The 72,089-nt window shown below is 46.3% G+C and overlaps 1 protein-coding gene and 2 pseudogenes across 1 annotated transcript; 2 read left to right on the plus strand and 1 right to left on the minus strand.

Annotated features, from left to right (window-relative positions):
• The first annotated feature begins 904 nt into the window (after positions 1-904).
• LOC116458376 (archaemetzincin-2-like) lies at positions 905-3,780 on the plus strand (annotated as a pseudogene).
• A 5,706-nt stretch (positions 3,781-9,486) lies between these two features.
• On the minus strand, positions 9,487-19,723 carry LOC116458377 (monocarboxylate transporter 7-like). The gene is given in 5 exon segments (XM_058431153.1): positions 9,487-9,588; positions 16,032-16,276; positions 18,048-18,707; positions 18,710-18,862; positions 19,715-19,723. Coding segments are annotated over 4 exon segments (1,155 nt in total). The 5' UTR covers positions 18,858-18,862; positions 19,715-19,723.
• A 26,576-nt stretch (positions 19,724-46,299) lies between these two features.
• Positions 46,300-48,190, plus strand: LOC116458378 (uncharacterized; annotated as a pseudogene).
• Positions 48,191-72,089: the final 23,899 nt, after the last annotated feature.

Below are 72,089 nucleotides of genomic sequence, written 5' to 3' on the forward strand. Positions count from 1 at the left end.
TGTAGCAAACCGTGTTCTCTTGTGCTTGCAGAGATGGTTGATATAACTCTAAATGTAACACAGGAAGTCAGTTACAAGGGTATTTATTCTGGTCACCAGACACTAGTGACATAATAGAGTAATGCTGTTCTTTAAAAAGGGGGTGGGGGTGGGGCAGGGGAAGAGGTTATTCTGTCTAGAGCCGTGGTTTAAAGCATGGGCTTCAAGACATCAGGGGCAGTTGTCCTCAGTCAGTGCTGCATGAGGGAAGGCCAGCAACCCCTCTAGACACATGTGTAACAGATCTGTTTAGCGTGTCCTTAAAGAGTGAAATCATGACTGCCTATTGTTGATGTGATTTTATTTAATTAATTAATTTATTTATTTATTTATTTATTTATTTTTTGAGACAGAGTCTCGCTCTGTCGCCAGGCTGGAGTGCAATGGTGTGATATCGGCTCACTGCAACTCCACCTCCTGGGTTCAGGCCATTTTCCCACCTCAGCCTTCTGAGTAGCTGGGATTATAGGCGCCTACCATCATGCCTGGCAAATTTTTGTATTTTTGTAGAGACAGAGTTTCACCATGTTAGCCAGGCTGGTCTTGAACTCCTGACCTCAGGTGATCTGCCCCGCCTTGGCCTCCCAAAGTGCTGGGATTACAGGCATGAGCCACCACGCCTGACCCATGTGACTAGTTTTTATGGTTCCTTTTTGAGTACTTGATTTGGAGTACTTGCTACTTTCAGAAAAAGACTTCTTTTGTGGGAAAAGACTCTGAAACCTCAGTTTCTCAAGTATTTGACCTCAAGCCCGTTAAGTTTTACAGAACAAGCCATGGTGGATAGCAGCAAAAGATTTTGATCGGGAAATCTGGGGCAAAATTCTTCCTTTTTGTTGGCAAACCACAAGTGTGTATCAGATGATGTGGACACAGTGACACAGAGGTGCACTCACTGGCCAGATGGGCCAGCAGGCTCTTCTTTCTTTGGTCTTTCCTCAGGCACCTTACTCATTCTGTCGCTGCTTGTCCTCATTTTGTAGGTGTGGGGATATTCAGCTTTGCCAGGTATGGCAGTGATTTTTATAGCATGTGCTGTGAAGGCAAAGTGAAGAAGCTCAAGAAAACATCTTCAAGTGACTGTTCAATTTTTGACAACTATTATATTCCAGAAATAACTAGTGTTTTATTACTTCGATCCTGTAAGGTAAGTTACTAAAAAAAATCTGACAGGACGATTTTTTAAAAGAGAATCTTAGTTCCATAAATTCTTTATTGTCAGTCCTTAAGGTAATATTATAAATGACTTTGTATCATTTGTATAATTTTGGTGCATAGTGCTTGACTGAAATGATCAGTAAAACAAGGTAAATGGATACCTTCATATTGAAATTTACAATATCAGTGCCAGCTTTTTGTACTACTAGTTACATGCAGCCTTGGCTGTACCCATGTGCTCTCTATTAGTGTAATTCCTGAATTCTGGTGTGAGTGGGTAACCTACTTGTTCAAGCTATTGTGGTCATTGGGCAAAGCTGCCTTCCCAAGGCCTTTGGAGGACCTCTGCTCTGGCCTCTCTGGGAGCATGGGCCTTCCTGCCCTGGGCTCCAGGCTACCCTCGATTGCAGTTATCCTGGCAGTTCCTAATCTCCCCAACTCGGTTTTGTGGAAAGCCTATCTCCCCTTTCTCTATAGCCAGAGAGATGGGCTTTTCCTTCAGCTAGAGAAATTCTGCTTTCACCTGTACTATTTGTTGGGGTTTGAGTGCTACGCCTCTTAGAACTACGTTCTCAAAGTGTGTTCCATGGGCCCCCTGTGTCATTGCCACCTGATGTTCTCATTAACATGCAGATGAAGCCCCCTTTCTCCCAGACCTACTGAAATCAGCATCTCTAGGGGAAGGGCCCCAAAATCCGAATTACAATGAGTACCCTAGTCTAGATCAAGGGTTCTCAGCCAGGGGTGATTTTGCCATCCAGGGAATATTAGCAATGTCTGGAGACATTTTTGATTTTCACGATCAGGGAGGGAGTTCTGTTGGGATCTAGTGGGTAGAGCCAGGGATGCTGCAAAGCATCGTGCAGTGCACAGGACAGCCTCCCACAACCTGGTATTATTGGTCCAACATGTCAGCGGTGTTGAAGTTGAGGAAGTCTATAGCAAGAAAGGCAGTAAGACATTTGGGGAAATGAAGGATTATTAAGTCATTGAAGGTCTGGACAGGGTGAAGTTTTGGGGATAGTGGTAAGGGAGTTGATTCCTGTTTCTTGGAAAAGTAAGAAAAAGAAGAGACATGTAGCTTAATGTGATGGTGGTCTTATAAAGCCTCAACGTGATTGTCTTGCAGACTTTAACCCATGAGATTGGACACATATTTGGACTGCGACACTGTTAGTGGCTTGCATGCCTAATGCAAGGCTCCAACCACTTGGAAGAAGCTGACCGGCATCCTCTAAACCTTTGCCCTATCTGTTTGCACAAGTTGCAGTGTGCTATTGGCTTCAGCATTGTAGAAAGATATAAAGTAAGTTGAGGGATGGACAGTGTAAAGAGGGGGAAGTGGTTATCTGAGTAGCAAACTGATGTTTCTATTACATCCTTCTCTAGAGTTATAATTTATCAGAGGAAATAGTGTAAAGGTAAGCAGGAAGCTGCGGTTTAAAAACATGCGAGGAAATGCCCTTCTTAAAAACTTCAGCTTGCCTTTGAGTGATTTATGCTTACAGTTCACTGAGAAATAGTGGAAGAAATTTTCTGCTTCTCTTCCATTTAGGGCAAGAGAGCTTGACTTTGCAAAACAGAATAAATATTGATACGTGTGGCAAAGTTCATTTTTTAAACCCTGTAAGTGTGAGGACAGGATTTATCTTTCCAAATATGGAACACAGGTATGATGTTCATTAGGAGAAAAAAATGATTTTCTTTAAAAAGGAAGAAGTACCTAATCTCAGTATGCGTGTGTGTGTGTGTGCCCACACTTGCCCACAAACATGAATATACATTCATGTGTCTACTCATGGGTATGACTGCATTCAGGTGACTGCACAGAAGTGTCTATACATGTGTTTTCACCTACATATGTCTACCCATGCCTGTGTGGACACTTATATATATATATACGTACATATCAAATTAATACAATGCCTTGTAGAATATTCAGCAAGTTGAGAAAAAATAATATCCTATCATGCTAGGAACAAAGTGTAAGAATGAGTGTATTTCTTTTTCATCTTTTTTCAATGCATATTTTTGACATAATTTGTAATTCTGTGTGTATTTGGTATGTGCCATTTCACTCAGTATATCATAAGCATTATTTCATATTCTCACCATCATTATCAAATGCAGCATCTTCATGGGGTAATATGTCACCCTATGGTCTAGAAGCCAATGCCTTTCTCTTGCCTGATAGTATTTTGTTGTGGTTTGTTGAAATGCGCATCTTTCATGTTTTTCCAGGCACTGGTGAGGTGGATTGACGGTGAATCTTCTGGCACACCTGGAGCAACTCCAGAACACAGTCGCGAAGATAATGGGAATTTACCGAAACCCGTGGAAGCCTTTAAGGAATGGAAAGAGTGGATAATAAAATGCCTGGCTGTTCTCCAAAAATAAGGACCTTCAAATAGGAGTGATTGAAATAAATGACTACTTACATGTTATGCTTTCATTTGGGTGGAATACTTCATCGGAATAAACTACTGATCTTGTGCTGTGTCAAAGTAACAGACTAGAACCTTCTTTCAAGTACCTGAATTGAAATGAAACTCATTTTAAATAATAAAAACTCTAGAAACTCTTTATCTTCTCATCTTACTGGCCTGGTCTGTAGCAGCAAGCACATTATTTCCATTCCCCAAATATGTTTAGGTCTCCCAAGAAAGCTGGGACTGGCGGTAACGAGCAAGTAAATAACTTGAAAAAGAACTGTTCGATGCCCCAAGGAACCAACCAACATAATTTCCAGGGGGTGATTTTGTTTTTAGAAGAGCCGCTCCCCCCTGTTAGGCCCAGCCAAGTCACATTTTTGGACATCCATGGGCTCTGATCTTCACCACAGCCCTCCTCTTCTGTGAGCCTTCCTTACTCTCTCGAGTGCATTACCTCATTTTTTTTCTCTTACTGGTTGTCACCTTATTCCTGTTTTAGTTTTTAGCAGCTTAAAATACGACCTCTCAGGAATATTTGCAAGTGAAAGTAACAATGGTCCTTACACTACCACAACATTTGGTGGTGGGAGTTCCGTTGCAGGTCTCAGCTATAACATTTATGAGGGATCTTACAAATAGTGTGTAATGGTATTTATATTTGTGAGTGTTACACTTTTTCTATAGACTTAGAGCAGCTTTCAGGTTTATTTCAGTAATAATGTATTTCTCACCTTCTTACACTGTGAAGTGTTTACCTGAATCAGGGAGAGAGTTTAATGGGGTTATCCGTCGGGGTGCCGTGAATGCTGATGATGGTCTGCAGGGTGTGAACATCAGCCCCATTGCTACGGAGGTGGACAGGCGGAAAAGCTCAGACTTGACAAACCACCTCTGCTAGATAGATGTATCTTGGAAATCTAGAAATTACAGTGAATATTTTATGGAATGCCAGTGAGCAGACAGCATTTCCCACTTTCCTATCTTACCTTGAGGGTAAGACTTAGAGGTATTTTTTTTTTCTTGTAATTTGAAGCCTAAATTCTTTCATTGTTTGATGTATGCAATATGATATAAGGCACATTTTATACCCCGAGTCAGTGGTTTCCCTTGGATTCATTCTCCTACTTGATTGAACCCATTTAAGTCATTTTAGGAAATGGTGGTTTGCTATTAAAATTAATTGGAGAGAAGACTTAGTCATTCTATTAGCAAAAAGAGACTGATGGAGCACGGTGTTTTATGGATTCTGTTACAGGGCTTATTTCCTCCTTGAATAATGTGCTTTAAAAATTATTGTCCATTCGATTACATTTTCTTTCATTTTCCTACAAGGTAAGCACGGTTTTAGTCCTGTAGGTCAGCCTTTCTCACAAACTCTTTTGAACTAAAATTTGCCTAGGTGAATAAATTGAGGATGACGGTTGTCTGGAGAAGATATAAGGTCCATTTGTGAATACTCTGCACTATGAGACCAGGAGAAAAATCACCTAAGAAATCGTTCACTCTTGCTAAAAATTGAACTAAACATAAATTTTATATGATGCATTTATTCAGCAATCATAAGTGCTGTGTATAACTATCGTACATATTTTTGGACAGTTTCTTAGGGTTCAGCTTAAAAATATTTGCCTACTGCAACTAAATTTTATGTACTGTGGTTAAATCTTTGTAGTTTTAAAAGATAATTTTCACTAAATAAATCCAAGCATATTTTGCTCTGCAGATGCTGAATGAACAAAGTATTGAACTAATAAAAAGGATTAATAATTTTCTACTGTCTAAATAATCTTAGAACTCAGTGAATTTGATTCATTTATGTCGTTGATCCTGATCCCGGTCACCTGTGGAGTTAATATCTCTCCAGTCAAGAGTTTCAGGCCTCAGACTTTTAATGGTGAGGGTTAAGTAGAAGAATTTGGCGAGGATTACCCGTCGGTTCTTGTGCAGCCTGCTTTTTGAAACACACATTCCCCTGATATGAATAATTTACATTTCAAGCCCTACGAGGGACAGAGGGCCGCGTTGCTCCCTCTTGGGAGCAAGAGTGCTAAAATCGAAGCAGGCAGCTGCGGGACCGCTATAGCCGGCCCTGCGCTCGGGCCCTTCCCGGGCAGGAAGCGCGTCGCTGTCTCCTGCTGCGCCCAGGCCGGCGGGCCCAGCAGCTGCGAACCGCCGGCACACCACCTGTTTCCGCGCCCGGGGACTTCCCCGGAGGGTCTCAGAAGTGTGGGGTCGGTCGCTTGGCTTCCCCTGGCGTCAGCGACCCAGGGTAACCTCCTCCACTGCTGCCTGCCGTGCAGGCCTGCCTGTGGGAGAGCCACGTGTGCCGCGCTCTGGGCACAGCCTTGGAAAGTCAAGACCGCGACGGCAGCAGAGCAGTGAGTGGAATCAACTCCCGAATAGAGCATTTAAAAAGTGGTTCATTGAAGAGTTTGAATCTCAGTCACTTTGTAGATTCTGATATCTAGAGTAGCACCGTCCAACAGAAATATAATACAAGCCACATACGTAAGCTTAATTTTTCTAGTAGTCGTATTAGCAAATGCATAAAGAAGCAGGTGGAGTTAATTTTAATAGTATATTCTATTTAATCCAGTGCATCCAAAATATTATTTCAATCAATATCAATGCTGAATATTTTATATCCTTTTTTTTTTTTTTTTTTTTACTGTCTTCAATTCCTGTGTGTATGTTACACTTGTAGTACATCTTACTTCCAACTGGCCACATTTTCAAGTGTTCAACAGCCCCATGTGGCTTGTGGCTGCTGTATTGGACAGTGCAGCTCTAGAGCAGTACCCAACTCTAGTGTACTTGGAAAAATGTACCCGTGATATTGAGTTACTAGGAGAGGAAGGCTTATTTCAGGAAAAGGTCATGTAAATCTTCTCTCAGTACAGCCAGTGCTGACATTCAAGCTGAAAGGGCGTAGACACTGTAAGGGCCTCTGACTTCGGTGTTAATTTGTTTCTTTAAAAGCTTGTTTTTTACCCTTCCCTCTTCATTTTCAAGGGCCTGGTATTGTCTTCAAATGCATTTCCATTTTTGGAAAGCGGAGTCGTAAAGCATTAATAATGTGGAGATTGTTTAGTCCATTTCATGCATGAGGACACAAGCCTGCAGCAGCCGAGTAAACTTGCGTGTCATTTAACCAATGGCAAAAATGGGATCAGATCCCAAGTCTCCCTAATGCTGAGTTATTCGTTGTTTTCACTATGCTACATGACCTCATTGAAGTAAAATATCACCAGCGAGAGCCTAACCATTTTTCCCCCAGATTGTTTACAAGGGGTTATACTCGATTAAACTTACAATTTCTTTTCTGTTCAAGTAGAGCCATCTGGGGTTGCTCAAAGTTGGAGAAATCAGTCTATGTACAGTTCTGCCTTAGTACCAAAAAAAGAGAGGTGCAATATTTATTTATTTTTGAAATAGGGTCTCACTCTGTTGCCCAGGCTGGAGTGCAGTGGCATTATCACTGCTCACTGGAGCCTCAACCTCCCGTGGTCAAGTGATCCTCCCACCTCAGCCTCCCAAGTAGCTGGGATTACAGGTGTGCACCACCATGCCCGGTGTATTTTTTTTATTTTTATTTTTTTAGAGATGGGATTTTTTCCACATTGTCCAGGCTGGTCTGGAACTCCTGAGCTCAAGCAATCTGCCTGCCTTGGTCTCCCAAAGTGCTGGGATTACTGACGTGAGCCACCATGCCCGGCCAAGAGTTGCAATATTTAGTAACGCTCTTGTGACTAGTTGAGGCATTAAAAGAAAGAATTATGAAAAAAAAAAGTCTACTGGAAAATAGTTTAGTTAAAACAAAATCTATTGGGGCAATATGTTCAAACTCACAGACCGCCATACTTAACCCAGTATTGATTTCATCCCACTGTTTTCTTTAGTGTCTGCTCATGGATCAGTTTTTTCTTCTTTACATCTGACCCACCCATATAGTACACTACTGCTGGGCAGTCTGAGATCCATTCATCCTCAGATGCTGAACCGGTGGGTTCTCAGCACAGTGCTTTCAGTGTCCTATGGTTATCCAGCTGTTTCATAGCAGCACAGACTCTCTTGAGCTGTAACTGTCAATAGATATCTTTTTTTTCTCTTGTGTAACTAAAGGGGAAAAAAGTCTATAACTCATTCATTCATGTATTTTTTCATTCAACAATATTCATGGAGCACCACCTACTGGGTGCCAGGCCCTGCTCAAAGCCTTGGGAATACAGCAGTGAAGAAAGAACTCCTACCCTAATGCACTAGTGGATGAGACAGAGAGTCAAGGAGTAAACAGATGCTTTATTTTATTTTTATTTTTAATTTTTTTTGAGACAGAGTTTTGCTCTGTCATCCAGGCTAGAGTGCAGTGGTGTGATCTTGGCTCACTGTATCCTCTGCCTCCTGGGCTCAAGTGGTCCTCCTGCCTCAGCTTCCCAAGTAGCTGGGAATAACAGGCACGTGCCACCACACCTGGCTAATTTTTGTACTTTTTGTAGAGAGGAGTTTTACCATGTTGACCAGGCTGGTCTCAAATTCTTGGTCTCAAGCAGTCTGCCCACCTTAGCCTCCCAAAGTGGATGCTGTTATAACCTAATATCAAAGTAAATGGATAGAAACAAGTACCATTTTAAACAGGATAGACAGGAATGCCTCCTTAGGGAGGTGGCATTTGGAAGTGATCAAATTGAAGGGTCACATTGCATACACATCTCAGAGAAGGGAGTACCAAGCAAAGGAAACCACAAATGCTAAGGCCTGAAGCTTGTAACAATAAGAACAATTCCAGAAACAGTAAGAGAGGCTGGGCGTCGTGGCTCACACCTGTAATCTCAGCACTTTGGGAGACCGAGGCAGGTGGATCACAAGGTCAGGAGATTGAGACCATCATGGCTAGCATGGCAAAACCCCATCTCTACTAAAAATACAAAAAAAAAAATTAGCCAGGCATGGTGGCGGGCACCTGTAATCTCAGCTATACTCGGGAGGCTGAGGCAGAAGAATCACTTGATCCCGGAGGTGGAGGTTGCAGTGAGCCAAGATTGTGCCTTTGCAATCCAGCCTGGGCAACAAGAGTGAAACTCCATCTCAAAAAAAAAAAAAAAAAAAAAGTGTGGGGGCTGGGCGTGGTGGCTCACGCCTGTAATCCCAGCACTTTGGGAGGCCAAGGCGGGCAGATCATGAGGTCAGGAGATCGAAACCATCCTGGCTAACATAGTGAAACCCCATCTCTACTAAAAGTACAAAAAATTAGCTGGGCGTGGTGGCATGTGCCTGTAGTCCCAGCTACTCGGGAGGCTGAGGAAGGAGAATTGCTTGAACTTGGGAGGCAGAGGTTGCAGTGAGCTGAGATCATGCCACTGCACTCCAGCCTGGGCAACAGAGTGAGACTCTATCTCAAAAAAAAAAAAAAAAAAAAAAAAAAAAAAAAAAAAGAGCCAGTGGGGCTAGTATAACAGGAGCAGAGGGAAAAGGAATACCATTGGGCAGTTCACACAGGGCTCATTGCTAAGGATTTATGTCAGACTTGTGCTGTAAGAGGATTACTCTGGCTACTGTGGAAAATTAAGATGGGGTGGCATGTTGCAAGAGTGGAAACAGGTAGGCCAGCTAGAAGACTACTGTAATAATCCAGCTAAGATGATATTGGCTTGGATCAAGGGTCCTGGTGCAGTTGGCAGAAGCAGTCAGCACCTGGATATATTTAGAAAGGAGAGCCGATTGGATGTGTGGAGGAGTGGGTTTGAGGAGGAAGATCCAGAGTTCTGCTGAGGACATTTTAAGTTGAAGATGCCTAGTTTATATCCATGCCCTGCCATGCAGGCAGATGTAAATCGGGAGCTCAGGGACAAAGTTGGGACTAAGAATGGGAAGTGTCGATGCAGAGAAGGTACTTAAAGTTTTGGTTGAATTCCAGGGTGTATAAGTTGTTAGGGAAGTTAGTGTGCTTGTTCTTGAGTTGCTGGAAAGGCATATAAATGACACAAATACATGGCCACAAATATGTGTTTTCTCAATATTTGGGGAAATGTTCTGGGCATCAGGTTTCCCGTCTAATTTTCCCTGTAGGAAACGGATAGTCATTGAAGTAGTTTTGATTTGGGTGTGAGTTGTTACATGGATAGTGAAGTTTTAAGTTCTCTTGCCACTTTTCTTGTTTTGCACCTTTCAAGAGTCATTATGAGAACTGAACACTAGGGGGACCCAGTTTCCTTACTTATGCAACGGCGGCTCGCGCACCTCTACCTATGATTGCCCTCACTTAGGACGCATGCAATATAAACGCAAATCTGAAAACAAGGGCAGCTTCTCTTTTCTCAATGCAATGTATATTTATAGCAGTGATCATTTTTGCGTGTAACATGTCTGAATTCCTTAAATAGGTCATTTTAAGTAATGTGCATAACCATTACAATTTTTCTTTTTTGAGACAGGGTCTCACTCTTTGCCAAGGCTGTGTGCCATGGTGCCATCTGGACTCATTGCAACCTCTGCCCCCTGGGGTCAAGTGATCTTCCCACCTCAGCTCTCGAGTAGCTGGGACCACAGGCATGAGCCACCACACCTGGCTAATTTTGGTTTCGCCATGTGGCCCAGGCTGGTCTTGAACTCCTGAGCTCAAGCAATTCACTCACCTTGGCTTCCTAAAGTGCTGGGATTATAGGGATGAGCCACCACACCTGGCCACCATTTAAAGATTTAAAAGCAATGGTTTCTAAACTCTAGTTCCTTATTCGTGAGCCCCATATTTGCAAACTTGTGAAAATAAGGATCATGATTTCTTATTTATTATTATTATTATTATTTTTGAGATAGAGTCTCGCTCTGTTGCCCAGGCTTGGGTGCAGTGGCGCAATCTTTTTTGTTTGTTTGTTTGTTTGTTTTGAGACGGAGTCTTGTTATGTCGCCCAGGCTGGAGTGCAGTGGCACAATCTCGGCTCACTGCAAGCTCCGCCTCCCGGGTTCATGCCATTCTCCTGCCTCAGCCTCTCCAAGTAGCTGGGACTACAGGCACCCGCCACCACGCCCGGCTAATTTTTTGTATTTTTAGTAGAGACAGGGTTTCACCGTGGTCTCGATCTCCTGGCCTTGTGATCCGCTCGCCTCGGCCTCCCAAAGTGCTGGGACTATAAGCGTGAGCCACCGCGCCCGGCCAGTGGCACGATCTTGACTCACTGCAACCTCCACCTCCCAGGTTCAAGTGATTCTTCTGCCTCACCCTCCCGAGTAGCTGGGATTACAGGCGTGCACCAACATGCCCGGCTAATTTTTGTATTTTTAGTAGAGACAGGAGTTCACCATGTTGGCTGGGCTGGTCTCGAACTCCTGACCTCAAGTGATCCACCCACCTCGGCCTCTCAAAGTGCTGGGTGGGATTACAGGTGTGAGCCGCCACGCCTAGCTGAAGGCTCATGATGATTTCTAATTTACAATAGTTGAATTGGAGTGTGGAAATCTAAATGTAATAAATACCACCTGGTGATTTGAATCTGTGCCACAAGAATGCTGACATAGAATCTATTTTATCAACAGGTATTAAGCAAAGGGAAAGGCAAATAAATGCTCAAAAGCTACATTACATGTTATTGGAGTATAAAATGTATAACTTTGTTAAAAGATTTGGACACATTTTGTATTAGTTACGGATACATAGGTCTTAAAAGAGTACATCATCGTAACTCTTTTTCTTTGAGACGGAGTTTTGCTCTTGTTGCCCAGGCTGGAGTGCAATGGCGCAATCAGCTCACCGCAACCTCTGTCTCCCAGGTTCAAGCAATTCTCCTGCCTCAGCCTCCCGAGTAGCTGGGATTATAGGCATGTGCCACCACGCCTGCCTAATTTTGTATTTTTAGTAGAGATGGGGTTTTTCCATGTTGGTCAGGCTGGTCTTGAGCTCCCGACCTCGGGTGATCCACCTGCCTCGGCCTCCCAAAGAGCTGGAATTATAGGCGTGAGCCACTGCGCCCAGCCCAACTCATTTTTATAACTAGAATAATTTTAGTTTTGGGGAGAGAAAGTCTACATAAGGTTTATACGGAAACCTCTTGAAGTCAACAAGCTTAAAGCAGAATCTTTTTAATCAGGAGAAATGAAAACATGATTAACAGCCTGGTGTGGTGGCTCACGCCTGTAATCCCAGCACTTTGGGAGGCCGAGGCAGGTGGATCACCTGAGGTCAGGAGTTCGAGACCAGCCTGGCCAATATGGCGAAACCCCGTCTCTACTAACAATACAAAAATTAGCTGGGTGTGGTGGTACATGCCTGTGATCCCAGCTACTCGGGAGGCTGAGGCAGGAGAATCACTTGAACCCGGGAGGTGGAGGTTGCAGTGAGCCAAGATCACACCATTGCACTCCAGCCTGGATAACAAGAGTGAAACTCCATCTCAGAAAAAAAAAAAAAAGAAAACATAATTAACAAATACGTTAGCTATAATGCCAAGCACAGTGGCTCACACCTGTAATCCCAGCACTTTGGAAGGCCATGGTGGGCAGATCACTTGAGGTCAGGAGTTCGAGACCAGCCTGGCCAACATGGCAAAATCCTGTCTCCACTAAAAATACAAAAATTAGCTGGGTGTGGTGGTGCATGCCTATAATCCCAGCTACTTGGGAGGCTGAGGCAGGAGAATTGCTTGAACTCGAGAGGTGGAGGTTGCAGTGAGCCAAGATCGTGCCACTGCACTCCAGCCGGGGTGACGGAGCAAGACTCTGTCTCAAAAAAAAAAAAAAAGTGTTAGCTGCTTGATCTTTCCTATTTTGCGGCAGTTATGATCTAAGAATTACTTTGACCACAATGAATCCTTTCCCATGAGTCAGGACTGTTAGTTTACAGAGCTTCGCTTCTGGTGGTACTGACCTGTGCCAGTGTTACAGATGTGTGGTGAAGGAGCTAGAATTTTTTTTTTTTTCAGCTTGAGAGCTAATAGTGTGTGTGTGTGTGTAACATTTTTATGTGATTGAAAAAATATATTTCCTGTATGAAAATCTTGTGAAATTCACATTTCAGTATCCATAAATAAAATTCCATTGAAACTTTGCCACATTCGTTCATTTATATATTGTCTGTGGCTGCTTTTGACCCTCAATGGCAGAGTTGACTAGACAGAGGCCTCATGGCCTGCAAAGCTTTAAATATTTACTATCTGGACCTTTACAGAAAAAGTTTGCCAACCCCTGGCATGTAGAGTCTGTGCTGTTTACTTACAGGTTACAACAGTTCTTGGAACGATTCTGTAACTGGTTGTAGTCTTTATTTGCCATTATGACTTTTGATAGGCTTACTCTGGCTACCATGATATCATTTCATTCATGTATTTTTCATTAATAATTAAATACCATCGCTGCTTTCATTCTTAATTCTTAGATGAAAACATGCTTCTTCGTTTGATTATATTGTTTAATTTTTATTTCCCTCTCCTGTTATTCATTACTTAATATTTCCCTTGAATTATTTAGTCTTTTTCTAAGGTGCTTTAATTTGTATGAAAAACTCAACATAAAATAAAATAGTCCTGCTTTCAATGACCAAAAAAATGATTTAAAAGTTCAGGCTGGCCGGGCGCGGTGGCTCACGCTTGTAATCCCAGCACTTTGGGAGGCCGAGGCAGGCGGATCACGAGGTCAGGAGATCGAGACCATGGTGAAACCCTGACTCTACTAAAAATACAAAAAAATTAGCCGGGCGTGGTGGCGGGCGCCTGTAGTCCCAGCTACTCGGAGACGCTAAGGCAGGAGAATGGCGTGAACCCGGGAGGCGGAGCTTGCAGTGAGCCGAGATTGCGCCACTGCACTCCAGCCTGGGCGATAGAGCGAGATTCCGTCTCAAAAAAAAAAAAAAAGTTCAGGCCACACACGATGGCTCACACCTGTAATCCAAGCACTTTGAGAGGCTGAGGCAGGTGGATCACCTGAGGTCAGGAGTTTGAGACCAGCCTGGCCAACATGGTGAAACCCCATCTCTACTAAAAATACACAAAATTAGCCGGGCGTGGTGGCAGGCACCTGTAATCCCAGCTACTCGGGAGGCTCAGGCAGGAGAATCACTTGAACCTGGGAGGCTGCAGTGAGCTGAGATTGTGCCATTGCACTCCAGCCTGGGCAACAAGAGTGAAACTCCATCTCAAAAAAAACAAAAAATACTAGTAAATATAAATAAATAAAAAGTTCAGTAGACACTTCTTGGGAAACTTTATGTATCTCTAGTAGAGTTAAAAGGTTTTGCAGAAGATAAACGTTAAAAAATTATTTATTTGGAGTGAATCTTTGATGAGTTTTTATAACTTTAATTGCATCAAATACTGAATGCTGTGAGAGTCCATAAAAAAAATCTTAGAAGAAAATCAGTCTCTTTAAATAAAAAAGCCATAAATGTATTGCAAATCTAGAAGTACCAGAATGTCACTAATACAGAACAAATCAGCAATCTTGTTTTTATTTTCTTCCAAACATTTAAAACCTTGATTATTGACATACTGAAATTGGCATGCATTCTGTTTTCATGCGGATAACAGAATAGACATGGAGCAGATCCCTCTGAAATCAGTTATAAATATTAAATTGTATTGAACATTCATAGTAAAAAATATGTTGTAAAGTGCTGAAGTCATGTAAGTCTGCAAAACTGCCACAAGCTCAAAGTTCTTCTCAAGCAGTGGCAGAGATTTGCTGTAACCACCTTGGTTTAGGTTATGCCTGTTTTTGACAGACACTTTGTCATTTCCTCCCCCACCCTTCCCAAAGTTTTATAGATTGTCCTATTTCTATGGCTGATAAGATGCTCTGCAAAATGTGGCAGGTGGTGATGAACTATGCCACTTTTCATGTCAGTGCAGAGAAATATTCAAGCTTGTGTGTAACTGTAACCAAACTAGGCTTGTTAAGTTTTTCCTCCGAGTTGTCATAAATTAACATTAACGATGAGTAAAGATGGAGCAGCAAGCATTGACCATCACCTGCAGGGTGAGATTGCAGTAAAATATGTGAGTAAAAAGTCCACCTATTATCCTGACACTTGTCCTCTTTACAGAAAACTGCTAACGTGAGCAATACTATACATGTAGTGTAACTCCAAAAAAAACGAAGAATAAAACAAACAAAACAAAACAATGACCAGTTACCCAATACCTCCGGCAACTTAGAACAATCAAGTCATGAGTTATAGAAGATGTAAATTGCAACTTGTAACTCACTATAACATAAATGTCTCTGTTACCCCCATGTGAAATACAGAAATGCTTCAACAATTAGATGGTTTTTTCTTTAAATCAGAAATGCTTTAACAGTTCAATGAAATATAATTCTGATCAAAGAAGTTCCTCAAGTATTCTTAGATGATAAAACAAATTATTTTTGAAAGCTAAGGTGATTTGCTATCCATTATTTTTTCCCCTTTAAATAGCACATGTTGCCCTTAATCAAATGGAAGAATCATGACAACTTGGCCTTTTATTAAAGTGTTTTTACAAGATAAGACATATTCTGTGAGGCATTTAAAGGACTGCAGAAAGGAGGTAAAAATGCTGCTTATGTCTCAGATTTTATTTCTTTTGATTAATCATCCTAGAATAACTTAATAATAAATAGTGGTTTAAATTAAAGACACTACAGTCACATATTTCTGCATAACTAAAAGCAACAGGAAATGCCATTTTGTATATTCTGTACTGAAATACTTCTGGTAAGGACTGGCCATAAAAGAAGTGGTAATCTTCACATTTATGAAGTTCAAGTTCTATACATACTTAAAATTTACTTATTAGTAAAATGTTTGGTCTTAAACTATACTTCATTTCCAGCAAGCAGAGGCCATAATTTGTTAATGGGAACCTCAGTATTTTACAAAGGGCTTAACAAAAACTATTTATTCATATTTCTGAAAATTAGGGATTTTTTAAATGATTGAAGTCTTTTTTTTTTTTTTTTTTTGACTGGCCAATTTCATTTCAATGACCTGGGTTGGATGTTGTTTTATTCAAGATGGTAGTTTATTCTGACACGACCATAGGAAGAAAGAAAAGAAAGAAAGAAAGAAAATCATTTATCCCATGTGAAAGCTTTTAAAACCACTTTGCCAGTTCATGTCCCTATTTTAATATTGGAATGTGAACCAAGGAGTCTTTCTAATATCTTTTGTATTGCTACTGAATACAGCCAGATTTATATATGGAAGAGAGCTTGGTTGTTTTTTGTTTTGGCTTTAAAAACAAGCAAAAAGGAAAGCTTAAAACAAAACAAAACAAAAGCGATGTTGGTAGTGCTCTTCACATACACATTTCCTTTAAAGTGTAGTTTTGAAAGTGGAGTAGAGGGGTTAGCTCCTGTACCTCCTTGTGTCCCTGTTGGGCCCACCCCATCCCTCTCCAGCCAACACAGTGGCTGTTGTTGTAAGAAAGTGTGCCATACTGGCTGCATTTGCAAGTGAACTCTGTGCTCACTTTTTTCAAGATCCATTTCCAGAAAGTCTTCAGGTATGTCCTGTAAAGTCTTCGCACGGTGGCTCACTACCTTTGTTTCACCTGAATGATGATGCTGGCACAGTCCCATCTTACACGGTCTCACCAGGGCAAGGCACACAGCAGCCAGGGCCGTGCCAGTTGCGCAGGAGTAGAAGGTCCTGCTGTAGATCTTACTTTGGTCCACCAACAAATCTAGAAGAGAGCATGGCATCCATTAACAGCATCCTTCCTAGACATAAGCCCCTCACCCAGGAGACCATCGCATTCAGAAGCCTCTCAGTTTCATTGCCTTCCTTGTTTTCTTTTGTGTTTCTAAAGAAAAATGGGTGTTAAAGGTAGAAATCTTTACCAGACTGGAGAGGAGAAAGAGACAAACACAATATATTTCTTATTCTTGGGCTAAGTCTGTCCTAGCAGAGAATCTAAAACCTGGGACATTTAGATGCATACTTCTTTGAAAATGTAATATTCTTTGGTAGGAAGGAACTGTATTATTTTCACTTGAATTCACTTTAGGTTTTTATTGCACGATCTCGGGTCACTGCAACCTCCGCCTCAGCCTCCCGAATAGCTGGGATTACAGGTGCCTGCCACCATGCCTGGCTACTTTTCATATTTTTAGTAGAGATGGGGTTTTGCCATGTTGGCCAGGCTGGTCTGGAGCTCCTGACCTCAAATGATCTGCCTGCTTCATCCTCCCAAAGTTTTGGGATTAGAGGCATGAGCCACTGCGCCTGGCCCACTGTAGGTATCTTTTGACGGGGTACAATTTCTAATCACAACACTTTAAAGACCCATTTGGGATCTAAGCTATGAAACATACGTATGTCCCTCTTACAAGGAAATATTCTATACAAGTCAATTAGGTATTTACAGAGTGCTGCTTTCTATTCCCAAATACCTTTCCTAAGAAGGGAAGATGACTTACAGAAGTCCGATATTTCTGTCATTCCAAAAGTCAGGTGGGCTCTGAAGGTGATAAATCCATGCATTCCTGTCTAGCATGAGAGAAGGCAAGGTGATAGAAAAAGCCTGGGTCGACCGGGCGCGGTGGCTCACACCTATAATCCCAGTACTTTGGGAGGCCGTGGCGGACGGATCATGAGGTCAAGAAATCAAGACCATCCTGGCCACCGTGGTGAAACCCTGTCTCTACTAAAAATACAAAACTTAGCCGGGCATGATGGTGGGCGCCTATAGTCCCAGCTACTCGGAAGGCTGAGGCAGGAGAATGGCGTGAACCCGGGTGAGGGGCTTATGTCTAGGTCTTAGGTTGCAATGAGCCAAGATCGGGCCATTGTACTCCAGTCTGGTGACAGAGCGAATCTCTGTCTCAAAAAAAAAAAAAAGAAAGAAAAGAAAAGCCTAGGTCAATCTGGACTACAGACACAGCTTCCAGTCCTGATTCAACCACTAATTTAACCATCTGACCTTTGGTTTCAATTCTTTGGCCTTCAGTTTCCTCATATATGTGTGTATATATATATATATATATTTATTTATTATTATTTTTTTTTCACTTTGTCACCCAGGCTGGAGTGCAGTGGCGTGATCTCGGCTCACTGCAAGCTTCGCCTCCCGGGTTCACACCATTCTCCCGCCTCAGCCTCCCCAGTAGGTGGAACTACAGGTGCCCGCCACCACACATGCCAGCTAATTTTTTGTATTTTTAGTAGAGACGGGGATTCACTGTGTTAGCCAGGATGGTCTTGATCTCCTGACCTTGTGATCTGCCTGCCTCGGCCTCCCAAAGTGCTGGGATTACAGGCGTGAGCCACCGTGCCCGGCCAGTTTCCTCATATTTAAATCAAGAGGGCTGGCTCAAGTAATCTCTAATCCCTGGCAGCTCTAAAATTCAATGGAAATATAAAACGGCAGTAAGTTTTTTATGGCTTGAACAGGAAGCTAGCACAACTCATAAGGGAAAGTAGACAAGCGTTTGTATTTTGTGTATTTAAATTACCTGCAAGGGGCGGTCCAGCCAGTCCTGCTATGCTCTGAATGAAGATGTAGACCCCAGCTGCAGAAGACATGTTCTCAATGTCCACAACATCATCCTCAGCAAGCAGTGGAATGTGGGTCCCTCCTATTGTTCCAACCATAAACCCAAAAAATATGCTACATGACATTAGACCCCAGAATTCCCTAGCAAAAGTAAAGGCAAACAGAGACACAGTCAATAAGATGATGCAGATGAGCTCAATGTAAATCTTACGAATGGGCTCTCTGTTGAAGACAAAACCAGCTCCGATCCTCCTGAAAACTTCTGCAATGGCCATCGTAGATAATAAAAAAGCAGCGCGGTCCTGGTCAGTGCCCAGACTAATGCCCAGAGGAATGATGTACAGGGAAGGTGCAAAGAATCCCAGTGTTGCAAAGAGACCAAATAATGCATAACAAATAAACCTTTTCTCTTTCAAAATGGAGAAGTCTAATAGCAGGGCTTTCTTTTCGCTTGGCCTGGGGCTGGTCTTCACCAGGGCCTGCTGCATGTCGGCCTTCGGCTCCAGTTCTGGGTTAGTGTGAGTAGGCACATTTTTAGGTGAGGTAGTTAGTTCTACTCCTGAGTCAATGGAGTCTTTTGAGGTTCGTGTTTTCTCATTTTCAAGCATGTACTGCGCTTTTTCCGATTTTCTTGGATGACTATTTTCGGTGACCCTGGTCCTCTGATGATGATGGGTCTGAGCAGTGCTCCGAAGACGACAATGTTTAACTGTAGTAGGCCCACGAAGAGGAGGCTGTATCTCCAGCCAATGCGCTCCTTCAGCGCCATGATTGCTTGAATAGGCAGGAGTGCAGAAGAAATAAAATATAAGGTCAATAATGGACTCAAGACGCGGGAGAAGCCATCAAGAAGAAATATGGATCCAGATTTCATTATAAGTTTCGTGGAAATTTATTATACTCAGCATTATGAATGTACTCAATCTTTTTTTTTTTTTTTTTTTGAGACGGAGTCTTGCTCTGTTGCCCAGGCTGGAGTGCAGTAGTGTAATCTTGGCTCACTGCAACCTCCGCCTCCTGGTTTCAAGCAATTCTCCTGCCTCAGCCTACCAAGTAGCTGGGATTACAACATGTGCCACCATGCACAGCTGTTTTTTGTGTTTCAAGTAGAGACAGGGTTTCACCATGTTGGCCAGGCTGTTCTCCAACTCCTGACCTCAGGTGATCCGCCCACCTCGGCCTCCCAAAGGGCTGGCATTACAGGCATGAGCCACTGTGCCTGGCCAAAAATTTTGTTTTGGGATGATCTGCACACAGGTAAGAATGCTGTCTTTATTAGCATAATCTAAATCCACATTGAATGTAGCTCTTTTGAAAAAGGAGAGGACATAACAGGTGAACAATTGCAAATTACTAGATTATTCTGGAATGCATGTGTCAAGAAAGCCCTACCACTGCATATGTGCCCAGCTAGGAATTCAAACCTATTATTAAGGTGGTCTGAATTCCTAAAGTGAGGGTTAGGGAGGACAGATCCTAAAAATGAGCTGAAGAAGAGACGTAAATAACCTCTCATTACGCATACACTTAAAGTCATCCACACTGTTGGCAAAAGTTAGCGTAGCAAGAATACCTGAGTGACGTCCCTCATCCACATTAATACTTAGACTGTTGTAGTCCACCTACCTGGTGCGAAAGCAATGTATGTATCTGTGTGTAAATATTCTCCTCTTAGAAGCACACCAGTCACATTGGATTAGGATGCACCCTACTGACCTTATTTAACCTTAATTGTGTACTTCTCTAAAGATGTTGTCTCCAAATATGGATACTCTAAGATACTGAGGGTTAGGACTTCAACATATGAATTTGGCGGGGGTGGGTGGGCACAATTTAGCTCATAAAACTCACTAAGGTTTAATTAGGGCATGGACTATTGAGCATTCTACTGTTACTTTTGTTTTTATGTTTGGAAAACATTTTGAAACAATGATTTTTATTTATAATTCCATTATTTATATTTTCATTATGTTTAGGGTTGCTTGGAGGTAAATGAAGAAAGAAGAGTTCCACATTAGTGAGGCAGGGATGTCAGTATATAAGGAATTGGAAAGACATCAATGATAATGGCAAAAGCTGCTTATAAATTACATTAAGAGCTTAACTAAACTGAGGAAAAAAGCAGATTGCCAAATTACATGCAGTTGTTTTGTAACAGCATTTGTCCACTGGCTATGCCCTGAGATTTCCAAGGCACATTCCTCCACTAAGCATATTATAGGATAATTAAATATGCATAGTACAAGTATGTTATGGAAGGCTATGTTAACTGATGTAGTGGGACCACAATAGTATGTGTAAGTGAGATTTGGAAAATTTGATATGCCAGCAAGGGCAAAGAAATGTGGAATTTGCAAGTTAGTGCACATATTCTGAAAATCCAGGTGGCTATTTCTCCTTTTGAATTGTTCCCTTGGCTAGGGGATAAGGGTGAGACACAATACACATTTGAATGTCACTTTGTAAATTACCACTGCAATATTATCAGTGTATGTTGAACAACTGGTACTTATATGTACTAATATTATCTACCATGAAAAAACAATTAAAATTTTAAAATATTATGTAAATTAAATAAAGTTCAAATACCACTAGCCAGAAAATAATATTTGGATATCATAGTCTGGGGTTAGAAGAGGAAAAACTTTATGTAAAGTATCAAAATTAATTTTTATTTCAATTTAAATGCATCATCATATAACATGTTTTCATAACTGAAATTACATTTGTCAGAATTTGACATTTTTATTAAAGAATTGAGGGAAAACTGATGGTTATAATATTGATATGCAATGTAAATAAACCTTTTTTCATTGTTATAGGAATGAATTGCTCAGAAAGAATTGGCCAATGTCAACCACATATCTGTTTCCATGGAAACTGCAGCAATATTACTTCGAATAGTTTCATTTGTGAATGTGATGAACAATTTTCAGGTAAAAAATACATATTTATACATATATATATACCATTTGTCCTGGATTTTTTTAACCAAGTACTATTATTTATAGTTGCGTTAAAATAAATAGGGATGGGTTTGATAAATCACCACTTGGTGCTTTAAATTCTGCCATCATCTTTTCTAGGAGTGTGAACTATAGAGATATACATAAGCAGAAAATTATTTTTTAACATGAGGATAATATGGTAATGTAACCAGTGATAACCTACCTCTCTTTCTCAATGCTTTCCAGATGCAAATTGTATCGTATCAATTATTCAAGGACAGCTTGTAGGACTTTGAAGACCCAAACAGCCAAAAACTAGCAAATTCCTCCTTGTTTCAGTTGGTATGAAGAGAAGGTTACTAATAATGCTGCTCTTCCAGCACAAGGCTTCTTGGCTGCCAGTAAGCTTGGTCAGTAGGAACCACAGGAAATTATGAGTTATGTTTATGTTATTTATGAGAGGAGAATTGAGGCTATCAGTCTTGTCACAGGGTTTATAGATAATTGCCTTGCATGCCACCATGCCTGGATAATTTTTGTATTTTTAATAGAGAGAGGGTTCCACCATGTTGGCCAGGCTGGTCTCAAACTCCTGACCTCAGGTGATCTGCCCGCCTCAGCCTCCAAAAGTGCTGGGATTACAGGCGTGAGCCACCGTGCCCAGCTCCCCATTAAATCTTATCACACAGCTTCTTCAAGTTTGGCTCCAATGGAGAGAACTGATACTTCGGCAATATTCTGTCTTCTACTCCATGAGCATAAACTAGTGCTATCCTGAGAAAACTAGAATGACTACCCTCTGAAGGTTCAGTAACTATAATAGGGATATTTTTTGCATTATTTTGAGACCTGCAGCCTGTGCCAAAAGTGTACAGGAAGCATCACATTTAAAAGATGTATAAAATATTTCTATATCTATCCATCTGATATGGCTTGACTGTGTCCCCACCCAGGTCTCACCTGGAATTCCCACATATTGTGGGAGGGACCTGGTAGGAGGTAACTGAATCATGGGGGCAAGTCTTTCCTGTGCTATTCTCATGCTAGTGAATAAGTCTACGAGATCTGATGGTTTTAAAAAAAGGAGTTCCCCTGCACAAGCTCTCTGTCTTTGCCTGCTGCCATCCATGTAAGACGTGACTTGCTCCTCCTTGCCTTCTAATACATCATCTATCTGGTTATTTCATACATATTTTCTAATATTTTATTATTGGTTTCTTCAAAAAACTCTTCAGAAATTAATATATGTATATTTTCCACAATGATCAACTGTGCATATTAATATATATTATTTTATATATGAATCTGGATTCATAATTGAGATTATGTTCCAATGAGTCATAGTAAAAGTACAGAAAATTAATATTTCGGCCGGGCGCGGTGGCTCACGCCTGTAATGCCAGCACTTTGGGAGACCGAGGCAGGCAGATCACGAGGTCAGGAGATTGAGACCATCCTGGCTAACACGGTGAAACCCTATCTCTACTAAAAATACAAAAGATTAGCCGGCTGTGGTGGTGGGCGCCGTAGTCCCAGCTACTCGGGAGGCTGAGTCAGGAGAATGGTGTGAATCTGGGAGGCAGAGCTCGCGGTGAGCCGAGATCGCCCCACTGCACTCCAGCCTGGGTGACAGAGCAAGACTCCGTCTCAAAAAAAAAAAAAGAAAAAAAAAGAAAATTAATATTTCTAATGCCTTATCAACCAATGATTATTATAAAACTAGCCTTTATGTCAAGTTCTCATTGCTTTTTAATTTCATTCCAAACAGAATTTTGGAATTCATATCATTTGGAATACTATATTCGTCATACCTAAAGCAGTTTAATAACCCACTTCTAATACAAATTTACATTAAGACTGCAAATAATTATGGCGTAGAGTATGACAATCCTATTTCAAAACTAAAGAGCCCTTAGAAAAACAAATTCTTGATTTTTCAGATATCTCTGAAAAATCAGAAATAGAGTATATCTAAGAATAATTAGTCATGAGGTCAAACTTCAATTTCAAACAATATAAAAGTAAAATTAAGAATTAAAATCTAATCTAAAACCACATGAAAATTTATTCTTCATTGTAATCCCAAATTTGAAAACATTATATGAGATTTATGCATCCATTAGAAAGTGATTTATTGTAAGTGTATAAGATTTATTGCTAAATTTTTAAAGGTATATTTTTGATCAATGCAAGGAAATGTTAAAATTACTGTGCTATACATTATTAGTTCATGACACATTTTCAGATATGAATGTGATGTAGAAACAGGTGATTGTCAGAAAATAAAACTCTTTGTTTTTAGTTTAAGACTAAATTAAAGCTACCAAAAACAAATTTAGTTTCAAGATAGGAAAGTTTATTTGTAAGGATGCTGAGATGTTTGAACCCAAGATGAGTGATGTTAAAAAGGTTTTGCAATGGCATTCAATTAATAAAAAATGTTTACAGTTCAGTAACTTCAGTTACCATTTTGCACAGATAACAAGAGATCCAATCTGACTAGTAGAGAATAGTGTAAGACATTTAGAATTAGTTAGCAGTTTAAATCAGAGGGTAGACAGATTATTTTCCAATGTAAAGTACATATTTCTCCATTTGCATAATCCTCACCAGTGGGTAGAATTTATTAAGAATAGAATTTGGTTCATGGAAAGAAAAGCAGGCAGGAGCTAAATCAGATATAACTTTCTTCATGTTTAATAATTGAACCTTAATCCTATTTTGAGACTCAATTCTGATAGAAGTTGGAAAATTAATCTGTCAGTTTAACCCTATCTCTAACCCCCTGCCATGTAGAGAATTGAACTAGCCCTCGCTCTTATAAGTGGAATTTTAAAAAATAATGTGAGTTACATGAGCTGATAAGCACACATGTGTAGTCAATGTTAAGGCTTAGTATTTATAAAATTTGGAATGATAATTTATGGCAAATGTTTAACATATTTAATAATGTAAGTAGTTTTTAAGGCATTGAATAGGTAGGAGTTCATATAAGTTTACTCTGGGTTGTTATTACTTTTACATTGTCAAACTTTATTTTGTGGTATTTTTCTTCTTGATTCTCTAGTCACTATGATAATTATTAGCATGGATGGTGACTTTTATTTCCAAGCACAGCATAATCCACAATAACATAACATTTAAAAGCAAAGGCTCTGGGTCGGGTGCGGTGGCTCATGCCTGTAATCCCAACACTTTGGGAGGCCGAGACAGGTGGATCACGAGGTCAGGAGATCGAGACCATCCTGGCTAACATGGTGAAACCCCGTCTCTACTAAAAATGCAAAAAAATTAGCCAGGCGTGGTGGTGGGCACCTGTAGTCCCAGCTACTCGGGAGGCTGAGGCAGGAGAATGGCATGAACCTGGGAGGCAGAGCTTGCAATGAGCCAAGATCATGCCACTGCACTCCAGCTTGGGTGACAGAGCGAGACTCCGTCTCAAAAAAAAAAAAAAAGCAAAGGGTCTGTATCAGTTACTAATATGAACAATTTCCTTTGCTACCATACTCCATCCAGATAAAGAACTGAATGTTCCTCTGAACCTTCCAATTAATTTCTTCCATTGTGATGAATCCTCCATAGATTTATTGGCAAAACATTATTTCCAAGTGTTCTCCACCCTACTATAAATTGTCTCAAAATAGTTTCTGCGTCTATCAACAACGTAGTGTATACTGTGAACTTAATCAATAGTAATTATTGATAATTATGAGATCTCAGGATGCTAATGAAACTTTATTGCTTATATTGAGAAATGAGAGTATAAATTGATTATAAAATGAAGATTTGAATGCTCAATAAAGCATATAATTTAGCTAAAGTTACTAAACAGATATATGTATATGCCAATGTGAATGTCTTTTTATTGTTGTTCAATGTATAGAATACTTACTTTTTCCTTTTTTTAGTTGACAATAATTATATTTATAGGATATAGAGTGATATTTTGATATATTTATACAATATGTAAGGATCAAATCAGAGTAATTAACATCTTCATCACTTTAAACATTTATCATTTCTTTGTGTTGTGAACATTCAGAATCCTCTCTTCTAGCTTTTTGAAAATATATAATAAATTACAGTTAACCATATTCACCTTACAGTGTTGTAGAACACCATAAATCATTCCATCTAGCTATAATTTTGTATCTGTTAACCAAACTGTCCCCATCCTCCTTTTCCCTACCCTTCCCAGCATCTAATACTCACAATTCTATTCCCTACTTCCATGAGCTTAAATTTTACTTAAGTCTAACATATGAGTGAGAACATACAGTATTCATCTTTCTGTGCCTGACCTATTTCGCTTAATATAATGTCCTACAGGTTTATCCATGTTGCCAGGAATGACAGGATTTCATTCTTTTTATGACTGAATAGTATTCCATTGTGTATATAGACCACATTTTCTTTATCCAGGCATCTCTTGATGGACATGTAGGTTGATTCCCTATCTTGACTATTAGGAATAATGCTATAATAAATATGGGGGTGCAGCTATCCCTTTGATATACTAATTTCATGTCCTTTGGTTATTTTTAACTACTATTTAATATGCACCTTTCTTTTTATCAGAAAGTCCATGAAGTAGTAAATAAAATAATTAAACTCATCTCTATTTTACCTTTTGAGGAAATGGCAGAAATATAATTATAATTTAGAATTATTTGACTCCAATGATTTTGATCTTAAACTAATATAATATGTTGTTTTTCTGGTTTATTCATGAAAATGTCAATGAAATATTTAATAATGTGGTAGTATCTGTGTATATTTATATAAGGCTCGTAATATCCTATAGCCCTTGAAAGCCAATATGGCTCACTCACTTTGCCATTTTTAAGTTGTCTTTTTATTAATGATTTGTAGAAAAACTGTGTATGTCCTGGATAGAAGTCACTTGTCAGGTATGCATATAGTACAAATACATTTTTTTTCTGTCTCTGGCTTTTTATTTTTTTGATATTTATTTATTTATTTAGAGACAGAGTCTCACTCTGTCGCCAGGCTGGAGTGTGGTGGCACGATCTCGGCTCACTGCGACCTCCACCTCCCAGGTTCAAGCAATTCTCCTGCCTTGGCCTCCCGAGTAGCTGGGACTACAGGCACCCGCCACCACGCCCAGCTAATTTTTTGTATTTTTAGTAGAGACGGGGTTTCGCCATGTTGGCCAGGATGGTCTCGATCTCCTGACCTCATGATCTGCCCGCCTCAGCCTCCCAAAGTGCTGGGATTACAGGTGTGAGCCACCGTGCCCGGCCACCTTTTTATTTTTTTCATGTATTTTGATAAGCAAAAATTTTCAATGTTAATAAAATCCATTTATCATTTTAAAACACATTTTGTAGGTGTTGTGCCTTCTTTAGGAAACATTTGCATGTTCCAAAGTCACAAGTAATTTTCTAGAAGACATACAGTTATTTAGCCCTCTGTTTAGGTTTATTATCCACTCAGTTAATTTTTGCATTTCATGGAAGGTTGGTTTATTTTTTTTAATATATGTAAATACAGTTCACCACCATGTGGCAACTCTTTCTTTTTCCCATCTTATCAAAAATAAATTAAACACATATGTGTGTATGTCTAGTTCTGTAATCTCTATTCTATGCCTTTGGTCTGTTTCTCCTTCCTTAGCCAATATTAGTGTCTCTTGATAGTGTATATTTATATTAAAACTTGAGGTTCTATCAAACAAATCCTCCAGTTTCTTAGTCTTTATCAAAATTGTTCTGACTATTCTAGATCCTTTGCATATACATATAAATCTTAGAATTCACTCGTCAATTTATTTTAAAAATTCTACCAGAATTTTAATTCAGCCTCTTTTGATATTTGCCAAATATTTGCCAAGGAGTTATTTGCCAAAATACATCTTTCCTTTCCTTCTACAGTTACACGTATGGTAGACTCAGAATTCTCCTACTGGTCACTGAGGCTCTATTCATTTTAGTTCAACCATTTGTGGTCCTCTCACTATTCTTCAGATTAGATAATTTCTTTGGATAAGTTTTTGAGTTTACTCATGCATTCAATTTCTGCCAGGTTTTGTTCATTCTTAAAGGACTTTGTGCAGATTTCTGTGTTTTTATACAGAACTTTTGTAGTTTTCAGTGAGAGTTCATCTGAAAAAAAGCTACACCACCAACACAGAACAGCAAATGTCAGTGTGGCTTTCTCTCTCTTTCTGTTTAATTTTCAGAACTTTTCTGTGTTTTCAGTGAAACAAGCAACTCTTCAGTGATTCTAAACAGGGCCCTTTCAAGTAGAAACAGTAATTTGGGACATTTAACCAAAATCAATTATGTATAATTAGGCATAAAGATAAATTTCTTGTAAAGTGGTCCTGACTTCACTATAATTTGGTAATTGTTTAAAAATGAAATTCACTAATATAAATGAGGAAACCAGTAAATGGAGCACCGTCAAGAGGGTGAATTTAAGGGGAAAGAGAATTGAGTAGCATTTTTCATGTTTTTCTTAAGATGAAATGAACCAATTCATGTAAAATGCTTGGTAAGCATTTAATTAATTTTAGCTTTGGCTACTTTTGCTATTGTTTGGCATAACAACTTCTCATTGAAATTTATTTCCACCATTTTGTGAACACAGTCAAATCCAGTATCGTTTTTATGGCATTCAGGTGTTTATGTAATTAATGTCTATCTACTTTTATAAGCATTTTTCAATATTTTCTTAACCATTTGCTGTAATCAACTAGTCTTAGTGATTGTATTATCAATAGGCCATATACATTCATATTTTCTCTGCTGTCACTCATATATTATATCTTCTCTAGAATAAAGTCTCTCTTCTTTTCCTTCACTTCTGCAAAAATCCGCTTCCTTAACTCCTACTGTTTTGCAAAGTTCTTGACAGCAAAGCCTGTGATTGACTCAACTTTACAGCCCTATTTTACAACACATATAAGGTATTGAATAAATGTTTGATAATGAGGAGGGTATGAGATGTGGGGATGTTCTTAATCTTAAAAGAAGTTCAAAGTATTATCATTCTCTTCTGACAGACATACTTGAAAATAGGTATTACACAATTTTATAGTCTGAAATCACAGAGTTATATTTGAGTATTGTACACTCTTTTTTTGTTTGTTTTTTGAGACAGAGTCTCACTCTCTTGCCCAGGCTGGAGTGCAGCGGCACAATCTTGGCTCACTGCAACATTTGCCTCCTGGGTTCAAGCGATTCTCCTGCTTCAACCTCCAGAGTAGCTGGGACTACAGGCACCCGCCACCATGCCCAGCTAATTTTTTGTATTTTTAGTAGAGACGGGATTTCACCGTGTTAGCCAAGATGGTCTTGAACTCCTGACCTCATGATCTGCCCACCTCGGCCTCCCAAAGTGTTGGGATTACAGGCGTGAGCCACTGCACCCAGCCATAAACATCTTAATGAGCAATTGATTTTGTAAATTTGCGGAAAAATGTAATTTATTTTTCTGTCCTTTATGCATTAGATTTTATTTGGTTGGTAGTTGTTAGTCTATCTATGGTAGATCAACTCTGATGGCAGGGTATACATGAAGTTAGACCTTTTAAGGAACATCTTTAACAGAGTTTATGCTGTTTGATAAAACAAATGTCATATATCACGGCAGATGAACCCACCATTTGGTGTTTAGGATCCAAGTTTCACTTCAGGAGCAGGGTTGCAAAAAACTGAAGCTTCTCTAATTCAGTCATGCCTGTTTGTTGGCAAGTTACTTTTTTTAAATAAGAGAGTAATCCTCATATCTTCTGACAAAATTTTACTTAACTAATTGCTCTTAAGAGCTGTTATACTTGTATAATAAAGAATCTCATTGATATAGTGAGAAATACACAGCGAACATCATTTTTAGCTTACTGAAATAATATAATCGGTTCTATAATATTCCTTAATTATTTATTATTTTCTGAGTCTAAGATTTTTAAAATGGAATAAATTAAATTACTCTATGAAGAGAAAGCTGGGAAAACTGCTTGTGTGTGTGTGTGTGTGTGTGTGTGTACAAAAATTTACAAAATGAGTATATACTTAAGGTAAACAACATATGTCAGATGATTTTTATTTCAGTGGTTTTAAAACAGTTATTGACCAATGGTTTTCTGATTAAATCTCAGATGTTCATTTTAAAATAGTGCCTTCTCATCCTTTTCAGCATTTCTTCATAGAGAAGTAATTATCTGGCTACTTATCATTAACTAAATATAAAATTATTTTCAAATAAATATCCTTGACCACACAGAATTTTGTTAGTATAGCATTGTGTGTAAATTTAGCTCTATAATTTTGAATTTTCAGTTTCTTTTAAAATTTTGAAATATGATTAATAAACTCATTGTTCCACTGCGTATATGTAAAGATCAATGGCAGAAAGATTCAATATAACTATTATTGAATAAATGAAAAGCAGTAGCTCTTTTATCTCATCTAATATAGTTTGTTTTTATGACCAAAAACCAAGAACTACTTGTGTATTTTTAGTGTTTTGAACTCTGCACAATGTTTTCATGCAAAGATGGCATTCAGTGATTTTAACTATGAGAAAAGAAATACAATAACAGTTAAGTGCTATATATATTTCAGACTCTTCTCTTAGGTAGACAGTTGGACTAGGAAATGGTTACTTTTCCCAAAAGAGACACTGTGATTTTCTCAGTAAGTTTATTTTGAATGCTGATAAAACACTTCTGTCTGAAAAAATCTGACTTTTTTTTTTTTTTTTTTTTGAGATGGAGTCTCACTCTGTCGCTAGGCTGGAGTGCAATGGCACAATCTCGGCTCACTGCAACCTCCGCCTCCCAGGTTAAAGCGATTTTCCGGCCTCAGCCTCCCGAGTAGCTGGGACTACAGGCACCACCACCACGCCCAGCCAATTTTTGTATTTTTAGTAGAGATGGGGTTTCACCATGTTGGCCAGGATGGTCTTGATCTCTTGAACTTGTGAAAAAGTCTGAATTTTATCAATAGCTGAAGCTCTGGGAGTTTAGTTTATATTTCAAGCACATTTTTTTTCTCTATGCCTTTGATCTACATTCTTCTTATCCTCAGCCGAAATGCAAATCTCTCTGTTTTTGACATTCTCAGGAGCTCTCATTTCTTTATTAACTTTTCTTCCTCTGCTGTTCACTTGTTCTTTCAGCACTTTTAATCCTTAGTGCTCTTACATCTTCACTACTCAAATTTTTTACTGGTCATCTATTTATTTGTAATAAACTAATCCTAAATCAAGTGGCTTAAAACAATGACAACATTTACTTTCATAAAGCAGCAATTTTATTTTGATTTTGCTCTGATCATTGTCATTGGGGGGGGGGTATTGCAAAGATGGGTTGCTAGAATTGTCTAAAGATTGCTCACTCACAAATCTGGAAGTTGATGCCAGCCATTGGCTTAGATGTTAGCTGATGCTATTTGTTGGAAGACTTACGTGCTGACTTTCTACATGGCATTGGCTTCCTTATACCTGGTACTAAATTCCACAACAAGCTTCAATAGAGACAGTGAGCTGTATTAACTTTTATGACTTATCCTCAGAAATCGTACACTGTCATTCTCTGTATATTCTATTTGTTGAGGATTTTATAGAAGCCCATTCAGGATAAAGGGATGGAGAAAGGTCTGGAAGACCAATTTCAGTTGAAAATTTTGTTGAAGCAATTTTTTATAGTCTACCACAGTGCACGTTCTTTTTTCTCTTCCTGCAGCTTGCTATAGAATCATAGAAAGCTATGCATTCTACCATGTACCATTCACCATGTGTGTCATTATTACTTCCTCTAAGCTAACAATTGCATTTATGAAACTATTGCTTTAGACATATTATTAAAAATCTGCTCCTTCTTTGAGCTCTATGTCATCTTGTATCAACTTTGCTACTGCGTTTACCTTTGTCATTTACTGTCTTCTTGGTTCCTTGTCATTAATTGATGGATACACCTACTTGATGGTCTTTAAGGATGACTGCTCCAAGGTATAGCCAGCTCGCTGGCCAGCCCATCTACCCATCCACCTACCTATTCACCCATCCACCCACCCATCTACACACCATCCACCCATCTAGCCATCCACCTACCCATCTAGCCATCTATACAATCACCCACCCATCTACCCATCTACCTACCCATCCACCTACCCATCTAGCCATCTACCCATTCACCCACCTATCTACCCATCTACCTACTGATCCACCTACCCACCAACCCATCCACTCATCCACCTACCCATTTACCCATCCACCTACCCAGGTAACCATCCACCTACCCAACCACTCATCCACCATCCACCTGCCTATCTGTCTGTCTGTATATCTATCTATCTATCTATCTATCTATCTATCTATCTATCTATCTATCATCTGTCTATCATTTATCTACTGGTGCCTTAAGCAGTTATGTCTGTAGCTGCAGGAAACCATCCTGACTCCCTCCTGGGGACCAAGACAGCCACCAACGGAGCTCTGCCCAGGGCTGTGGACAGGCGCCAAGCTTTTCTCTTGGTTAGCTCCCCAACGTCACAGTGCCTGAACCAGTGACCCCAGCTTCCCTTGTTTAGAGGAGCCAAACTCCTCTAAACAGATGAACAGCAGCAGCAAAGAGGAGTGAACACCCATCTGTCCCTCAGCAGCCTTGAGTGGCTGTGACAGGCTGGGCTTGAGACTTACCAGGTGCTTGGTGAGGTCCCAGTTGTGGATGATCCTGGCCAGAATCTCTGAGGCATCGTCTTGGTGGCAGATGTCACAGTAATAGAGGCCAGAGAAGGCACAGAGCTTGGGTCCTACAAAGAAGAAGCCGATCTGCCAGAAGCAGCCTGGGGAGATGGGTGGAGAGTGAGTGGTATGGCCAGAGTCAGCTCCTAGTAACTTGGGAGCTGCTGTGGTGGAAAGGATCTGTTAACTTTTTTAAAAATTAACAAAGTCAAGAATAACCACCACTCATATTTCCACCACTCAGAACTCCCCCTACTAATTAATCTTTACAACAACACACTGTAAGAACTATCATTATTTTACAGCTGAAGAAATGGATGCTCAGAGAGGTTAGGAAATCTGTCCGGTCACACAGTGATGAAGTGGTGTGGCTGGTATTCAGATCTAGGTTTGCCTGGTTCCTTGGTTTGCCTGCTTCCTGGGGAAGGCACACATACTTGGTCTAATGCCCCCAGGCAGCCCCCGCACAGGGGCATAAGAGCTTCCAGGTGGTAGACCGGAGGCAGATGGGTGGGTGACCAGGAGGGTCCCAGGTGGGTCCCATCTGCAGGGACCAGGCCTTTCAGAAGGCAGCTCTGAAGTCCTGTTTTCCATTGCTAAAGGGGCAATGTGTTCCCACAAGTGTTATAAAACCTCATTCCAGAATGTCATCATAATCGTGTGCAGTCATTCAGGGAAGCACTTCCGGAAAAGTGCTATATTGTCTCAAAACTGCCTACAGAGGACAAAAATACTGTTTCACCTGTCAAATAGGAAAATATTTCCCTGAAAATTCCTCTATGCAAGTGATGATTATAGAGAACTCTTGATTCCACCTGTAGCTCAGAGCAAATCCAACCCGATGAAGCCCCAGGTGTTTTAAATGGTCCTTCCAAAGGTCTTTACCCTCAGTAGTTGGTTTATGTAACAGCTCTGAAGGGCTTGATCAGATCTGCTATTTGTTTTGTTTTGTTTGTTTGTTTGTTTGTTTGTTTGTTTTGAGATGGAGTCTCCCTTTGTCGCCCAGGCTGGAGTGCAGTGGCGCAATCTCGGCTCACTGCAACCTCAGCCTCCTGAGTTCAAGTGATTCTCCTGTGTCAGCCTCCCGAGTAGCACCCGCCACCACGCCCAGCTAATTTTTGTATTTTTATGTTGGCCAGGCTGGAGGATCTGCTATTTGTTTAATGTCCTCCAGTGCTTCCTTTTTTTTTTTTTTTTTTGGGGGGACAGAGTCTTGCTCTGTCACCCGGGCTGGAGTACAGTGGTATGATCTCAGCTCACCGCAACCTCTGACTCTTGGGCTCAAGTGCCTCGGCCTCCACAGGAGCTGGGATTACAGACATACACCACCACACCCAGCTGATTATTGTATTTCCAGTAGAGATAGGGTTTTGCCATGTTGGCTGATTCCAGAGCCTGCGTTCTGCCCCATTACCCCTTGCTGCCTGTGTCTAGTGTCCCTGCTGCTGGCTCAGCAATGCCAGCCTCCTTTAGGTCCACCCCTCCACTCGGGCCCCAGAATGGAAGCAGCAGAGTAGGGGCTGTGGTGAGCAACGAAGTGGCTGGGGGACAGGGGCCGGGGTCAGGGCTGGCCATAGGGAGTGGACGGGCAGCCAGCAGGGGGGCAGGGCAGTCTGCACAGTGTCTGATGCCTCAGGACTGTGGGGCAAGGCTGTCTTCGGCCCCCTTGGTTGGATAGTTCTTACAGTGTAGAGGTGTCTCCACAGCGGGGGCCAGTGGGAGCGGCCAGTGGGTGTGCCCTGGGCAGAAAGCAAAGGCCCTGACTCCCCCAGGGGCAGACAGAAGGGTCCCTGGGCCTTGGGACCAGAGGGCGGGCTCTGCTGCTCACTAGCTGCCTCACCCTGACCTTCACCTAATTTCTTCAAGCTTCCATTTCAGTGTCTGTAAAATTCAGCTACTACCAGCTGTTTTGTGGGGTTATTACAAAGCTTAAATGAGACAAAGTTCTGCAAGTACCCTGCAAATTAAGAAATACAACCCAGATGCCAGTGGTTGGTGTCTGCCACTGAGCCATGCCTGCTGGGTAGAAAGGAAACCCAAACTCCCTTGTCTCTAAAAACAAAAACAAAAATTAAAAACAAAAAACCCCACAAGACTCCAGACCTACTCATCAGAGTAGCTCATGAGATGAGACCAGTTTTCCAACTTTGCTTTGTAGATATCCTGGTTCTAGAAATGAATGGAGCTTGGTGAATAATCAAGAAACTACACAGTCAGGTTCCTTGCAGAATTGCTTTTTCTGAGCTGAGACACGAGGTCATGCTGCTGGCCTTCATCATAATAATGCTACCTGAAGCAGCCCCATTAAATCTCCCTGGAGCTGTTTTGCAGGGTACCTGACTTGTCCTTCTAGATCCCATGTTCATGGAGCTACACACAAGAAACTTAAGAGCGAAGGGTTAGGAAAAAGCTTTGATTCCCTCAACATCTGGGTGGGTTTTGTTATTTCTTCAACAACAAAGAGACATGCACCTGATAGCCCCTCTCTTTTCACCTTACCTAGCAGGAAAGTCAGAGCTAAATTTTCTTCAGCAACCACCACCTTAGCACCTGTACATCATCTGCCCCCTAATTCCTCTCCATCTTGAGTCCCATCTCTAACTTGTTTTTTGTGGTCCTGGCTTTTCAGTGAATTTGCCAGTTCAACACGTGTGTTTCTGTTGTGATCTGCCTCAAACCTTCTAGGGAGTGAGGTCAGGGTAAGAGTAGTTTAAAAACAAGACAACACGTGGACAGTGAAGGGTGTGGCATTGGGAGAACCCTTCCTGGGTCTTCTCTCCCTTCCTGCGGGGGTAGCCTGGTAGTCTTGCCCACTGCCCCAGTTTATTCACTGGGGATGCAGTCCAGTCGGAAATGGGGCTCTGGCTCAGGGGCAGGGAAAGGGACCTGGGGAGAAAGAGGTTTCCCAACCAGGCCTGTCACAGTAAGCAGCCAAGGTCACGGAGCCTCCTGTCTCTCTCAGGGTGGGACGAGGGCTGCCATTCTAGGCATGAGAATTTCCTCTTCCAGAGGCCCTACTCCTCACCACCCTCCAAGACAAGGATTATTATTAACTCAGCTCCTGGGGGGGAAACTGCAGAATCTGTGATGCTAGAAACACAGGACAGGTCCCCTGGGGTGGGGGTGCAGCGTTGGCCTTGAGCCCTGAGAATGGTGGCCCCAATTCTTCCCAGGTCCTCCTACTTGGGGCTTGCCTACAGTAAGGGTCCCAGAGCACTGCCAGCAACTGCACCAATATCACCTTTCTGGCTCTGGATTCCTACCTCTATTCATACAGCCAAAAGCTGCACTCAGTGTTGGATCATAGAGAATTAAGGGTCAAAAATCCCCAGGTCATTTCCAGGTCACTAGTTGTCAGAGGGCTGGCTGGCATCACTAAGCCCCTTCCCTCCTTCTCCCCAACCCCGCCACTCACCTCCAGCATGTTCTTCTTACTGGATTTGTTTTGGGGGCCCAGGAGAGAGTGGCCCCCTTCAGCTTCACTGTGTAGTTGGGGGTGGAAAACTTGGAAGGCTGCCTCTGTGGGAGAGGGAGGAAGGTCACAGGGAGCCCTCGGCTCAGATGTGTCTGCTGTGGCACTCCAGCTCTAGGAATAGGATGGGCGTGGCCAGGAAACAACTCTGGGGAAAGAGCTCCAAGGGTTCCTGAACCCAGAGACCCTGATCTGTGAGGCCCGGAGGGAGGGAGTGTTAACCAGAGCAGTCCCTCCCTCATCTCAGCATGGTTGGGGAGGGGGCAGTGACCCTTGCCCTTAGAAGAAGAGTGGGTTTGGGAGTCAGATAAACTGGGTTCAGGGCTTGACTGTACCATTTACAAGCTGGGTGACCCTAGCCAAATCCCCTCATCTCCCTGAGCCTCAGTTTCCCCATCTGTAAAATGAAGATCGCCCCTCAGGTAAGTAAGCAGGTCATGTGGCACCTGGCCGGGCAGTGCTCACTGAACAGCCATTCCTTCCCATCCCCAGTGCCTGGTGGTTCCCCCAGATCTGCAGGCAGGCCCTGAAGTTTCTGCTGCAGATCCGGGCCCAGCCCCTCATCAACCTGCAGATGGCGAACGCGTCTCTGTACGAGCATGTGGAGCAGATGCACCTCATCAGGAGGAGTCAGGAGCAGCTAAAGCTCCTGGGGGATTACCTGGGCCTGTGCTGGAGCGGCGCCCTGAAGGAGCTCAGCAAGAGGTGAGCACCCTCTACGTGTATGCACACGAACACACACACACGCACATGAACACACACACATGCACATGAACACACACACACACATGCACACACACCCACACACATAAATGTACACACAAATGCACACACATGCACATGCACACAGATGTACACAAATGCAGGCAGTCGTGCACACACACACACACACACACACACAGACGGGGGCAGTGCCCAGGGCAAGGCGTCCACGTGGAGGAAACCTGGGCAGAGATCTTCCCATTGGGCCTGGAAAATGATCACATCTTTTGGGGGTGATTTGGGTTTTTTTTTCATGTATCTATTTGTTCACTCAAAAACATGGACTGAGAACATACTAAGCACTGCACACCTGGCGAGGCATGTGGGCTCCAGCACTGAGCAGGGCAGAGCCAGGGCTGACCCGCGGGAAGCCTCTGGCCTGGCAGGGAAGACAGGTGGGAGAGCCAGCAACTCCATCCGGGGGTGAGGGTGAGAAGGGGAGGCAGGTGGGAAAGCCAGCAACTCCATCCAGGGAGGGGTGAGGGTGAGAGAAAGCCAGCAACTCCATCCAGGGAGGGGTGAGGGTGAGAGGGGAGATAGGTGGGAAAGCCAGCAACTCCATCCGGGGAGGGGTGAGGGTGAGAGGGAGATACGTGGGAAAGCCAGCAACTCCTTCCGGGGGTGAGGGTGAGAGGCAGGACGTCCTGGAAGCACAGAGGCTTGACATCCAGCCCAGATCAGAGGAGGACAAAGCAGGAAGGACTTCCTGGAGAAAGTGGCTTCTAAGATGAGACCTGAAAAATGAAGAATTAGAAAGGGGAAGCAAAGGGGGAAAGAGCGTTCCAGACAGAAGGAATGGCACGCACAGGCCATGAACCGTCAGGGGAAAGCCCAGGGAGAACTTTGGCTACAGTGAGGAGGGAAGCGGGGAGTGCAGCGAGAGGCAGGTGAGGGCCGGATGTTCCCACCTCTTCCCTGTTCCAGCCAGTTGTCTGGCCCATGCCAGCCTCCCTCCCGAAATTCTCCAAAGAAGACGTGATCAGGGCAAGGCCCCAGGATGCCCTTCAGGAAGCTTCTCTTACCCAGGGCCTGGGGCCTTTGGTGCTCAGGAATGGGATGTGATGCTGGGCTTCAACAGGGACTTAGGCCTCTCCATGCCTGTCATAAACGCTTCCTAGTCCTCAAGTCACTCCCAGGCCGCAGTCTTCCCAGGGCTGTGCTCTCCCAGCACCCTCAGGAGGGCAGACCTCAGGTGGAGAAGGCTGCCGGTGCCTACTGCCCAGAATGGGCTTCGAGTCCACCTCTGCTGGGTTTCTGGGGGCGGGAACCAGTTCACAAGCCCCTCCAGGTTACCCCGTCTGGCCTTCCCTCCCCGCAGGGCTGGCCTAGACAGCGCCTCTCTGAAGACTGCCTCCTCCATCCTGGCTGCAGTGCTCCCAGAGCTGGGCTTCCTCAGGGCCAGGGTGTGCCCCGAGCAGGTCCCCAGGGGATCTCAAGGGGTGCTGCGGGGGCTCTCCCCTAGGCAAAGAGGAGAATCTGGCCCCACAGCTGCCAGCTGAGCCTTGGTCTCCTCTGCAGGGCCTGGAAGAACAGAAACCCCTCGGGGGACCACCATGTGGGACCCTAGACCCTTAGAAGGCTTCGCCCCAGGAGGCTTTGCCCATCCCAAGCATCCACGGGTGACTGGGTCTCCACCTCCTGGCAAGTGCTGACTCACTCCCTACCTCTGAGAGTCCATGATCCAGGGCTCCAGAGAGACTATCCTCCTGCCCACCTGACCAGGTGGCGAAATCTCTGGGGTCAGGGGGGGCCTCATCACCCTCCTTGATCAAGGAGGCAGGTACCTGCACAGGCCTGCAGACCTGTGTAGACCAGATGCCTGTGGGGTGGGTTGTGGACCCCAGCCCCATTCACCCATCCCCGCCCTGCTGAGAGAGTTTGTTCATCGGCTTTACTGACCTGTCTCTGTGGGCACCAGGGGCAGCCCTGTCTCTCTCTCCCTGGCCCTCCTGCTCCATCCCTGGGCAGCAGCGCTGTACTCCTGCTATGCACTCAGCCTGCTTCCCATGCCTGTGGAAGTCCCATGGAAACAGCATGGGGCAGGGGAAAGCGTGTGGGAGCCCTTCACCCACTGTGAGTCAGGAAAGTTGCTTCACTTCTCTGGGTCCAGCTTTCCCATCTATAAAATGGGCCAGTGATTCCTCCATTCCTGTGGCCTCCTGAGCAGTGGTGAGGGCTGCATGAGGGACCCAGAGTCTGGGCCACAGATGGCCCTGGGTCAGCATCGTGTGTGCCCTGAGGGCACCTGATCCAGCTTTGGTAGGGGCCAGAGGAGCTCCCAGAGGAGATGGCATCTGAGCTGAGGGCATGCAGAGATCTTTTCCTTTTTTCTTCTAAAACGTTTTTCTTCTTTACAAAGGTCAATCTTCCAAGCGAGGAAAATTTATGAAAGGGAATAAAGGAGACCATTCAATCAGCCCTTGTCAGAGCCCACCACCACCTGCTTCTGCACCTCACTCCATCCACACACACATGTGTTGCCACAACACCAGTGACATCGTGTATCTATTGAACTGGGGCTTAGAAAAATGAAGAAAGAGCAGAAAGGGCAAGGGAGAGCCTGGCTTTCCTGGCTAAAGGACCAGTAGCAGCAGGTGGGCAGGAGCACAGCTCACGGAGGCCCTAAGGGGCTCTGGGCAGCTGGGCTTCGGGTGCAGGGCACAGAACTCAGAGGGCCCTCGAGGCCTTTGGATTTGATCTGCCACCCTTAGGGAACCATTGAAGGGTTCTGAGCACGGGGCTGTCACTGCTGATCAGCAGCTTAGAAAAGACCACTCTGAAAAGACCAGGCCTGATGGCTCACGCCTGTAATCCCAGCACTTTGAGAGGCCAAGGTGGGCGGATCACCTGAGGTCAGGAGTGTGAGACCAGCCTGGCCAACATGGTGAAACCCCGTCTCTACTAAAAATACAAAAATTAGCAGTGCGTGGTGGCGGGCGCCTGTAATGCCAGCTACTAGGGAGGCTGAGGCAGGAGAATCGCTTGAACCCAGGAGGCGGAGGTTGCAGTGAGCCAAGATCACACCACTGCACTCCAGGCTGGGAGACAGAGTCTCACTCTGTCTCAAAAACAAAAACAGACAAACAAAAAGACCATTCTGGCCCCAGTGGAGTGCAGTTGGTGAAGGGGAGAGCCCTGGGTGGCGGCTGGTGTTAGTAATTAACCCAGGGAGCGGGGCCTGGACCGAGTCAGCCAGAGGGGAGGCTGAGAGAAAGAGAGGGCTGAGGCATGGGCAGATCTTGGATGTGGGACAGGAAGTCAGCGAGGAGCTGTCCTGCACTAGTGGCAGCTGCCTGGCCGGGTTCTCTCCGGCAGACCTGGGGCATGTCTCCAAGGGCCAGAGAGGCCCCTGAGAGTGTCCTCTCCAGCCCTTGCGAGAAGCCATCACAGAAATGCCCCACACCCTGTCCACCCACCAGACCTTTGTGTCCCTCCCGACAGCCAGGGAGGGGTGGGCAGAGGAGGAGCCAGGGCTCAGGAGACAGGTGGCACCCAGGTCCCCCACCCATGTCCCCCCGATCTTCCAGCCCTTGCCTGGCCCTTTCATTCCCCATCACTTCATCGGTTCCAGGAGCTAAGATTCGACCTCTCCCCTCATCTTCCTCTCTCCCAGAGAGCCCTCCAGATTCCTCTGGTCTCTTTCCCAGGTAGCCAGCCTCACACCAGAGGACAAAGAGGTTCTTCTCATTGTGTGGGCGGAGAAACTGAGGCCCCAAGTAGGGCTGGCCGTGCCCCGGTGCATGAGAGTTTCTCTCTTGGAGGCCAGGAGGGGAAGTGGCCTCTCACCTCTGGGTCAGCGCCCTCTCCCCTCTGGCCTTGACTGAGTGCTGTGGAGGAGCCTGTCGCAAGCCCTTGCTGAGAGGGTGACAGGCCCAGGGCACAGGGGCTCCCAGGGCTTCCACGACTGTGGTCAGAGGACAGATGGCAAAGCTAATTCTCCATCCAGATCAGCCCACCCTCCTGCCAGCTCAGGGCCAACTGTGTCCCCCCAGCCCACTGTGTCCCATGTTTTCTTGGTGACAAATGGCAGCTTCCCTTCCTAGAGTGCAGGAAGTTCACTGGGGACACCAGCATGGTAAACTGAGGGGCCAGTTGGCATCTTGGCCTGTGTGGCTGCTTGGTGAGACTCACCGTCTCCACCCTGGATTGGGCTCCCCTGGACCACAGCTGAGGCCACTAGCTGGGACAAGGCCAAGTCCCCATTCCAGATGCTCCACAGCTTGCACCCGGGAGGCCCAGACCCAGGGCTGGCACCATCCTGTCCCCAGACGTCTGGGGCATCCTGGGGCAGGTTCCCAAGCATGCTCTGACTTGGAATAACCTCCCACCATCAGTACCCATGTAAATACACACAGCCAGGCCAGGCAGGTTTTGTACCGGGGACTTTCTGCAGGTGTTTCCTCTCCATCTCTCACGATGGGGCCTGCTGGATCCCTCCCGTTGGTGTGGTGGAAACTAGAGCTGCATTGGCGCCTGGGCCCTTGTCCTCTGCTCCCCCCGCCACCTCTGAAATGAGATCTGCTGTACTTAGGACACGTCTCAGTTGCTCTCATGTAGCACTGAAACCAGACACTTGAATGTCTATCCCTCGGCCAAAAGAGGGGCCACAGGAGGGCAGAGGCCATATCCTGTGCATTGCTGTCCCCAGCACTGTCCCTGGTATGTAATGCTGGCAATAATGACAACAGCCTGCATCTCTAGGCATTCACCAGGTGGACAGGGGTGCAGGCTCTGGAGCCAGGCCCCTGTGTTCAAACTCCAGCTCTCCCACCTACTAGCTGTGTGACCTCAGGCAAGTGATTTAACCTCTTCGTTTCCTCTTCTCAAACTTCGGGTTGTGATAGTACCAGCCTCACAGGATTGTTGTGAGGATCAAGAATGAGTGCGTATGAAGCTCTTAGCCCAGTTCCTGGTCCCAGGTGTCTGCACCCATCCTCCTCCGCATGATTAATTAATTACATGTTTACTGTGAGCTCTGCACCAAGCCAAATGCTTTCAATAAGTTACTCAATCCAGACAACTCCATTTCCCAGAGAGGGGAACCCAAGGCTCAGAGAGGTTAAGTAATGTGCCCAAGGTCCCACCAGCTAGTTAGTTACCTTGAACACCAGGCCCCAAGCCCAGGCAGGCCCAATTACACTCCTAGCCCCTGCGCCGCCCAGGCAGGGGGTGTCTGCCTGGTGAGCAGCGCCAGGGGAGTATAAACAAACACAGGCTGGCCTGGGTCCTGGAAACCTTTCTAAAGAATCGCTTGTGTTTTGTTTGAAGGCTCAACCACAGGAATTATCTCTTGGAGTCTCCACATAGGTTCAGTGTTGCTGACCTCCAGCAGGTGAGAGTGTCATGCTTCCCCCACCCAGACCTCTAGAGAGACTTCATTCCCAGAGAAGTCAGCAAGGAAGATGGAAGAGGGGGGTGTCTGTAGTTTACTAAAGAAGACAGCAGGCTGTAGCTTTTCTGCAGCTCAGGGTGGGTTGCCCTGCTGCCCCAGCTTCCTGGGCAGGGACGGATACCCCCAGCACCCCTGGAATAAACAAGCACTCCAGCAACCCCAGGATCACAGGGAAGAGAGCTTGGAATACTCCTTTCCCCAAGGGGATGGTACAGTGGATTTGGGTCTCATCTATAAATCCCATTAGCCCCCAGTGACCTCAGTGCCCACGGGCTGGACGCTGGCATTGCTCAGCCTGATTCAGGGCGGTTTTCTTTTCTTGCCCACGTGGAAACTGCGGGCAGAAGTTCTCCTGGCAGGGTGCCATAGCGCCTCAGTGCAGCTGCTTGAAAGGCCTGGGGCCTCAGTTTACCAGCCCTCCGCAGATCGCAGACGGGGTGTATGAAGGATTCCTACTTGCCCTCCACAGATCGCAGACGGGGTGTATGAAGGATTCCTCAAGGCCCTGATTGAATTTGCCTCCCAGCATGTCTACCACTGCGACCTGTGCACCCAGCGCGGCTTCATCTGCCAGATCTGCCAGCACCGCGACATCATCTTCCCCTTTGAGTTTGACACCACAGTCAGGTATGCGGGACACCCAGACAGCTGCCTCCCAGCCCCACCCTTCCCCACACCCACAGCCTGGCCCAAGCACGCAGGGCAGCAGGCCTCGCTCTATGGGCGGGAACATATTGAACATCCGCTTTGTGCCGTGCCAAGGGGCGGTGCAGTTGTTGGGGCAGCCCATGCCCTGGGCAGTCATGGCCGGCTCTGGACCAGCTCAGAGGGCAAGACAAGTTCTCCCAGGACTCCTCTGCCTCTACGGAACCATCTGTCTTCCTAAAGAAGAGGTGGCTGCCGGTTCTCTGAGTGGAGCCTCCTGGAGCCTCAGTGTATGCATGGGTTGAGGAGGGTTGCATGAGTTACCGCCCTGCACTGTTGGCATGAGACCAGGCACAAAGTGGGCACCTGGTGGGTGGTAGCTGCCACTGCCACTGCTACTGCCTCTGTTGCTGAAATGATCCCTCTTGTTCCCAGTTATTGCTCATTATCAGCAACCTCTCAATAGAAAAATTCATCCAGACCTTCCTGCAACCCATGTGGGCGTGGAAAACTGAACTGGGAACATTAGTTCTTTTTCTGTCAGTGTCCACTGGCCGGGATTCAGCCCTGAATGGGCCTGGGGGTGAGTTTTTAAAATTACACAGTCTTGGCCAGGTGCAGTGGCTCATGCCTATAATCCCAACACTCTGGGAGGCCAAGGCGGGTGGATCACTTGAGGTCAGGAGTTTGAGACCAGCCTGGCCAACATGGTGAAACCCCGTCTCCACTAAAAACACAAAAGTAAGCTGGGTGTGGTGGTGGGTACCTGTTATCCCAGCTACTTGGGAGGCTGAGGCAGGAGAATCGCTTGAATCTGGGAGGCAGAGGTTGCAGTGAGCCTCACACCAGCCTGAGCAACAGAGCAAGGCGCTGTCTCAAAAATAAATAAATAAATAAGTAATTGTTTTTTAAAATATAGGTAAGAAATCTTTAATGAATCTCAAGCAGCATTTATAAAAAATGCAATAGGACACAGAATATCAGGGTGCATTGTGTGAAGTATAGGTAAGCACCGTTTCAAGAATCTCCTGTTCCGGGATGGAGAGGCATGGCGTGCGTGTGTGGGTTACACAGTATGTCGCAGCCGTATCATGGGTTCTGGTCAAAAGCGCTGGCCAGTGTGGCCACAGGCCAACCTCCGGCCCAGCCGGCACCAGCAGATGTGCTGCTCTCTCCCTAGGTGTGCCGAGTACAAGACCATCTTCCACCAGAGCTGCCAGGCTGTGGTGAAGAAGGGCTGCCCCCGCTGTACTCGCTGACGCAAGTATCAGGAACAGAACGTTTTCGCCTGGTGCCCCTCTGCTGACCCTGCTCTGAAGGCCGGGGGTGAGTGTGGCTCAGCCATCCCAGCTGGGTTTGCTATCAGCCCAGGATACTCACCGTGTCACAGCTGTGTCCCCTTGTCAGGAAGACCCTCAGATGTGACCAGAGCACCGGCCTCCCAGAGAAAGCCCAGGAAGTCCCCGTGATGTCCCCTGGCCCTCCCCCCACCCCTCTGCTGCAGGAGGCGTGGCCACCACCAGATGCTCCCTGTCTCGGGGCAGACAGGGCCTTTTACTCACCAGGCCCTGGCTCACCAGCATCCTGGCACCTCCGTGAGGGCTGCCCAAACACTGTGGAAAGGGGACTTGGGGAGCATTTTCAATTCCACATTCCTGATTAAAAGGTCTCGTTTTTTAAGGTGGGTTTTTCCCATTCATATTTCAACAGAAAGTATTTTTTTATTCTTGACCCTATGCGAGTCACCCATGAAATCCAGACATTCTCACCCCCAGCGGATGCACAGGAGCCACATCATACCTGCGTGACCCCACGCAAAGACCATCACCACTGCCAGCCGCTGCCTGGCTGTGCTGCAGGTGGGGAGAGACCTAAAAGGTAGGGAGGGAGAGAAGATTCCTTCTGTCACTATTTTCCTAAGCATGTTGGGCACCAAAGACCAATGCTGAGTTCTGCTGTGTGCCCACCCTGGAGGGTCCCAAGGTGCCACCAAGCCTCAGACACACTTGAGATTCTCAGAGGAAGTGTGGACTCACGGGTGGGCAACGCCTAGCAGGGGCAAAGATACAGAGGTAAGGGAGTTCCAGAACGAGTGTGGCCAGATTCAGCTTCCCAGCCAACCCTGGGCCCCCAGGAGGTGCAGTCAAGAGGGGCCATGGCCTGGGGTTCGGGCTTCTCTTCCTCCCAGAACACTGGCCTGAATCAGCCAGCTCTTGGCACACACAGCCAGGTCCACAGGCACAACTGTTCCTTGGGTCTGCTGGGGCTGTGGCTTGTGATGTGTGGAGTGAGTGCAGGGTCAGATCAGGGCGAGGCAGCTTGTCCAGAGAGGCAGCTAATTCCCAAACAGAAGACCCCCAAGGCAGAGGGCCCTGGGGCTGGACTCCTGGCCTCTAGGAGGTTGTTCTGAGCTTACCCTGTGGACGGATTGGAGGGTGGCCCTCTTTCCTCGCAAGGATCAAGTGGGAGTGGGGGATGGTGGGAGGGCAATCTGGCCAGGAGAAGCTTCGGGGGAGGCTCCCGCTATCGCCAGTCCCACCATCTCGGCCCCGCGGCCTCTTTCTCCGTGGAGGCAGCCAGGATCCCGGGTGTGACCCAGGATCCCGGGAAGTGCAGGGGAGGGGGTGGCATCTTCCCTCTTCAGGCGAGGGCCTGGCCCAGAGGCGACAGGAAGCCAGGACGCCGGGGATTGTCTCTCGCAACCGCAGCCCAGCCCCAATCCGGGAGGAAGTTCTGCGGGGCGCTCTCCGCCGGTGCCTCCCTGGTTATACTGTTATACAGGAAACCAGGCAGCGCCGGAGCCGCGCGGTCGAGGAGGGAGCGCGGGACGCCGATCCCACGCGCGCCTGCCGGGACAAGTGGAGACGAGGTCGGCGAGCGGACGCCCCGAGGTGCCCGGGCAGGCAGTGGGCCGCCGAGCGGGAGTTGAGGTGGGAGGTGGGGTGGGGGTGGGGAAAGGGGCAGAGTGGGGGAGGGAAGGGTGCGGCAGGTGGCGGGTCCGCACCCGGGAGCTCCGCGCGCCTTCTCCCCTTGTCTCCGTGCTGGGGCGGGAGCTGCGCGGGCCGCATCCCACGGGGAGGAGAAGGTAGGCGAAGGGCTGCCCTCCATCTGGAGGCGGGAGGGGAGCAGGCCCAGGCCCCTAGCGCCGACCCAGGCGTTGACGCCGCTGTAGCTTGCGTCGCCTGGGCGGTGGACGCAGGGGACCTCCTGGCGACGGGTGCGCTCTCGCGTTCCAAGGATCCCCTCGGCCCCCACCAATCGCTCCCCTTCTCTGTGTTCCCGCAGGTCGGCGAAGGAGCTGTGGCCGGGTCCCCTCCTTATCCAGCCCGAGACACTGCGCTCCGGTGGGCGTTCCTGCGCTGGGAATCCCGCTCGGAGTTTTTCCAGGCCCGGCCGGGGTGCGCCGGGAAAGGCCCTGGTGGGGGAGGTGGGCCCGGAGCGGGCAGGTCTGCAATCCGGTTGGAAGGGCTCGCAGTGGGTGATTCAGGGTGCAAATGACCTCCCAGCGAACGGGAATGCCCGCACTAGACAACCAGCCCCAGCCCGGCATTCCCAGAGCCGCGGGCGGGAGGGACGCAGGGACTCCGGGACAGCAAATCCCCGGGGAAGAAGGGAGGGCGGAAGGCGGGGCAGGGGAGGCCCACCCTTCTTGGGCTCGGCTAGCGACCAGCCAGCGCCCCTTCAGACGCAGCCTTCCTGGCTCCGGGCCCCGGCCTTCTGCTCCGGGCCTCGTCCCAATGCCCCCCAAGGTCCCCAGCAGAGGCATTCAGGCTCCTCCTCGCCCCGCCCAGACACAGCTGCTCTGGGTATGGGTGACAGCACTCCTGAGCGTCCCTGTCCCTATTCGCTGCCGTTGCCAGCTCCGATGCCGCGCAACCTCTCCGCCCCCACCCCGGAAGCCCCGCCCAGGGTGATGGTAGGGGCCTAACCTGCCGGCTCCGCCCACCCGGCCCTTGGGCTCCCTGAGGCCCGCCCAGCCGACGTGAGTGCGCTGCGGGGTCCAGGGGGAAGGGGCGCCGGGGCAGTGTCCACCTTGGGGTTTGTTGGCTCTGGGCAGCTCGATGACCCCGCCGCCGGGGCCCAGTGTGCTTAGTGACTCAGTGTACACCCTTTCCTCGTCGAGGAACGCTTGACAAAGTGGCGAAGGAGCCCTACGGGAGTCCCGGTTGGACCCTGCTCCTTCGGTCCCTCAGCCTCGGCAAGCGGCGGTCTCCTGGCCCTTGGCCCGGGTCACCTTAGGAGGCAGGAGGAGATGTGGTCAGTGTGGGAGCTTGAAGGGGCCATGCACTTCCGGAGAAGACCACCGACTCAGGGCTTTGGTGGAGGGGCGCCGGCAGATTTAGTTAGGCTCTCCCCCATCCCTGACACACCGAGCCGGGGCGGGAGCGGGGCTTGTGACCACTCCGGAGAGCTTTGGGGGCCCCTGCTCTGGGACTCCGCACGGATAGTCACTGGCTCAGAGTGCATTCTCCAGGGGCCACTCTCGTAGGGACACTGTAGGGGTCACAGGGCAGGTGGGCAGCCTTTCTCAGAGGGCGGCGTGAGAACCGGAGGGCAGGGGGCGGGGGCGGGCCCGGCTCGGGCTCACGTCTGCGTTGAAGCCTCTGGGGAAGGAGAGAGAAACCGAGAGAACCGGTTCCCCTGCCTTGACAGCGGAGGCCCCCACACCAAGGCCCTTGGACTAAGCGGGGCAGGGACAGCCTCCAGGTAGAGCTGTTCGCCGGGGCGTCTGCAGAGCCCGCATCCCAACCCTGACCCCGGGGCCGGGGCGCAGGCTCCTGGAGGGAGGCGGTGCTACGGGACTTTCTGCGGATTCTCTGCGGGCGGGAGGCGTCCAGGCGGGACAGGGCCCGGGGAGCGGCAGGAAATGGGCTGCTCTTCCCACTCGACTGACGGGAAAACTAAGGCTCGGTCAACTATCAAGCAAGTGTGGTGTCGACCTTAGAGCAGGTAATCCCCCCTCGTTTTAAAGCCAAGGTTTCCCTCACAGTCGATTTCGACCAAGACTACCCACAATCTCCCCACCGCAGGACTGAAGCGAGGCTCAAATCTTATAATCAACCCCACGGAATGAAAGGATTGTCCTAATTCCAGCACTGAGTGTAAGAATGGAAGCCTTAGATGTGATTTTATACAAGTCCCCATTTTAGAAATGGGAAAACTGAGGACCGAAGGCGAACGGCAAGTGCAGCATCGGGACTGGAACCCAAGTCTGTCCTCGAGTGCGGGGCTATTCCAGGCTCGGTGGTCTTGACTTCCGCGGCCCTCCCCCTTGTTGCCTTCAGGAAAACGCTGCGGCCGCGACGGCGGCGGATGTAGAGGAGGACGTGTAGGTAGTGGCGGAGCACCCCTTCCAGTACACCGGCAAGGACCGGCGCCGCGTGGCCATCCGGCCCAATGAGCGCTGAGGGCCGCTGCGGCGCAGCACCGAGCACTGAGCACTCGTGGCACGTGCGGCGCAAGCCCGGCGGCCGCCCCTTCTACCTGCCCGCGCAGTACGTGCGCGAACTGCCTGCACTGGGCAACCCTGCCACTGACGCGCCGCCAGGTCCCCCCCTCGGGACCCGCAGCCCCTGAGCCGCTCGCCTACGACTACCGGTTCGTGAGCGCGGCGGCGGCAGCGGGCCCCAACGGCCCCCCCGCGGAGCCCCGAGGCGCGGCACCGCAAGCCAGCGCGGCAGCCTGGCGCCCGGCCTGCCCGCCTGCCTGTGCCTGCGGCCCACGGCGCCCGTGCGGCCCGCGCAGTCCCTGGACAACCTGACGCGCGCCGCCGTCTCGCCTCCCGCCGGCTACCTCGGAAGCAGCGGCAGCTTCAAGGCCTGCAGCGTAGCGGGCTCCTGGGTGTGCCTGCTGCCCCTGGTGCACAGCGACTCAGAGAACGTCTAAGAGGCCATCCAGTAGGTGCGCGGCCCGCCGCGGTAGGAGATCGTGAAGCAGGTACGACCCTGGGCGCGGAGCAAGGGAGGCTCCCTGAGGACCGCGCCCGCGGGGAGCCTGGGCGGAGACCCGCTCGGCTCAGCGTCGGGCACGACGCCCACCTCTGTCGGAAGACTTCGGATGAGCTCCCTCTCCCCAGCCGCGAAACAGTGCAGGCCCCCATCCCTCATCTGCAATTCCCAGGCTCCAAAGCTCCCTGGAAGCCCGAAAGGTTTTTCGTAATCAAATTGGTGGCAAAATTGCGCTTGAACTGATGTGAGGCTGTTGATGGTCTTTATTTATCGCACTTGTGTGAATATTCATGTTCTGCTGCAGAAATGCAAATGAGCTCGATGGCAGGCTGCTGCCCCAAGCCCTGCTGGGAGGTTATGTAACCTACAGTAGGTGGGTGCCACATATTATCTTTCCAAGTCCCAGCTGTTCTATATTCCGAAGTGCATCTGGGCACGGAACGGGGGATTGCGGGCCTGCCGCCAGCTCAAGGAGCCTGGGGTCAGATGAGAGAGTGGATGTGAAAGTTAGGCGTCTGCTTCCCTTTGAGGGTGCTTCTAGCATTTCAGTTCCTTTTTTTTTTTTTTTTTTAAAGAACTCCTGATGGGTTTGTTTCGGAAAGACGTGTTAAGTGAGGTTGTTTTTTCCCCTCTTCAGAATCCAGTTGTGTTAATCTGGGAAATCGAAAATAGAGCACGTTTTACAAACACTCTTGCATCCTCAGAACACTCTGGGCGACTCTGACATTTTGAACGTTAGGAACTTTTCAGGGAGGGGCAGCTCGAGGGGGAAAAAAGGATGCTTAGAACCGTTCTGCCATCTGCCACCGGCCGTGTGATGATCTTGAGTCAGTTCTCTTCCTCTCTCAGGGTCTCGGTTTGTTCGTTAGCACAAAGGGAGGGGATGGACAGATGACCTCTGAACCTTGGGAGCCTCTGATTTCTTTCTCTGTGCCTGATGTCATTACCATGAACATTGATGCCCACCATGTGCCAGGACTGAGTCCGGAATGCCCAGACGAAGGAGACACGCCTCCGCAGGCCCGCTGCTGGGTGTTCCCTCCGCCCGTCTCGTTACAATGCAGAGCTCAGGTTTTGAGACTAGGGAAAGGGGAACTGGACTTTGCTGGGTCACCTGCCAGCTGCCGACAGCCACTTAACTTACACGCGAGGACGCTCCCCCAGGCCCAGCGTCCTCTGGTGTAAGCACAATACCTAAGGATTAGGGTTGTGAGCCTTAAACGAAGTAAGGCTTCGAAGCGCTTGGCAGCAGCAGGGGGTCCACCCAGACTGGGTCATCCTCGTTTGGCTTCCCTGGGTCTGCGCCACCTTCACTCCCGCTCCTGCAGCGGCAGCCCGCCGCCTTGTGGCCAGGGTGGAAAACGGCACCCGGCGGGCGGGGCTGGAGACCGTGGCTGGTTCCTGTTTCGCGCCCCTGCCAGCGGGCCAGGCAGCTTCTCTGGGATGGGTGGCTGGATGCCAGCGCTCTTCCCCCCCTCCCCCCCCCACCTCCCGGCGCCCCTCTGTTTCCTGCGCAGGCTGCCGGTGGCGCACTTCGCGGCCTCTCCACATTCTCTGTCCTGGTGACGGTGGGAGGGTGCCTGCCCGTCTGAGCGGAGCCTCTAGAGGTGGGGGAATGGTCTTGCTCTTTGAACCTCGCATCTCGCCCAGGGTCTGGCTCAGTCAGAGTGCACAGAGAGTGTGTGTTGAAAAGGGCGGAGGTGCGGCAGCCCCTTACCTATGAGCCAGGCCTCTGTAGGTCTGCCCAAGGGCCATCACCCCAGGCCCCAGGACCAAAGAGGAAGGAGACTGCCCAGGTCCTGACATCTCCTGAGAAGACAGATCACCCCGGCTGCCAGGGCGCCTGCCAGGTGGCCCCTCTGCCCATCCTTCCTCCAGCTCCCAGCAGGTTCCCAGTTGCAGTGGCGTATGGGGGGAGGAGGACAGGTGATGAGGGCAGAGGACTTACCCAGGGGGGAACTAGGACGTTGGCCAGAGACAGGCTGATCCTTGGCTCCACTTGTGGCCCTAGTTCACTGTGTGGCCTCCACAAGTCACTTTGCATCTCCGGTTCAGTTTCCTCCCCTGGGCAATGAGTGCAATAATGCCACGGAGCTTTATTCAAGAGGCAGCTGTGGGTCTCCCTGGTGCTCTACCCCCAACAAAGTCCAGGGTAGGGAGTTGGTCCTGACCCCCCAAGGGAACCCCACCCCTGCCCTTAATTGTCCCAGGTGGCATTTCCCCACCATGATCCTCCAGGCCCATTCACTTGTTCATTAGGCATGAACTAGCTGAATACCTGCCAAGCCCTGGTGAGCCTTCGGATCTAGAGAGGACTGAGGCACAGCCACCCACCCTCTTGGATAGGAGGCCAGCAAGAGAAGACATGCGGCTGGGGCTCAGGAGCGGAGTGTAAGATTGGGAGTGGGTGCCCACCCAGGCAGGGCCTCATGGGCCCTTGCCAGGAATGTGCACGTTATCCTGCAGCTGCTGTGAGGCTTTTAGCAGAGACAGGAGTGGGATTGAGAAAAAAATCCCTGTGGCCAGGGCTTCAAGAATGGCCGAAGCTCTTGGTGGTCTTGTGGGCACATGGTGGTAACAGAGGTTTGGGAGATGGATGGGCAGGGTCTGGGGGCCGAGGGAGGTGGGACGGAAATCGGGTTGAGTTCTAGATTCCCAGCTGGCACTCGTGGGCGGACAGTGGTGCTGCTTACTGAGTGGGGGTGGTGGGACTTGGAGAGGAGCGGGGTGGAGAAAGGTGGGGCCTGCCTGGATTTAGGTGCCAGACAAAGGGAAGAGAAACATGAGAGTGCTGGCTCAGAGGACAAGGAATGTCTAGAAGAAGGACGCACAGGAAGGTCACGTGAGAGAAAGGCCATATAACACTTATCCGAAGTGGCCACTAGAAGCTCAGCTGGTCAGGGGAGTGCTGAAGGCAGAGGGCAGTGGTGGAGTGAAGTGAGGGTGAGAATTGAGCGTGTAGACAACAGGCAGAAGGAGAGAGAGAGACACAGTGTGGTCAGAGGGGGTGTAGGTCATAGATGGAAACGTCCCCAGGTTCAGGTGGGTGGGCAGGAGATGGGGAGGCTGAAGATGGAGAGGAGGTCGTTGCTGAGAAGGGATCTCGGAAAAAAGTGGGTGCAGAACAGAGGGGGCAGGATGTGGGGATGGCATGGCACGGGGGCACTGGGGATTGTGTAGGGACCCCCGTCTGTCAGGCGGCAGCTCAGGGCTTAGGGCAGGCTACCTGGCAGGGCCAGGGACCCCCAGAACAGAGGAGCTCCTGCCATGGATGGTGTTTTACAGCCTTGTCACTCCCCATGCACTCTAATCGCACATGTTGAGCACTTGGTGTGGGCTGGTCAATGTGCTGGTCAATGTGCGGTAAGACGCAGTCCCAAAGGGGCTAAGAATCCTGTGGGTTCTTGCTCAAAGGCTTGTACCCAGGGTTAAGCTCCCAGCAGCTTGGAAGGCAGGCATAGGCACCTCCATTTGCCCTGAGTACAAACAGAGGTTCAGAGAGGTTTAGTGACAGGACAAAGGTCACACAGCCAGGAAGTGGCTGTGTCCAGGACAGTTCCAGGCCCCCTGACTCCAAGCCCCACCCTGGCCAGCAGGTTCAGTTTCAGCCAGGTGGCCTTTAGGGTTGGCCACCGTGTTCCCCTTGGCAAGAACAGTACAAGCCGAAGGCAAGCAAGCGCTCCTTCTTCAGAGCATCCTGTATGCCCAGCCCTGTGGCGGGAGAGTGGTTGATGTCCCAGGAGAGGCACATCTCCTGTTCTCTTGCTGCCCAGGAGAGGGCAGAAGCAAACCCTTCTGAGAGGGGAGAGAGGGAGACAGGGAGAGGTAAGCAGGGATGACTCCTCCCCTCCCCCAAAGAGGCCACTCAGGGAGCCCTGGGAAGCCAGGCCAAAGGCGGTGCAATAAAGGGGCCTCTGAGACTCTTCCCGTGGCTGTGGTCCTGACTCTGGGATTTCAGGGTGCGGTCACCATCCCCGCCCAGAGGTGGGAAGGCCCAGGTGGGTGGAGCTGGCCTGGAGCCCGCCCCTGCTGCTGGGGCATTGGCTGCTGGGAGGGAAGTTCCAGCCGGCCGCTGCACCTTCTTATTCAAGCAGCCCTGGAGGCGCCGCACCTGAGCAGGCAGCCCCGACTGGAAGGAGCCCGGGGCCCTCATTCCTCCTCCTCCACTGGGAACTGAGTGAGTCCTCGCCCCTGAGGGACTAGGGGGTGGCCACAGCAGTTTCTCCACTCTCTCCCCTCCCTTTCCCAAATCCTCAAACCCACCTGGGGGCCCCTCCTCTCTGGATCCAGGCCCAGTACCCACTTCCTAGGACAAACTCCGAGGGCAGCCCGAGGCCACTGTGATTGAGAGAAAGAAACTGGCCTCGGGACAGACCCTCCTGTCCCCCCTTGGGGCCAGCCAGGGGGCCTTTGGCAAGGGGCGTTGGTAACAGCAGGAAGCTGAGGCCAAATTGAGGGGACTCCAGCTAGCCCCTTGCCTGTAACTCCCTCCTCCAACAACCCTCACCCCCACCCCCCAGCTGGGGCAGCCACCTCAGCTGTCTCCCTCCCAGGGACTCACCTGCAGCCCCAGGCTGTCCCAGGAGCCCCTCTGCCTGCCTAGGACCTGACTTAGGAGAGAGCAGCTTCTTGGGTCCCCCTCCCACCCTCACCCCACATTGCTGTCCCCCCAGAGATCTCCCTGCACCACCCCCCCTACTCCCCTGCAGGCCACATGGTCTCTGGGGGCCTCCCTGGAGCCTGCGCCTGGTTCTCACCTCTTTAGTCCCTGGCTCCCTTCAGCCCCAGGGGCCTGAGATGGGCCCCACCTGCCCCCTCACTTCCTTCCCAGGCCTCAGTAGTTAACCTCACTCTAGACCTATTTTTTTATGTTTATTTTATTTTAATAGTTGTGGGGAGCAGGTGGTGTTTGTTCTTTAGTGGCGATTTCTGAGATTTTGGTGCAGCCATCACCCGAGTGGTGTGCACTGTACCCAATGTGTAGTCTTTTGTCCCTCACCCCCCTTTCACACTTCCCCCACTCCCAAGTCCCCAAAGTCCATTATATCATTCTTAGGCATTTGTGTCCTCATAGCTTAGCTCCCACAGACCTATTTTCTCTGCCCTTCTTAGGGCTGACCGTGTCCAGTACAGGGAAGGGTGGGCATCAGTACTTCTGAATGTCAGCCTGGATGGGTGGTCGGTGCCAGGCCCTGGGAAATGGGAAAGTCCATGATCATGACCAGGGGGTAGCTGCTGACCAGGAATGTGGTCGGGGCTCCATGCCTGAATGTTAGGGAGATTCGGAGCTGGATCTGTGCCAGGGAGTGAGAGGTCAGCGGCTGTTGGTTCATATTGAGGGGGAAATAGGGCTGCCAGGACTAGGGCTCTGGGGCACAGGGGCATAGGGGCACAGGCACTCTTGCTAAAATTTGGGAAGCTCTGTTTCCAGATTGCAGAAGGATTCTGGTGTTGAGGGAACTTGCAGAGCTGTTGCCAGGTGAGCCCCGCAGGACCCTTCTGTCCAGCTGAGGCCCCTGTGGGTGCCCACCCTGCCTCTTTGCCTTCTCCTGGCTGGGGGTCCCCTGTGAGGCATGAAGGGAGTGGGGCAGGGGCCCCTGTCCAGGCCTCCGTGTCTGTCTAGGGGCTGGGCCAGAGAGAGGAAGCAGAGGTAGCAGAAGGGCCTGCCTGCAGAATCCTCCCAACCTCCCCCTTCCTTTCTCCTCGTTGGCCCAGTTAAATGTGTAAATTACTATTCCCTCCCTATAAAAATAGCTTAACTCCATTACAAATATTTGAATAATATGAGGAAATCTCAAATGACTGTTAGCATGTTGGTTTCTTCCCATTTATTCTGCCTTCTTATGTGTATGTCTTGGGCAGTTCCCATCAAGACATCACAGCATAATGATGATTGTGCCTTCTGCTTTTTCACTTACCATATTCACCTAGTCAGTGAATGTCAGCTGCTGTACTGGGCACTAGAGAGCAATGAAAAATAAAGGATGGTTCCTGCCCTCAGGTAGCTTACTGTCCAGGAGAAATTGAACAGCAGATCCAATTATGATATGGTATGGCATGGCAGTTATGGTATGGCAGATATGATATGATATGACATGATGCATCTGCAAAGAGCTGTGGGGGGCATGTTGGAGGAGCCATCCTCCCAGAATCTTGTTGGCAAGAGGGAAATCCAGGAGTGCTTCCTGGAAGAGGAAGGTGTTGGCAAAGATGAATTCAAAAGGTTTCTACAGTTCCCTCTCGTGAAACCCTCTGGACCTGGTGCGTTTTTCAGTGGCAGATTTTTTTTCTCATCAGTGGTAATTAGTTTATTTAAGTTTCTACTCACCTTCTAGTTAATTTTGGCCATTTTATACTTTACTAGGAAAGCATTCATTTTCTCCAGATGTGTAAAATCTCCACTTTTAAAATTTATTATGAATTTCTTTGTGACCAAGTAAATGATTTTTCTAAGTTTTTCATAGATGTATAAGAAAAATGCATATTTTCTTATTTTTATTTATTTATTTATTTATTTTGAGATGGAGTCTTACTCTGTCACCCAGGCTGGAGTGCAGTCTTGGCACTAAAACCTCCACCTCCCGGGTTCAAGAGATTCTCCTGCCTCAGCCTCCCGAGTAGCTGGGATTACAGGTGTGCGCCACCATGCCCAGCTAAGTTTTATATTTTTAGTAGAGAGGGGATTTTGCCATGTTGGCCAGGCTGGTCTGGAACTCCTGACCTCAAGTGATCCACCTGCCTCAGCCTTACAAAGTACTGGGATTACAGGTGTGAGCCACCACGCCTGGCCGGAAAAATGCATATTTTCTATTTAAGAGATATAAGGTCCTATCTGCATCAAATCAAGTTTGTTGATTATATTATTCAAACTTTCATTCCCTTTGTATCCTTTGCTTGGGGGCAGGGGTCTTTTACTCTAATTCTGATAGAGATGTGTTATGTTAAACCTTCCACTCAAATTTTCTCTATAAAGCTCTTCTGGTGCTTTTCCTAGTTTTTGCTTTTTGTATTTAACTACGATGCTGTCGGGAACATGCAGATTTCAAGTGTTCTGTTGTGTCGTTACAAATTGTGCTTTTCTATTATTACGTGGTGTCCTTCTTTATCCTATTATAGTGCTTAACCTTAAATTTCGCCCTTCTATTGTTCATATGACCACTCCTTATTTTACTTTATTTTTTTTTACACTTGCTTGGCATTCTTTTATTTTCTACTATTATCATTTTTTTAAACTACTAATTTCTTGTGTCTGTCAAATCACTGTTTTGTTTTGTTTGAGACAGGGTCTCCCTCTTTTGCCCAGGCTGGAGTGCAGTGGTGTGATCATGGCTCCCTGCAGCTTCAACCTCCCTGGCTGAGGCCCCTGCCTCAGCACCCCGAGAACCTGGGACCACAGGCCTATGTGCCACCATGCCCAGCTAATTTTTTTTTTTTGGTATTTTTTGTAGAGACGGGGTTTCTTCATGTTGCCTGTCACCACTGTATTTTTGTTGTCTTCATTTTTTGTTTGTTTGTTTGTTTTTTGAGATGGAGTCTTGCTCTGTCACCCAGGCTGGTGTGCAGTGGTGCGATCTCGGCTCACTGCAACCTCCGCCTCCCAGGTTCAAGTGATTCTCCTGCCTCAACCTCCTGATTAACTGGGGTTACAGGCACATGCCACCACACCCAACTAATTTTTGTATTTTTAGTAGAGACAGGGTTTTACCACATTGGTCAGGCTGGTCTCAAACTCCTGACCTCAAGTGATCCACCTGCCTCACCCTCCCAAAGTACTGGGATTACAGGTGTGAGCCAATGCGCCCAGCCTATCACTGTATTTTTAAACCCAAGCTAACTCTTTGTCTTTTAGTGGGAGAATTCAATCTGTTCACGTTTCATTTAACAGTTGATCTACTGTACTTAATTACCTTTGGCTTATTTTACATTTATTGGTTTATCTTGTGTTTTTCTTCCCTCTGATCTGGTTATCAATTTCCTTTTTCTTCCCCTGTTACACTTTCCATTTCATTATTGGCAGCTGTCTCTTCTCTGGGGTTCCTAATCAAACACATATTCTTTAGCACATGCCTCGATGGGGATTCTTTTCTCAGCACCCTCATCTGGAGCTTACAGGACCTGTCACTCTGTAGACTCCGGTCTTTTTTCAGCTTAGGAACATCTATTTGTTGCTTGATTTGATTATTGTTTGTTTGCTTGTTTATTTATCGAGACAGGGTCTTATTCTGCCACCCAGGCTGGAGTGCTGTGGCACAATCACCGCTCACTGCAGCCTCCACCTTCTGGGTTCAAGTGATCCTCCCACCTCAGCCTCCTGAGAAGCTGGGAATACAGGCACATGCCACCAGGCCCAGCTAACTTTTTTTGTATTTTTTTGAGAGACAAAGTTTCGCCATGTTGCCCAGGCTGATCTTAAATTTCTGGGCTCAAACGATCCGCCTGCCTCAGCCTCCCAAAGTTCTGGGATTACAGGTGTGAGCCACCATGCCCGGCCTGTTGCTTGATTATTATTTCTTTTACCTTTTCTTTCCTTTGCATGTGAGTGCTCCTGACTGGGTCCCCTCCAGTTTATCTTTGGCCTCTTTATTTCAATCTTGGTGTACTTTTGCTCTGAGGTTTGATATTTCTTTTTGACCTTCCAGGCTGCAAATTTGAATCTCAAGAGTGAATTTCTTCCCCTTCAACTAATACAATGACATATTTTAAGTTCTAAAAATCAGTCCTTTTTAAAAACTCTGCTTGATTCGAGTCTCCTTAAGAGTTTGTATTCAAGTTGTAATTGCATTCTGCAGCCCCTCTATTTTGCCAATAGCCTTGAATTTATTTTACTAGGTAATATATTTACAGGTTTTTTTAATCAAAGCAACATTTTAAAGTCTATAGTAAAAATCTCACATGTACCCTGTTTCCCTGCTGTGTTCTCCATCAACTCAAAAGTCACCCCTTTCCTTCATTCTTTCTTCATTCTTCCAGAGTTTGAGTACAAACTAGTATAACTACATATCTGATTACTTAATTTTCTCTCTCTCTTAAGCAAAGGTAGTACCTTGTACACACCGTCCTGTGTGTAAAACAAGATTTTTTAAAAAACAAGCTTGCTTACTTTTTGTTTTATTTATTCCTTTGACAATGTATCTGGGAGATTATACCTAGAGAGGTTCTGTCTGTTTCCCTACAACTACAAATAATCCATTTTACTAGTCTCCTGTTGACAGGTACTCGGAATGTTTCCCATTTTTTGCTATTACAACAATGTCATAATGAATACTCTTTTATATATGTATGGGTAGATGTTGGAAAAATTCCAAAAGTGGAATTTTGGGGTCAAAAGGTAAATAATAGATATTTGATGGGTATATCCCATGAGGCATATACCAATTTGACCTCACCAATACAAATGAGGGTGTCTTATTCCCCACAGCCTTGCCAACTGACTGTTGTCAAACTTTTGTTTTCTGCCAATCTGACCATAATATGTATTATCTTAAGGTACTTTAAATTTGCATTTTTCTTTCCAATAAGAGTATCTTTTCATATATTTAAGGGCTGTTTGTCCCCCTGACCTTTTTTTTTTCTTTCTGTGAACGGTCTGTTTATATCCTTTGCCTGTTTGCGTATTGGGTTGTTAGGTTTTTTTCTTATTGAGTTCTGGTAGCTTTTTCTATACTAGGGAAAATAGCCCTTTGTCTATTATTACATGAGTCGTAATTCCCTCCGTCACCCTAAGCTTGTCTTTTGACTCTGCTAATAGCATTATTTTGCCACACAAGTTTTCTTAAAACACACTTATGTAGTCAAATGTATCACTCGTTTATTTTATGGCTTTTATATTTTAAGTCTTTATTACAAAGTCTTATATATATATATATACACACACACAGACACATACAACATATTGAAGTTTTATATATATATACACACACAGCATATTATATATAATATATATTTATATATATACATACAGCATATTGAAGTCTTATATATATAAAGAGACATATATATAAAATATATAGGCTTTTATATATATATATACATACAGCGCATTGGATTTTGTTTTCTTTTTCGATTATTTTTATGACTTCATTTTTAAAAATTTAAATCTCTAGTCCTTTGAAGGTTAATATGGATGGACAAAATGAGATGTGGACCCTCCCTTATTTATAAACATGTTTATTTATTTTTTTATCTCTGGATGGGCAGCCAGTTGTCCTGTGACCTTTCACTGACAAGTTTGTCTTTCCCCATGACCTGTGATGGCATCTTTAGTGCATCCTGGGTGCCGGCTGTGCTGGGGTCTGGTGGCAGCAGCTGGTTTGGTGGTTCTGTCTGCTCCCCCTGCTAAGCTGTCACAGAATGAGCTTATATGTCTTTGCTCCCCAGAGCTGGGGTCGAGCTGCAGGAGTACCCCACTTGGTGGGGGGCCCTAGAGTGGAGAAGGGATGTTGGTCTCTGCCAGTGGGCCTGTGGGCATGAGACATCCGTGATGTCAAAACACCAGCAGGAATTCTCCCTATCTCCTTGGTGCCCTGGCCTTACGGGTAGAGACTACCTGGCCCACTTGTTTGCCCTGCCTCAGCTCCTGGACACGAGGGTACAAGAGCCACTCTGCCTTCTCCCTGGGGTGCCATGATGGGCCAGCCTGCCCCAGGGTTCCCCTGGGAGCAACCACCTCAGACATAGCCTCTCACCTGTGGCAGCCAGATCCCACCCACCCACTGCCGCAGCCTCTGCTTGACTCAGGCAGTAGTACCAGGTCACAGTTGGGAGCAGAGGGAAAACACAGAGTGTTTAAGTGGCCTTATTCCCAGAATCCCAGCTCCAGAGCTGTGTCTGAAAGGGAGAGGAACTACTTTGTCTGTAACAATTCGGGGGCAAGGGGAGCTGGAAGGGCAAGTCTGTTTCCAGGTGAGAAATAATGAACAACTTTTTCTTCTTTTCTTTTTCGAGACAGGGTCTCACTCTGTCACCCAGGCTGGAGTGCAGTGGTGCCATCACGGCTCACTGCAGCCTCAACCTCCTGGGCTCAAGCAGTCCTCCCACCTTGTCCTTCCAAGTAGCCGAGAGCACAGGATTATATGGTAGTGACAGTAAGGATGGAGAATAGTAAAAAGGTTTGAGGAATTTTTTTTAATTTTATTTTTATTATGAAAATGTCCAATTAGGCTGGGCCTGGAGGCTCACACCTGTAATCCTAGCACTTTGGGAGGCCAAGGCAGGAGGATTATTTGAAGTCAGGAGTTCGAGACCAGCCTGAACAACACAGTGAGACCCCGCCTCTATATTAAAAATAAGTAAATAAATTTAAAACTTAAAAAAAAAGAAAATGTCCAACATGCGGAAAAGAAAAAAGAATTTTTTTTTTTTTTTTTTTTTTTTTTGAGACAGAATCTTGCTCTGTCACCCAGGCTGGAGGGCTGTGGCACAATCTCATCTCACTGCAATCTCCGCCTACTAGGTTCAAGTGATTCTCATGTCTCAGCCTCCTGAGTAGCTGGAATTACAGGCGGGTGCCACCATGCCTGGCTAATTTTTGTATTTTTAGTAGAGATAGGGTTTCACCATGTTGGCCAGGCTGGTCTCGAACTTCCTGATCTCAAGTGATCCACCTACCTCTGCCTCCCAAGGTGCTGGGATTACAGGTGTGAGCCACCACACCAAGCCAAAAATAATATTTTTAAAAAACGAATACAATTACCTATTGCCTAGATTTAACAACACTTGCTCCTTGCTGGCTGCTCTACTAGGAAAAAAAAAGAGAAAAGAGAAACAACAATATTTGCCATGTTTATTTATATTTATTTATTTATTGCTGATGAATTATAAATTCTAGGCATCATATTTCACCCCTGAAAACTTCAGCATGCATCTCTGAAAAGTGATGTCTTTCTCTGTAAACACCCTACCATTATTATATCTGACAAAATTAACTATAGTTCCTTAATGTCATCTATGACCTAAGCTGTCGTCAGATTTCCACCTTATCCTAAAACATCTCTCTCACAGCTGGTTTGTTTGGTTCAGGATCCCATCCAAGGCCATGCCTAGTATCTGGCTGTCTCTTCAATCTCCCTTGAAGAGCCCCGCCCTTTCCTTCTGCCTGGACATTGACTCATTGCCCTGCCTGCAAGGTGTCTGTTTGCTTCCTTGCAGCAGTGTTTTCATGTTCTTCTAACCCTGGTGTTACGTGAGAACTGGTAGGCAGGTCTGCAAGGTTTAGGCTGATGGGATCAACAGGGCTCAGTGACAGATGAGGCAAAGCCAGCAGGAGGCAAGGATGATTCTACCTTGGGTGACAGAAGTAGATGTCACTCAGATGCTGAGATTGGGGAGGGAGGAGGGAGAGGACAAATTTGATTTGGGGCACACAGCTTTCGACATGTACAAAGGACATCCAGATGGCAGTGGGCTATGTGAGCCTGGAGACTGTGCTGCGAGTTGTTGATCTACAGCTGGTGGGGCTCTCCCAAGGTGGTGGAGTGAGAAGCCAGGTGAGACACCAAGCATGAGGCCGTGGCAGAGGAGGTGGAGCCTGGGGCCCAATTGCTGAGCAGTAGCAGAGAAAAAGAAGGAAAACCAGGAGGCCTGGCCCGGGGAAGCCCAAGAAGGAGAGGATTTTAAAGAGCAAACGCTGGAGAGAAGTCAGGCCAGAGGAAGACTGTCAGGCCTCTAAGCCAGAGCAAGGTCCTTGTAACCCCTATGACCTGCCTGTATACATCCAAATGGCCTGCAGGAGCCACAAAGTCTGGAGCAGCCAAAAAAAAACAAACCCGCAAAAAGGAGTAAAACAGCCAGCTCCTTGCATTGTTCCTGCCCTGCCCCAACTCATCAATTGACCTTGTGACAATCTCCTCCTGGACAGTGAGTCTCAGGAGCTCCCCGCCCGAGCACCTTGTGACCCCTCCCCTGCTATCAATGGATAACTGCTTTTAACTTGTACCTTTCCACTGCCTACCCAAGTCCTGTAAAGCTGCCTCTATCCTATCCGCCTTCGCTGTCTCTCTTTTCGGACTCAGCCCATCCACACCCAGATGTAAATAAACAGCCTTGTTGCTCACTCAAAGCCTGTTTGGTGGTCTCTTCACACGGACGTGCTTAACAAGGACCAGATCTGTCACCAAGGAAGTGGTGGAAGGCCTCTGAGCAGTTAGCTGGTTGTCTAAGTGAGGGGACAGAGAAATTGGCTCGAAAAGGAGGAAGGGAAAAAGGATTTAGTTGTTAAAAGGGGATGCTGGGTCCAGGGAACGAATCTTTTTTTTTTTTTTTTTGAGATGGAGTCTCTCTTTCGCCCAGACTGGAGAGCAATGGTGTGATGTCTGCACACTGCAACCTCCGCCTCTGGGGTTCAAGTGGTTCTCCTATCTCAGCCTCCCAAGCAGATGGGACTACAGGCACCCACCACCACGCCCAGCTAATTATAATTTTATATATATATAAAATTAGCAGAGATGGGGTTTCACCATGTTGGCCAGGCTGGCCTTGAACTCCTGACCTCAAGCGATCCACCTGCCTCAGCCCCCCAAAGTGTTGGGATTACAGGCATGAGCCACTGCACCCGGCCAACATTTTCTTTTTAAGATGGAGAGACCAGCTGGGTGCAGTGGCTCACGCCTGTAATCCTAGCACTTTGGGAGGCTGAGGTGGGAGGATTTCTTGAGCCCAGGAGTTCAAGACCAGCATGGGCAACATAGTGAGACCCTGTCTCTACAAAAAAAAAAAAAAAAATTAGCCAGGTGTGGTGGTGTGGGCCCGTAGTGCCAGCTACTTGGGAGACTGCGGCAGAAGAATTGCTTGAGTCCAAGAAGTCAAAGCTGCAGTGAACCGTGATCGTGCCATTGCCCTCCAGCCTGAGTGACAGAGCAAGACCCTGTCTTAAAAAAAAAAAAAAAAAAAAAAAGATGAAGAGGCCTTGAGTTTGTTGAAATGAGAAAGGCACAAAGGTAGTCAGAAGGGAAGGGTTGGAAATTTGAGGTGAGGCCACTTCTGAGCAAGTGGGAGGCAGCTATGGGGTCCTTCAGGCCTGGGCTAGGGAGGTTAGCTTGGACGGCAGGCCCCTGTGCCTTCTCCTGGGGGAGGGGGAAGGAATAGTGGGTGCAAACACAGATATGTTTGAGGGGGTGGGCAGAAGGTGACCACTCCTTGGTCTCATTTTCCTACCTCCCTAGCCTGGCTCATCCCTACAGCCTTCGCTGGCTGGGAGGTTCCCTTATGGACCTTTTTTTTTTTTTTTTTTTTTTTTTGAGACAGAGTCTCGCTCTTTCACCCAGGCTGGAGTGCAGTGGCGCGTTCTCGGCTCACTGCAGGCTCCGCCCCCCGGGGTTCACGCCATTCTCCTGCCTCAGCCTCCCGAGTAGCTGGGACTACAGGCGCCTGCCACCTCGCCCGGCTAATTTTTTGTATTTTTAGTAGAGATGGGGTTTCACCGTGTTAGCCAGGATGGTCTCGATCTCCTGACCTCGTGATCCGCCCGCCTCGGCCTCCCAAAGTGCTGGGATTACAGGCGTGAGCCACCGCGCCTGGCCCCATTTCTTTTTTTTGTGGGGGATGGAGTCTTGCTCTGTTGCCCAGGCTGGAGTGCAGTGGTGCGATCTTGGCTCACTGCAACCTCCGCCTCCCAGGTTCAAGCAATTCTCCTGCCTCAGCCTCCCCAGTTGCTGGGACTACAGGTGCATACCACCATGCCCAGCTAATTTTTGTATTTTTAGTAGAGACTGGGTTTCACTATGTTGGCCAGGCTGGTCTGAAACTCCTGACCTCAAGTGATCCTCCTGCCTCGGCCTCTCAAAGTGCTGGGATTACAGGCCAATGCGCCTGGCCCCTTGTGAACCATTTCTGATCCCTCCTGGCCCCAGTGGCCCTGCTGGGTCTCTGCCAACCTTACTTAGAGCACAGGCGGTGTGACCCCTGAGGAGGCCCCACCCCAGCTCCCACCCTGCCCTGGAGGAGCAGGCCAGGCAGGCAGCCCCATGAGTTCACCCAGAGGCTGGGGACGGAGTCCAGAGCTGAGGGCACCCAATCGAAACCCGAAGTCAGAAAAGCAGAAGTGCAGGCCTGCTTTCCCCCAATCCCCATGGGTGTGGGAACCCAGGGCCCGCTCGGTTCTTTCATAGAAGCAGCCCTGTGATGGGGTAGGGTTGACAGCTCTGTTCTACAGATGAAGAAACTGAGGCCCAGAAATTCAAGCAGCTGCTCGGCGAGAAGCTGAAGTAGAGTCTAGACAAGAGTCCAAGTCTCTGGACTCCGGCTCCACTCTTTTCCCCTTTGAATCAATGGAAGCTTCTGCCCCAAGCCCAAGAAGAGGGTCCCACCTGAAACCGTTACATTTGGAATCTCACCCCACATCCATGCAATAAGATTACACTGAGTCAGCCGGGCTGCTTATCCCTGTAATCCCAGCACTTTGGGAGGCCAAGGCAGGCGGATCACTTGAGGTCAGGAGTCCGAGGCCAGCCTGGCCAACATGGTGAAACCCTGTCTCTACTAAAAATACAAAAATTAGCCAGGTGTGGTGGCAAGCACCTGTAATCCCAGCTACACAGGAGGCTGAGGCAGGAGAATCACTTGAGCCTGGGAGGTGGCGATTGCAGTGAGCTGAGATTGAGCCACCGCATTCCAGCCTGGGTGACAGAGTGAGACTCCATACAAAAAATTAAAAAAAAAAAAATACACTGAGCCATGGTACCTCACCTTGGCAGCAGTCAAATCACCCGAGGAGCTTTAAAATTAGACACTTTCCCCAGGCCCCAGTCCAAACCACTTCCATCAGAATCTCAGAGGACTGAGCTAGGCACGGTTCCCCAAAGCCTACTGAGGCCTGAGGCCCAGGACCCTGCGGGGTCACCCCCAGCTCCCCCAGTCCTGCCTCTGGATGTGTAGCTCTGGGCCAGGCCAGGATGGGTAAAGGGAGACTCAGTTTCTGTCCTGGAGAACATGTGATAAATAGGGGCTGGAAATTTGTAGAAATTTGTAGACCTATTTTTGAATTGTATTTTCTCTATTTCCAAAGCTGTAGTAGGTAACAAGATTAAAAACATTAGGCTTTGTAAGTATAGCTGCATACCCAAATTTCAGCCAAGGCATATAAATTCTATAAATGGCTGATACACTTTCTTACTACATGATCAGTTTTATTCTACATATAATTCTGAAGAATTAAAGCCTTCCTTATACATATGAGTAGGCTATTTTGGGTTTTATGGTTTATTAAATAATTATAGATGATTCACTGCTCAGTTCTAGCTATGATCACTTCAGGTGAACCTGCAACTACAGGACAAGGCTTACCCATTGATAGCAGAGTACTGTAGATAGGACAGCATGGCATCCCAGCTCTGATCATGAATCAGATCATGGGATCAGAGCTAGGACTCGGTATCTCCGCCCTTCAGCTAGCCATGGTGACAGGACATGGCCCCAACTGTGTCTCCCAGATTCAAGAATTATTTGCAGTGTAGATATGTAAGAATAAATGATGTTCTTAACATCACAGCAATTGCTTAAAAGTAGTGGCTTTCATACTTCTTTTTGACTCTGACCCTCAGTCACATACACATTTTTTCATAGCAGCCCGATATACATATTCAAACGCTTTCTGAAATACTGTTTTACCTTATTATGTGGGAAGCACTCTGATATTTTCTGTGCTAGCCTATTGCATTACATTTTTTTTTTGAGACGGAGTCTCGGTCTGTTGCCAGGCTAGAGTGCAGTGGTGCGATCTCGGTTCACTACAACCTCCGCCTCCCTCGTTCAAGTGATTCTCCTGCCTCAGCCTCCCGAGTAGCTGGGACTACAGGCATACGCCACCATGCCCAGCTAATTGTTTTGTATTTTTAGTAGAGATGAGGTCTCACCACGTTGGCCAGGGTGGTCTCAATCTACTGACCTCATGATCCGCCTGCCTTGGCCTCCCAAAGTGCTGGGATTACGGGCATGAGCCACTGTGCCCGGCTGCATTACATTTTATTTTTTTAAAAGCTGAATAAGACCCACTATTTATTTCATAGTCACTAAAGAGTTGGGATCAACTGTTTGAAAATACTATTTTGAAGTATCCGTGGGGTCTTACATTATAGCTGGAATGATAAAAGGACCCAAAAGGGTGTTTTTAGGAATATATTTTTTGGGGGGAGTACGTGCGATGCCCTTCTTTTTCCCTTAAGTATACACTTGAAAAACTTGTTATAAACTTGAAAAAATGGTAGGTGAGTAATTTATATGTATGGTTTCATGGGTATATTTGAAGTATTAATACATGAAAGCAGTGAATAATAGTATCTGACATGTAATAGGTACTTAATATGTGTTAGTTTTCTTTCTGCAGGCATATCTTGGTTGTTTAATTGTAAACAATTAGCTTTAGCTTTTAACTTAGCTTTTAGACTTCAAAAGTTCTATCATAAGGTTTATCTTAACTTTCTTTGAATGATTAATTTTAATTATTGAAAGACAGTTGATTGGATACAATTTATATCTTTGATTGACATAAATAATGCAGTCTTTTTATTTTTTTGGTCAGGTACTGGTAGTTAACTCTCAAGGAGAAATTTCACGGTTGAGCACCAAAAAGGAAGTGGTCATGGAAGGAAATATCAACAATTATTTTAAATTGGGTCAAGAAGGGAAGTATCGTGTCTACCACAATCAATACTCCACCAATTCATTTGCTTTGAATAAGCACCAGCACAGAGAAGATCATGATAAGAGAAGGCATCTTGCACATAAATTCTGTCTGACTCCAGCAGGAGAGTTCAAATGGAACGGTTCTGTCCATGGGTCCAAAGTTCTTACCATATCTACTCTGAGACTGACTATCACCCAATTAAAAAATGACATCCCTTCATCCTTTCTTCATCCCAACTGGGCATCACGTAGGTAAAGGAAACTAAGGTTAATTTATTGCTGTAAATATACTAAATGTTTATAAAATGATTGTTGTAGATGTGCACTTGAAAACGTCATTACCAATGAGTTGAATGAAGTCAATGTGGTCAGCAGACGGGATGTTAGAGGCATGAGTGTACTTCTAACTTACTGAACCAACACCACTATTCGGAGGATTTCTAGGAGTCAGAGTCTTTATCCCTGGAATCAGATGGAGATCAAAGTTACAACTATTGTGCTTTTAATTTAGATCAACCTAGTGAAATAATTTCTTTCATTTCTTCTGAAATATAGGGCAAATTGGATCAAGGCAGTTCAGATGTGTAGCAAACCCAGAGAATTTGCATTGGCTTTAGCCATTTTGGAGTGTGCAGTTAAACCAGTTGTGATGCTACCAATATGGCGAGAATCTTTAGGACATACCAGGTAAGTGAATTCTGAGCCTTGTAAATGATGAATATTGGACTCCCTTTTGAAATATTAGCCTATTAATAATGAAAGTTAATATATTTAAGAGGCCATATTGAAGACTTTGCTTTTGGCCTCATTTTCTTCCTATATAAGTTGTAAACATGAATGAATATTATTAGTTCTTTCTTTTTTTTTTTTTTTTTTTGAGATGGAGTCTTGCACTGTTGCCCGGGCTGGTGTGCAGTGGCACATTCTCAGCTCGCTGCAACCTCCACCTCCTGCATTCAAATGATTCTCCTGCCTCAGCCTCCGAAGTAGCTAGGATTACAGGTGCCTATCACTACGCCCAGCTAATTTTTTGTCTGTCAACTCAGGCTGGAGAGCAGTGGCGCCATCACAGCTCACTGCAGCCCTGACCTCCCTGGGCTAAGGTTATTCTCTCACCTCAGCCTCCCGAGTAGTTGGGACTACAGATGCATTCCACTATGCCTGGCTAATTTTTGTATTTTTTGTAGACAAGGGGTCTCATTATGTTGCCCAGGCTGTTCTCAATCTCTAGGCTCAAGTGACCTGCCTGCCTCAGCCTACCAAAGTGTTGGGATTATAGTCAGGATACATTTCTGATATGAGAGCAATTAGTACAACGGTTGCTATAACATTTTAGAGAATGGTTTGACAAAAACAAAGTTAAAAATGCAATTTGACTCCTTCCTGATATGGTAGAGAAACTTTTACCCTGTGTACATGAGAAGACATTGTAGCAGGGTGTTCCTTATAATATTATTTCATAATGGTGAAATTTGGAAACAATTCCTAAGTATGCCTGATTATGAAATCAGGCATGTTTAAATTGTGTCATCATTTCATAATGGACTGTTACATAGCAGTGAAAAACACACTAGAGCAACAAGTGTGGAGATTGAACCTCATAAGTTTACAATAGAATGAAAACATTTGGAGAGAGTGGGAGGGGCATAAGGGTTGAAAAATTACCTACTGGGTACAGTGTTTACGGGTAATGAGTAACTAGAAACCGAGTTCCCCCAGTGCACATAGACCCCTTGAATTAAAATAAAATAAAAATTTTTAAAAAGAGAAAACAGTTCCATCACTAAAAATACATATATTTGTGTGGAGTTTAAAAGCATGTGTGATAACACAATGTTACAGTATTGTTTAGGGATATAGACATTTGTAAAATTTTAAAGAAATGCAAGGGCCATACGCTTGAAACTAAGAAATATACTTCTAAATAAATAAGAAGTGCTCAAATGTAAATCATAATGAAAACCAGGAAACATTTTGATCTGGATGTTCATGAAAGTACTACATATATTGAAATTTGTGAGATGCAATTAAAGACTTCTAGGAGAAATTACTAGCCTTTAATGCTTATGTTAGAAAAGAAAAACTGCAAATTAATTAGCTAGGGGTACATCTCAAGGAGCCAGCCTAAAGAAAGAAAATATTAAAGATGACCAAATGTGATGAAATAGAAAACAAACATACTTTAGATCCCATTATGTTTTACAAGCCTCTGATAAGATTATCAAGGGGGGAAAATAATACAGCACAAATAACCAATATCAAGAATAAAAAAAGAGGCATACTAACCAATATTTCTGATTCTCTTTTACTAGAACTTGGAATTTTAAAGCCTTCACAGGGTCTACTAACATAGTATTCAGATTTCCTACATCTACAAAGAAAGGGGTCCACCTAGAAAGAGTGGACCAAGATGGTGGAATAAAAGTCCCCAACTGATCGTGCCCCACCTTCCATCCCCACTGCCACAGAAAGGGACCCACCGAGCTCCCTTTGGGTGTGGGGAAGGGTTGGGAAAGACGCCACAGTCATCTCAGTCCTTAGTAGGGCAGAAGCCACACTGTTAGGCAGGGAAAGGATTTCTGGTTGTTTATCACTGCACCTGTCATCAAGGTGATGGCAGGACCAGATGATTTCATAAGGTTTTTCTTAAATTTCAGGAACCAGATAGTTCTATTTAAACTTTTCTACCAGAATAGAAAAAGGAAAATTTACAGATTGTTGTTTCTGTTAGTGTGAAACTGTTAGGAAATTTGATAAATAGAAATAGACAAATAGAAAATTATGGTCCTGTCTCCTTTATTATTTATTATTAATAATTAATAGCAAATAGATATGTCTATAAGAAATCTCAAAATATTGGTATGCAGATATATTCAGTAGTAAATTTAAAGAATAAGAAACCATGGCTAAATTGGCTTCACCTTAGACACCAATCTCCAATACTAGGAGATTACTAATACCATACTATTTTAAGAAGTCAAAGAAAGGCTGGACGTGGTGGCTCATGCCTGTAATTCCAGCACTTTGGGAGGCCAAGGCAAGTGGATCACTTGAGCCCAGGAGTTTAAGACCAGCTTGGCCAACATGGTGAAACCCCATCTCTACTAAAAATATAAAAATTAGTGGGGCACGGTGGTGCATGTCTGTAGTCCTAGCTACTAGGAGGCTGAGGCAGGAGAATCGCTTGAACCCGGGAGGCAGAGGTTGCAATGAGCTGAGATGGTACCACTGCACTCTAGCCTGGGCAACAGAGCAAGTCACTGTCTCGAAAAGAAAAAAGTCAAAGAAAGGAAACCTTTTGATCATCTCATTCGATGCTAAGAAGGTATTTTGTATAAGTTCATTATTATTTATTGGGTTTTTTTAATTTTGGATTTTTTTTGGCTGGGCATGGTGGCTCACGCCTATAATCCCAGCACTTTGGGAGGCCGAGGTGGTGGATCACCTGAGGTCAGGAGCTTGAGACCTGTGGGTGGCAAGCCACCCAGGTGCCGAGGCAAGAGACCGAGGACACGAGCTGTTCCAGTATAATAAAATATAAAACAAGAATAGTTATACCAGATATAGATCTTAGATATGATTATATATCAATATCAATAATCATTAGTTGGTAGTAATTACTCTTTATTCCAATATTATAATAATCCTCACTCTATAATCATAACCTAGGAAAAACCAGGCCATACAGAGATAGGAGCTGAGGGGACACAGTGAGGAGTGACCAGAAGACAAGAGTGCGAGCCTTCTGTTATGCCCAGACAGGGCCACCAGAAGGGCTCCTTGGTCTAGCGGTGACGCCAGCATCTGGGAAGACGCCCATTGCCAGGCAGACCGTGGTCTAGCGGTAACGAAAAGTGTCAAGGAACAACACCCGCTACTTAGCAGACCCGGAAAGGGAGTCTCCTTTTCCCTGGGGGAGTTTAGAGAAGGCTCTGCTCCTCCACCTCTTGTGGAGGGCCTGACATCAGTCAGGCTTGCCCGCAGTTATCCAGAGGCCTAACCGTCTCCCTGCGATGCTGTGCTTCAGTGGTCACGCTCCTAGTCCGCCTTCATGTTCCATCCTGTACACCTGGCTCTGCCTTCTAGATAGCAGTAGTAAATTAGTGAAAGTACTAATAGTCTCTGATATGCAGAAATAATGGCATAAGCTGTCTTTCTCTTCGTCTCCCCTCTCTCTCTGCCTCGGCTGCCAGGCAGGGAAGGGCCCCCTGTCCAGTGGACACGTGACCCACGTGACCTTACCTATCATTGGAGATGACTCACACTCTTTACCCCGCCCCTTTTGCTTTGTATCCAATAAATAACAGCGCAGCCAGACATTCGGGGCCACTACCAGTCTCCGCGCATTGGTGGTAGTGGTCCCCCGGGCCCAGCTGTCTTTTCTTTTATCTCTTTGTCTTATGTCTTTATTTCTACACTGTCTCGTCGCCGCACACAGGGAGAAGCCCACCAACCCTGTGGGGCTGGACCCTACAGAGACCGACCTGGCCAACATGGTGAAACCCCATCTCTACTAAAAATACAAAACTTAGCTGGGTATGGTGGCACATGCTTGTAGTCTCACCTACTTGGGAGGCTGAGGCAGGAGAATCACTTGAACCTGGGAGGCAGAGGTTGCAGTGAGCCGAGATTGCACCACTGCACTCCAGCCTGGGCGATAGGGTGAGACTCTATCTCAAAACAAAACAACAAAAAAATGGCTACTAGAAAGTTTCAATTTATATAGCTTGCATTCTATTTCTGATGGACAGCTCTGCTCCGGGAAGTCTCAGCCCTTCAGATGGAAGGGAGACAGTTATCCTTTGGCTAAAATGATTTCATAGTGTTGAAAACATGATGATCCCCCCTCTAGTATACAGGTGTGGATTCAGTGGATGCTTGATAATTCAGTTCTCCTTTGGTACTATTATTGACAAAGGAAAATGATACAGGAAATATTTTTCTCTTCCCCCATCTTTTAGCTTTCTCCGTTTGTCTCATAACCGTGTCCACCAACAAGAATGCTAACACACCAGCTGCCCGTCTTCACAGATTCAAGAACAAGGGAAAGGACAGTACAGTGAGTACCTTCTGTTGCTTTCCTGTGGTGGTATTTAAATGGGAAGACATTTGGAAAGGGGTGAAAACTTAGGGATTTTTAAAAAAACGCCCTCACTCAACAACAAAAACTGATGTGATAGGTGAAACGGCATGTTATCTTTTCTCAAGGAAATGAGGCGTCGCAGAATAGAGGTCAATGTGGAGCTGAGGAAAGCTGAGAAGGATGACCAGATGCTGAAGAGGAGAAATGTAAGCTCATTTCCTGATGATGCTACTTCTCCGCTGCAGGAAAACTGCAACAACCAGGTAAAAAAATATATTTTAGATTATGAGCTACATGAATTCCAGAAAATCAGTAGGGACTTTTCTTAGAAATTCAAGTAAACTTAACATTTCTAGTCTTACGGTTTTAACTATCTGTGAAGATCTTTTTCTCTGTTCGCAATTAGTAATTGTCTTCTTTCCTGCCTTCCATAATCCACTGAAGCTGATTTAGGATCTTCCTTTAGCTCTGACCTTCCTTCAGACTTCCCTGCATTTATTTCTAGCTACTAGCTGGGTACCTTGACCTGACCAGTGTGTCCAGAGCCAACCAGTTTCTGGTTTGTTTCTTTTTTCTTTTTCCCACATGGAGTCTTGCTCTGTCACCCAGGCTGCAGTGCAGTGGCACAATCTCGGCTCACTGCAACCTCCGTCTCCTAGTTTCAAGCAATTCTCCTGCCTCAGCCTCCTGAGTAGCTGGGATTACAGGTACGCACCACCATGCTTGGCTAATTTTTGTATTTTTAGTAGAGACAGGGTTTCATCATGTTGGCCAGGCTGGTCTTGAACTCCTGACCTTGTTATCCGCCCTCCTGGGCCTCCCAAAGTGCTGGGATTACAGGTGGGAGCCACCACGCCCAGCCCATTTCTGGTTTATTTCTGTGTTTTTTGGTATTCTGTATTTTTTTGTATTTGTCACCAGCTTTGTTTAGGACTTTCCTCCTGAAATATTTACAGTAGCCTCCTAATTTATCATTTCCTTCTTTCTGTGCCATATGCTATTTTTCTGAAATTTTTACTAAAGTACTGCTTTGGACGTGTTTTTTCTCTCCTCAAAACCATACTCCAAATTGCATGAGCCTGCGAGGCAGAGGTTGCAGTGAGCCAAGACCTTGCTATTGCACTCCAGTCTGGTCAACAAGAGGGAAACTCTGTCTCAAGAAAAAAAAATTAAAATAAAAAAATCCATACTCCAGCTGGGCATGATGGTTCACGCCTGTAATTCCAGCACTTTGGGAAGCTGAAATAGGAGGATCACTGGAGGCCAGGAGTTTGAGCCCGGCTTAGGCAACATAGCAAGACCTTGTCTCTACAAAAAATAAGAAGTTAGCTGGGCATGGTGGCGCCAGTCTTTAGTCCTAGGTATTCAGGGGGCTGAGGCAGAAGGATCACTTGAGCCCAGGATTTTGAAGCTGCAGTGAGCTAT

This window comes from Hylobates moloch, unplaced genomic scaffold (genome assembly GCF_009828535.3).
Source record: "Hylobates moloch isolate HMO894 unplaced genomic scaffold, HMol_V3 SCAFFOLD_19, whole genome shotgun sequence".
NCBI lineage: Eukaryota > Metazoa > Chordata > Mammalia > Primates > Hylobatidae > Hylobates > Hylobates moloch.